We start from the raw sequence: 72,089 nt of genomic DNA, 5'->3' as shown, positions 1-72,089 counted from the left end.
CACCTTTTCTCGAAATTTGGGATGCAAACAAGACATAATTTTTTCCAATTTAAAGTACTCACCACCATTAGGTAATTGCATGGCCACTACAAAGTCCCTCCAACACTCTTTGAAGCGAGCGAGGAAAACACCAAACTCCTCGTTCACATCCTGTTTCAAATTCTTCAACCTTGCGTCCAGATCGACAGGAGATACTTATGAAAATCCTGCAAAAGACGGGCCCGCAACGCCAGCCACATAAGTCTTGACTCTCCTTCCAAGGCATAGAACCATGTCTTTGCTCTTCCCCACATTAGCAGCGGAATCGTTTGCATTTTGCTATCTTCATTTGGCATATGCAGTGATAGCATATACAACTCGAAATTGGCCATCCACTCTTCCGAATCTTCTTCTCCGGTGAAAATTGGTCCGTAACTGTGTGTTGCCATCTCTCCTTGATGGAACCGACCTTCCTTGATCAACACAGACGAGCAATCAGCTGCTCCTCAGTGGGGGCACTAAAAGATGGAGAGGGGGAATATGGAACACACCCGACACACAACACGAACCCTCCCTACAGCTCAAGGTATCCACAACACCCCTAACCTCTCAAACAACACCTTCAAATTGGCTAATTTGCACTAATAGATCCACCTTAGCACATAGAAAAACTATCTCATACCTTGCAAAAACACCTTGCAGCACAAATGCACCCACACTGCTCAACTCACCCTTTCCAACTCACAAAACACCCCGATTTTTCCCTCTTGACAGTGTATAGGTGCATAGTGCTCAATTTATGAAGCCTATACACTATGTCCTGCAAGAATCTACAACACACTGAACCTTCAACCTTTAATAACTTGAGCTCTGTAGCTCTATTCGGCGAGCCGTTTGGACCTGCTCCTTCAGAATCTCTACATTCTTGGATCAAGGACTGCACCTCATATCTCCTTCACCTGCTTCCCAAATTAGCCCCTTATGGAGCCTTCCTTGGCCTATAAACCGCATCAGTCATGCATCTCTGCTGCTACCTATTAGCCCATGATCTTCCTAGCTGCTCCAGCCTTTTGCCATGCTTCTACTAGCCTGCATATGTCTGTCCATGCCATCTTCCACTGTCAACACACTTTGGTTGTACCAAGGCGAGTTTCCACAAGTGTGTTTTTGTTTCATGCTCGGGAGTTTATATATCTCATGGTTGAGCAAGAAGTAACCTACTATGGCCACTTCTAGTTGTGAGGCTGAGTACAAGTCATTCTTCATAGCTATGATTGAGTGTGAATGGCTTAGACGCTATATGGATAATTTGGGTGTTAAATAGGACACTACCTGTGGAGAAAATGAAAAAGCCCGGCGGGCCTACCGGCTCTATTGGTTTCTACAGGTCACTCCATCAATATCATGCTAACAATTAACGTGATCACGTGATTTTTTTTGTGTAAATACTAGAGTTATTAACGTAATCACACGATCGTGATTATGTCAATGAAATCCTTGCTTGCTTTCCAACATGTTATTGTTTCCATACTATGCCTATGCCAAGCTTGACTTAGAGAAATGACAACTTGAGATGGAGGTGTAGATATATAGGGGTGACTTATTATTGATTCGTGTTTCATCATACATTTATTGTAAAGCCTTTGAGTTTCCACCTTTTTGAGTAGTGATAACAAGTATTTGGTATCAAATCTTCTTAAATATCCCTATTCATTTGCTATTGGTAGCTATTTCTTTGGTATTGCTAGAGATCATACCAATAGCTATTACCTTGTGAACTTAATTGTTAAATTGAGGATTTGATTTTCACTATGTAGTTCATTTGGATAGAGAAAGTGTAAACATAATTTAAAGATACATGCATTGTTAACATAGCAGATATGTATCCTTTGAGCCTATGTAAACTGCTAATCAAGAAACCTTTGGTTGGATACTATAACAGTAGGGGTCACATGTGGTTTCAAATACCAAAGAAATGGCTTAACCAAAACATTCCCAAGAACACGAGGTGAACACAAGGAAGTAAAAATTGGCTCCTTGTTTGGTTGATTTCTAGTGTTAAATGTTTAGTGCACAGAATTTGTGAGGCCTTTGACCTGGGGAGTTCACTAAAGTATATGTAACATAGAACATGTGTTCAAATAGAAGGGAATTTATATTCTTATAAAGTTACAAAAACATGTGTAGGTAAGGCCTATAAGGGGTAATTTCAATCCATTGTGGTGAACGCACATGATATAGGAAAATTTTACATCGTGGATACTCCGTACATCAAGCACTGCACCTCTATCTCATGGCCATACATTAAAACAAAGCCCCTATTTGTCATTTTAAAGCTCCAGGGACCCTCAACAACCACTGCACCAAAAATCATTATGCTAACATAGAGAGATCCCTAGTAGGACAATGCAACAACTTTTCATCAACAACAACACACCCTTTTCTAACATGAGGGCACTCCTACCAAAGATACTTTTATGTGATAGGTCACCCCATGAGCATACCATGTCATGGAATGGATGTAAGAACTATGACCACACTACTCCTTGGAAGCTGTCCACAAATGTATGTTTATCATAGTTAATGAGGAGAAATTTGGAATTTTTTGTTTGTGGATGTGTAAGAGCACTCTAGGTCTCCTATATTTTAGATTGTTTAAGTTAAATAAGATTTGTAGTCATTTAAAGTGTAAATTTGTTTTTGTTTGCACTACAAGAGGTTGTGTGCTCTTGTGACGCTGTTAGCGACGGAAATACACTGGGTTTTTATAACCCCCGGCGTCTCTAAAACCGTCGCTAATAGCGTCGCTATATGCGTCGCTATATAGAGACGCTCATAGCGACCTTTACACAGAAGTCTATAGCGACGGTCATAGCGACGCTACAGAGCCATAAATAGCGACGGTTATAGCGACGCCTGAGAGATTTTTTTTTTGGTGACATGGCATTGAATGCCCTGCCACCCTTCAACCATATTGTACTCGATTCACTTTTTAAAAAAAGTGCAAGGGTAGATAATAGACCCAAAATAGTCACCCACAAGACGCATTGTTTGCAAAATTGACAAGCGTAAAATTGACAATTGTACACATCATAGGCAAAATGAATTGATTGGCAAATGTAATAATGACAATTGTACAACATCATAGGCATAAAGAATTGATTGGCAAAATGAACTGCGGTGACAAATGTAATAATATACATGGTTCAAAAAGACGTAAAAATCCGTCTCATGATACATAAGCTATGAGAAACCCTAAACTAATGCTATCTAGCTACGGCTAAACTGACGTCGTCTAGTCAGACGTCTCATCGTGTCCAAGCGGCGTATCTGTCGGATTCTGCAAAAAAAGACAATAAGACATCTTTCAGTAAGTATAAACATATAACGACATTTATAAAACAATACAAAAAATAGAAAAGAGTAAACCCTAATACTAACCATGCCGCCGCGAGAACTGAGAATGTCCATCAGGGCGTTTAAGCCCTTCCTGCCTGCGTACTCGCGCTTGTACGGTGTGGGATCACGTCCTGTCATCGACCACTGTCAAAACATACAAAGATTTCATTATGTTAGAATTAAAAAACTCATAAACCCTAAACTATCGAACATAAAGAGCAATGCGAAAACACTTACAAAATCGGCCTCAAATGATGCCCATCCACCGCTCCCCAAGTGGTGCGAGCTCCCTGCCTCTACTCGCGCTCTGGCTGCATCCTTTTGTTGCTTCCACTTGTCGGGATTCTCGCGCGCTGCTTTCTTCGCATTCTTCCAATCTTCTTTGGCCAGCCAATCTGGCCTGTTCCACCCATGCTTGATTTCTTTTTGCACTTCAGAACGCTTGTGTTTGCAGTATTCGCGCATTCGAATCTTCATCAGGTCTTCATTGAAGCGCTGATCCCGCGTTAGAACGAGAAACTCATCATGAAGTATGCTGATGACTCTGTTTTTTAAATCACTTGGTACTTCACTCCATTTGTTTAGTATGTAGTGTCTAAACAGCTGAGAGCAAAGACCACGCATGCGCGAGATCACCTTCTTGCTGTCATCATCCATGATGATGCCGTCGCTGAAGTCGACGGAGTAAGGCAAGCCCTCTGGCCGGTGACGCGTGAACCTGGGTATCCCGGCAGGGGTCTCTAGCGGCGTGTCGATGGGGGTACGGACGTCAGGTGTCTCCACCGACATCTGGGCCCCGAAGCGAGGAGTGTCGAGTGGGGTGGCTCCTGGCGGAGTAGGTAGAGGTGTGTAGCTGCTAGGAACAGTCAGCCGCGCAAAACCTGGCGTAGATGGCGATGTTGTGGCTGGTGTGGGGGCGGGCAAAGAAGGGGAGGGTAAAGAGCCTCGTCGAACACGAGGCGGTATGGAGGCATCGGCGGCGGAATCCCCACAACAACCGCCACCGCCACCACTAGAGCGCCGGTGTCTAGCCGAGTGTGAAGATCGTCTCGTCGACGTCGAAGCTTCGGAGCGCGCCGAATGCTCCGAAAGAGAGGGAGATGCGGATGGAGTAGGAACGCGCGATGATGCGCCAGAGCGATGACGCTCCACGTACCACTGTCTCTGCTGCGGTGACAAAGAAGAAAGAAACTCCTCATCATCCATACCTGCATTAAACACACGAATATTTAAACTTAATATTGAATGAATAGAGTAGACAATGACGCAAAGACCATTAAATACAATGACGTAATGACGCATATAAATACAATGACGCAATGAATTGAGTGATGGAAGAGGCAAGTCGAAAACTCAGAATTTTCAATCAAAAGATGTGAGCGCGAGTAGAAAAGAGTGTTATACACCATGGAAAGTACTTAGAGAGCCAGAGCTTTTACAACACGGAGCAAAATTGTTCAAATACAATATTTGTGGCTTTAAGAGATCTCTCTCTCATCCTCGCATAACTCAGCATAACTTTCTATATCTATATAGAGCTCTCCATTTAAACACATATCCTCTGTTTCATTTTGTAGATCCTCTGCATGCACCCCATATAGAGTAGTAGCATCTTGATGCTCGTCTGGCACCACCGCAGCGGCTTCTGATTGAGCATCTTCTCTGATCTCGTCCATTGTTGCCGTTGTGATTGGCACATGGTAGCCTTCATACGTCCTTGCACTACAAGGGGCTACCTCTATGACGTACCACCACTTTGATGTAGACTTTGTAGGATGAAATATTACCTGCTAGAGCCACATAACTTACATGAGAGCTTTCAAGCACATAACTTGTAAAAGGGGGATATTAACTATTTACATACTTACTTGTTCACAATACTCGGGTAGTACGAAAGTGTCTCTTAGGTTAGTCCATTTCTTAGTAGAATCCACCTCAAGAAAACCAGACTCTCCTCTACGCACAGTAGCGTTGCGACCCTCCATGATTATCTTGAACCATTGCACATCGAACAAGTCGACAAAAAATCCTCTGTAATCGATCCTCAAAATCTCTTGTAGCGTGCCGAAGTAAGTGAGTTCCACCACCAGAGGATCTGCATCAGAGGAACGTCGTCGACTAGACTGTTCAAATTTTGCCATGATTCCACAATCTTGAGTAAAACGCTTTTTGTCGATCCATTCCACCCTAAAATGTCGACCTTTACACCATGTTGCTGTGTATGACTTATACTACAACGAACAAAGATTATGAGTGGCCGTTCAAACGTTTAGAAATAAAGTCACTAGCTAGTCGTACATTGCAAACTTACCTTGGTCGCGCAACCCCGAGAGTACTCCCACTCTTCCTCAGTCACTTCATCACCGCATTGTTGTGCACTTTTCAATTGGTTGTGCAACCATCTTAAGCTCATGAATGTTGGTAGGCTCTCCAGACCCGTCGGATAGTGCATTGGTGGTCGTCTTCCCCGTCTCCACTCGATTCGTGCCCTTTGTCGCTCTTGCTTTGCATCCTCATATTGTGAAATCCACTTTTGCATCACTGGATTGTGAAGCATGCAAAATCGGTTGATTTTAGCCTCTATATCTTTCGTCATCTTCTTCTCAACACCGAGATTGCACATGAAAATCCAGATATGCGCTCATCATCTATGGTTTGCCATAGCGTGTCCCGGGCTTTATCAAATCCGTCTAGCCTCTCTCCAATGTACACTAGGGACTCTGATACCAACCAACCTTCAGCCATGCTACCCTCCGGACGTGCCTTTTGACGCACATATCCCTTAAGCGTTTTCATGAAATGTTCTAAGAAGAACCTCCATCTGGAATGAACTGTGCGAGCTATTTCCACCTCATCAACTATGTGAACAAGAAGATGCACCTGAATGGTTAGCATGGTAGTAGGAAAATGTTTCTCAAACATGCACACAAGCTCCGCAGCATTTAGTTTGGCGAATGGTATGGAGTCTATGTTGATCTCCTTTTGTGAGATCCATTGCACCAGCTTTGCAATTTTGTAGATTGTGTTACGGATGTCGAGAGACAAACATCCCTCAATGGCAATCGGTAAAATAAACTGTAAAGTATATGCAGCAATGATATTAAACTCCACATTTTATGTAATGATATTAAAGTCCACTATGAACGTACCTGACACATTTTATGCCAATCGTGTGACTTCAAACCGGTAAGCTTTCCTTCTTTAGTAAAACACGTTCGGAGCGAGTGCATTACGCCAGTGGGGGTCCGCAAAGATCGAATGGTCTCTTTTGCTTTGCGTTCTTGGGCTCCTGTGAAAATCCATGGTGCTTTAGGGAGTTTTATTGATCCATCAGACGCTGTTTGCGACCAATATTGCTCCATACGATCCACATTTCTAAGGTCAACTCTGGCTCCCAAAGTATCTTTCTTGCCGGTCAGATGGTCCCATAGTAGATTACCCACATTCTTGAATATGTGCATTGGATCGAGCAAGTGATTGATCATGAGTCGGGGCCAGTATGGTAACTCGTACCATAGAGATAGTCTCTTCATCCCTGGAGGCAATCCGTCATCGCACATCTCCTTCTGCTCTAACCATGCTTGTGCAGACATCCTTGGTGGCTCTCTTCCCAAAAAGCCGTCGCGTAACACATGATTCTCTGGAAGATACGCTTGATGACCTTCGTAGATTTTCTTCTTCAATGAGGGCGCCCTACGTGCATTCAGTCTAGGTCCACATGTGACACATGCTCTGTATCCGCTTGTTTGAAGCCCTGCATGTATACACATGATAATAGATCAACTCTGGGAAAAAACAAGATTTACAGTGTCTGAGTGAGGAGTGTCAATAGATCACCTGAGCATTCTGTTAGCCCGGGATAGTAATGCATGGTCCACATTAGAATGCCTCTGATAAAAGCATTCCGTTGTCCTGTGTGCCGGCTCATATCCACCACCTCTATGCCAGTCCACAATTGTTGTAGCTCTTCCAATAGTGGACGAAGATACACATCCATATTCTCCACTTTATATCGCCCTGGCACAATCAAGCTAGCCATAGGTGCCCCTTCTTCGTAGTCAACCACGGGGGAATGTTGTAGTTGACGATGACAACGGGCCATACACTGTAAGATGTTGATCTTTGACCAAATGGATTTACGCCATCCATAGCCAGGCCTAAGCGCAAATTTCAAGCTTCCCTGGCAAAATCCGACCATGTTCCATCTATATGTTTCCAGGCTACGCAATCTGCAGGAATTCATAGCACACCATCCGAAGATTTATTCTCCTCATGCCATGATGCTAGGGCGGCCATGGACTTACATTCGAAGAAATGCTTGATGCGAGGAAGCAGAGGAAAATTTCGCAAAACCTTTTGTGGAATTTTTGTCTGTGGAGATCTACTCGATATCTTTATCCATGTCTATGTATTCCCCTCTCAAAAGAATGCAGTCATTAGGACAAGCGTGGATAGAATTGTAATCCATCCCCAAGTTTCGCAAAATCTTTCTTACTTCATCTCGGGAATCTGGCATCACATTGTCAGCTGGTAGTATGTGCTCTTTAAGCAATCTACACAACATAAAAATACGATACAGTCGTGTAAAAATCTATCAGATCATTATACATTTAGAGTTTTATTAAAGTAAACTAATTGTAATAGATCACCTAAAAAGCGTTGTGACGCTAGTGTCACTCCATCCAAACTTTGCCTGCATGTTGCAAGCTGTATAATAAAGACACTTGCTAAGTATATGTTGTACAAATTTGCAAGTATTTCCATCCAACTGGGCATAAAAAATCCTAAAATATACATTAGGATGAGATTACCCACCTCTAATAAGCATGGATTTGAAGCACTTACCTGCAAGATGTAACAAAGAAGACTATTTTAGAGGAAAAGTGGTGACACTTGGCCTCTCTAACCTACAACCTTTCACTATTTTTGCACAAAAGAAACCTTTGTGCCAAGAACTACAAAACAAGTAGAGGCAACACCTTAGACTTCAAAGTCTATGATAAGAAGAGCACAACCAAAAGTAAGAAGTATATTGTTACCTTGCACAAAGGGGTGTTTTATTCAAATATGTGATGGTATTGGCAAGATATTGAAGAACCATCAGCATTCATCTCACCAACAGTACAACGTTCATGGGATGACCTCTACTCACCCTCACATGCGGCCTTTGGTGCAAATGTCACAGACAAGCATATATGTATGCATACGATTTGTGATGTCCATGAGCACCATGGTAGCTGTTGCGTGAGGAAGCAAAGGATGACAAGAGAGAGGGGGGAGGGAGAGGGAGGAACATGGGAGGAGAGAAGGGGGCAGTGGGGAAAAGAGAGAGAGAGAGGGGAGGAGTAGGAGAGAAGGGGGCAGTGGGGGAGAGGGAGAGAGAGGGGAGGAGGAGGAGAGAAGGGGGCAGAGAGGGAGAGGAGAGGGAGAAAGGAGGGAGGAAGAAGAGATAACAAAGTTTTTTTTTGAAAAATTGGACTTTTAGTGCTTGTAGGTTTAAAAAAAGGACAAAAAATAGTTTTTTGATAGAGTTTAAGTCAAAAAGAAGTAAAAATAACTTTTTTGGAAAAAAGTCAAATTTTGGCTTTTAGTGACCCATGTAAATTGACCTTATGCGTAAATTGAGAAATGTGGTTAGTGATGATGACGTGCAACAAGCTTGTGATGAGGCTGGAATCAGCACCAAAGCCTATCAGGCTATTTTCCAACTCCTAAAGGATGCCCTCAAAGAGCATGGCATTGTGCAAAACTCATTTCCCATTCCTCACAAGGTCAACCTCGCAAAGAAGGCCACAAACGAAGATGTGTTCTCCCGCATTCGGACATACCTACACATTGAGGACACAATGCCAACTTCCCTTTATGCTTCATACGCAACAAAGACAAGGGGAAAAGGTAAGAAACAATCCATAAGACCTTCGGAGAAGGGCTTCCCTTACACAATGTGGAACAATGTTTTTGTGGACCTTAGAAGACTTCAACAAGCCATGCTTAGATTTTACGAGTTACCTGAAGAAGGTGACACATTATACTTTTTTCTTTTGGTATTGTTCTTATCATAGACTTTGAAGTTTAAGGTTTTGGCACTATTTATTTTGTAGTGCTTGGCACAAAGGTTGCTTTTGTGCTGAAACTCGATGAGTGTCAAATAGTGAAAGGTCAAGTGTTCGAGAGGCTAAGTGTCACTCTCATGAACGAGGCCTTTTTGCAAACCAAGCGAAGGGATTCATTCGAGCCATCTCCCACCCCGTCTTTTAGCGTGCAATCTGAGAAATCCATTTGGTGGTTGGGTGCTATTGAGGTGCCCAAAGAGACCAATGGAGTACTTTCATGGATTTTTGAGAGAACTCCATGGATCACAGAAGTAGTACACTCCCAAATTACAGGTCAGAAGTTGGAGGTTGATGGTTTTGGTAGCTATGATGTGGAGTGGCACTTAGGTGGGGACTTGAAGACCATAAAGTGTTTCCTTGGCTGCAAACAAGGGGCTTCTTCTCTGCCTTGTCCATTTTGCACTCAAGGGTACAAACCTAATGGACAAAAATCACATAACAGCACTGCAAAGTTTGGTTGCATGCTTCCATGGCAAGGGCATGAAGAACAAGGGTTATATTGCGTGATATCAAAAATGAAGGTAAATAATGGGAAGCGTCTATTCTGAGATGTCCCATGCTCAATGCCCCAAACCGTGATCAAAAGGACCATGCTTGGAATCCAATCTTTCCATTTCCTCTATCGAATGTACATTTTTGTACATTACGCACATTCATGCGCATTTTTGATAGGCTATTGAAGCTCCACATTGACTATGCTTTCACAATGAAACCATTGGAAAAGTCCGAGGAAGCGATCCAAAGAGTGGAGATACTCTTGAATTCCATTGGCTGTCACTCTGGAAATGTGTCTATCATTGCTGCAAAGAACACATGGAAGGCCCATTAAATTACTCAACAAGTGTCAATGAGTGGACAAAAACCCAGACACTTTTTGAAGAAAGTTTCCCAAGGAAAGCCAAGTCGATATGTTGCTCAAAACAACTCCAACCAGCAGGCAGGTAACCTTTGGGAGCTTTCGAAGGAGTTATGCAAAGCTACTACTGACAATGATTCGAATGCAGAGCTTGCAAATAAGCGCAAGCAGGTTTGGGCACATTTTGATAAAATGGCCAAGCTTATGGGCCTTAACAGCAGAACAGAATAACAACACCAATCATTTCAAGAAGCCTTGGCAGATTTTACTAAGGTCTTCACCCTTTCTTGGGGTGAAAATAGCATCACATATTACATGGTAAGCCATGTTACGTGGTGAATTTATTACAAGGGATTTTTTTAATTAAATAATATGTATCGTTTACTCATGTGAACAACATTTCTTGTTTGCACATGGTGCATTTTTTATGCACAAGTATGGATCACTTGAAATTTTTAGCACTCAAGGCATGGATAAGTCCCATTATCGAGCAAGGGGAGTGTACTTAAAAAATACTCGACATGGTGGTGGAATGGTGCAAATTAATTATTTGGAGATCTTCAACTGGTTTTTTCGCACAACATTTTCTCGTAAGCTCACAATGGAGTGTGCGCGACAATCCAAGATTGCTATTGAAGTGCGAAAGTGGAGTCGTCAAGAGCATAGCAACAAGTGGCAAATATCGCAAGGTCCCATCAAGCATGCTGCATGGCGGCGATGCAGAGTGCGGCAAGGGTCAAAGTGGATTCTGCGCGAGTCACTACACGTGAACGCAGGGTCCAACTCTTAACACTAGTTTTGTAATCGGACACTCAAATGTCCTGAGACACTAAAGTGTCCTGTTTTTCTAGCAACTTGTCATAATTATTTGGTGAATCTAGAAAAAAAATTAATAGGTCACGTTCATATCTTAGGTCAGCTATGAGGTGAAGAACTAAAGTGTCCTGTTTTTCTAGCAACTTGTCATAATTATTTGGTGAATCTAGAAAAAAATTTATCGGTCACGTTCATATCTTAGGTCAGCTATGAGGTGAAGAACATAGCCAAATTTTACTTTTGCCAAAATTAATACCAAATTAAGATTGTAATGATAAGTTTTAAGATGAAAAACTCATATAAATTCAGTGCAGTTTTAACAAAATTTTCATAAATTGAATATAACTTCTCATCAAAATAAGATTTTGCATAGATTTCAAGGTGTAAGGATAGGAAAAAACATATTTTAGCAAGAAATTGAGCTTCATAACTTAGTTATGAGACTAAATTTTTGTTATAATCAAAAGAAAAAAATCTTGAAAATGCTGACAAAGAGGAAAGTTTTGGTCTTTGAAGGCCTCTTTCATTAACATGATGAGGTTATGGGACAAAACCTAAGGTGTATAATGTATCTATAGGTCAATACCCATCAACTAAGCATTTTTCAAGGGTTCAAACTCATAGGCATCTTGTAATTTAAGCTCATTTCAAAAAAATTGTAGTGCATAGTTTCTTGCAAAAAAAACATTGCTATGAAAAACTAATGAACGTGTGTATATAAATCTCCCAATTGTGTCCATATGAGGTATTTGTATACAAATAAGTGATATGAACAAAAAAAATCCAAAAGTGGAATTTATTTTAAGGATTATCTTTGATAAATAAAAAATCATAATTACAACATGCGCAGTTTTTTGGATATGCCATAAATCACCAAATGTGGCTTGCATAACCATTAAAAATTATCACCTTATGTAATGGAGTCGTAGATCTAGTATATATGCATCATAAGACATTGTAAATTAGATGAATTAAATGTTTTTTGTGATTGTTAATTGAATTTGTGAACGTTGCATATTTGACCCACATGACTTTCTATATTCAATTCTAGTCACAAAGAATTTTTTTCTCACATGACAATTGCAAAAATTTCAAACACATATAAGTAGTTACCACGGATTATTGCATGCACCCTGCTCATTTTTTTCTTAGTCTAGAGTACTAGTTTTAATGGAACATTGAATGCTCTTTTGAGTAGGTTCTTCTCATGAGTGTAGTTACTATTGAGGTTATGATCAAAAGTGAGGGATTATAATTTCTATGAGTACTTTGAATAACATTTTATAGGTTTGCAAAAGCATGCCTTGAGATGTGTTCTAAATTTCATGTACCATTTTATTTAAATTTGCAAAAAAAGGACACTAAAGTGTTCTTTTTGGTACCAAACTAGTGTTAACAACATGTTCATTTAAAAAATAATAGTATTTTTTTAAAATTAGTGTAAACAAAGCCCTTTTTATAAATATTGCATGCTCTCACAAACAACTCATTTCTTAAGAACAGGTGAGCTCTTATCATACGAAATGGCGTGCATCGAACAAATCGCTAAAGAGAATCTGCCTACCAACAAAAACACCCTCCAAGGATGTGAGAAGCCGGCATGGCTTAAAGGCACAACAAAACGGCCATGAACACCTGGCCGTTCCAGGAACTCTTCTAGGAGTGGGCATGGTAGTAGGGCACCAGAGTCATCGAGGGATGTTGAATCTGCACGTTCCCAAGAAAAAGAATGAAGAAACGTTCCTAGCGTTGGAGATAAGAAGAGGCCCAGCAAACAACAGAGTCCGATAGGGAGGAGCCGCCGCGCCACCAATCACAAGCAGGACCATCCAAGACTCGAGTGGTTCATACAGACACTGAATTAGAGACAGAGCCACCATGGCTATGAGCTGATATACCACGCACACATCGGGTGTCCGTTGGGGGCAAGACACTGCCTCAAGGCCAGGGAGCTCTCCCCATAACACAAGATCGGGAACCAAGGGAAGAGGATGAATCAGAGGAGGCTGCAGATCCAACCCCTTAGCATGTAAACATGCGCAAGTCAAAGTTTTTCAAGAAGCCTAAACGCCGCCAGCCATCAAATGTGCAACTGCCCCCAAGAAAACCGCAACGTTGCTAAAAAATAGCAAGGGTATTCGCAGAAATACGCCACTACCAGAAGACTATAGAGCTTTTGATTTGACGCGCCCCCTTTGCTTGCACACTGAAGGAGGTGCTTCAAAGCTATGGAAATCAATATAGAATGCAAGCAATAGTGCTAGAGGCTATTCAAGAAGCTGCAGAGGCCCACATCGTTTTGGTATTGGAAGATACCAACCTATGCGTCATTCATGCAAAGCGAGTGACAATATAGACAAAAGATATGCAGCTTGCACATCGATTGCAACGAGACTTCGAGCATTAGCCGAAGTTACCCTTCTTTTTGTATTGCACACCCTTATCTTTGTAATGAGATGACTTTGCAATGACAATATGATCAATAGTTGTGTCTACTGGTCTATTATCCATGTGTGTGGCCCTTGTGGTCACCCTTTTTTTTGGCAATTTCAAGCTTTGTTTACCCATAGGATATCAAAAAGTTTAACATATTGTGAAAACAGGTGTCTATGCAAACATTAAATTAGGTTTTTCAAATGGCCAATGTAGTTGGGCCTTTTGATGCAGGGATGTATTGGGTAGTGAAAAGAAGTGGTTTCTCTAAAGTAATGAATTGCTTTCAGTTAATTTATTCTTTTTAAGTATCTTAGGGGGTAGAGAAGCCTACCAGGTGCCAAAAAAAGGGTGGCCACAAGGGCGTGCAAATGGATCATCCATCAATTTTGGATGGCCAATTTGCGCGCCCTTGTGGCCACCCTTTTTTGGGCACCTGGTAGGCTTCTCTACCCCCCAGGATACTTAAAAAACATAAATTAACCGAAAGTAATTGGTTTTGCATCATTACTTTAGATGGAGCCTTGTGGCCACCCTTGTTTTGACAATTTCTAGCTTTGATTACCCCATAGGATATCAAACAAGTTAACATAGTGTGAAACCAAGTGTCTATGCAACATTACTTTAGATTTTTCAAATGTCCAATGTAAATAGGCCTTTTGGTGTAGGGATGTATTAGGTAGAGCTAAAGCAGGTGATAATGTGCTTGAAAACTTAAATTCAGAGTTGATTTCACCTTTTCTAGTGTCCTTGAGTGCAAACATATGCTCCATATGCCAAAAAAAGGGTGGCCATAAGTCTCCATCTAAAGTAACAATGCAAAACCAATTCCTTTCAGTTAATTTATGTTTTTTAAGTATCCTGGGGGGTAAAGAAGCCTTCTAGGTGCCAAAAAAAGGGTGGCCACAAGGGCACGCTAATTGGCCATCCTAAGGAATTGCTTCATGATTGCAACTCGTAGACTTTTCCATGTCTTTGGGGCTTCGTTGTTGCCGTGAAGGCTATGCGGGACGTGTATCTAACCTCACTCCTATCTTATTGCAGACATAGCGAGAACCACGAATATAATTGTCAATCCATGGGACGAACCTGACTCGATAAGAGCATAGAGCCTACAAGATATTTTCAATCTCTTGGAAAACAACAGACAACTTGCATCTAACTCAAGCTACACTCAAATGACAGAAATCACCAAAAGCTAGTCGCTTATCGAAAAACAAATCATAATCGTTACAGCATCAAATGATATCCAAATGTCACAAAACTTCTAGGACATGTTTATAAGACATAAGCACACATGCTTATGGTTTCAAATCTCACTTTAGGTCAAGTGCAAAAATTACGATTACATTATGAAAAATATGAACCCTCTAGGGACCCTTTGGGATTAAGGTTCCTTAGAGGCCAGCCAATGAGAACATGGTGTGTCCACCCTCAAAAATGTAGGGGGACAAAGTAGTCTTGCACTTCTTAATGGGCTCTTACCGAGTGAGAAGGGGGGGGGGGGGGGGGGGGGGGGGGGGGGGGAGTGGGCCATATGGAACCTTCAACTTCCCTCCTTTTTGATCCGGTTTTGAAAAAATCCCAATATTTTGAAAATTTTCAAAATTTTCAAAACTCAAATCTTATCTTCTTAAAACCCCCCTAAATCTATTTCATGGTCAAAAAATCATTTTTGACCTCAAAAAGTCAAGATGTGCACACAAAAACCTTAAAATTTATTTCAAAAAAAAAAACTTTTGAGAAGTCTTTTTTTACTATCCAGAACCCCCCCAAAAGTAGTCCTTAGGCAAAAAGTGATTTTCTCTCTCTAGAACGCCTTTTCCAACCCCTCCTTGGTTGCAACCATCACACTCATCCTCTAGTCCAACACCCTCTCTCTACACCATCTCCATTGTTGTAGCAAGGAAGCTCCTCTCTTCTCCCCTACCACCTTCCATTGCCACACCAAGCAAGGGTTAACCACCTTCTCCTATCACTTTATCCCACCTACATTGTAGCAACAAGCAAGGTCCAGCTCCTCCTCCTAATTTTCTTTGCTCAACCATCGCCAACTCTACTTCGCAAAGGTGACCAAAGGATGAGGTCACAACACTTGCATTCCACAACACTAGAGGTATAGATGATGAGTGGGTGCCACAAGAGTTCACCAAAGGTGCTTGGTATACATGCAACCATCTACTATTGGCCCTCATTGTGTGCGGAATCGTGCAAACTTGGATCATCATTAGAAAGGAAAGCTCCTTGGCTTCAAGAACCGCAAAGACAAGGGGACTGTAGCCATTGTGCAACATGTTTTCTCAATGTCAAGCATGCAATTGCAATAACCACCTCCATTTTCAACACATTGTAAGTACATGTTTTGAGAGTACAAAGCTAGGTGTGAAATCACAGTGTAATGTTATTATGGATTCATACTTAAGATTTGCCATGCATTTATAGTCATATTTCCATCCACGTTGGTGGAGGAGCAGCCACTACATAGTCTCTTTGGCACATTCAATGCTATACATACGGAAATTGGAGCAACAATGTTCGCACATCTTTGCCCAATAAAACTGGCTCAAAGAAGGATTTCCTTCTATTCTCACTCCTATATTGTGCCTACTTCTACACAAGAGTTTGGAACGCTTGAACCCATCAAAGTAACATCCTTATTAAGTATGGAGTGGCCGGTGCCATATTGTGGTCGGTAGCATCTTTCAAGCAAAAGATGATAATAGATGTCTGAAACTCTTTGAAATACTCTAAAGCTTCTAGGTATGTGGGCTTGAGTTGGTGTTTTCCTATTCACTATTTTGTGCACATTTTTAAAGAGTTTGTATTTGTGGAGACTACCACAATGCTTGTATGTAAAGATGTGCATTATGAGGAATTAGGAAGGCTTTTAGAAGAGGAATGGGGTTTTGTGGAGGGCATGCACAATGGGGACCGGTACTGTTGTAAGGTTGGAGCTTCAGGTATTGGAATGCTCTATTTGAAATCTCGCACCTCCTTATACATACAATTTCATTATGATCGTTGGATGTGCAAGCTTGGAGTGTGGACTCCCTTACAGAGTGTAGACGGCGCTATTGCAAGCTTTGACATTGCAGTGAAGATGCCCAGCGATGCTTTGGAGGCAGTCCAAGTGAACAAGCATTGGACTCTCAGTAATGTGCGAGAACATTTGGTTATTATGGGTTTTAAGGCCCTTCAACAAGCACAATTTCATTTACAAGGTCACAAGGTGAAAATCCTTCCACCACATTTTCAATACATCATAGTTTGTCAATCATTGGATGCTTATTGTAATGAATGTCCGCAGATTGGGAAGAGAATGGAGGAAAAATTGAAGGTCGAGGACGACTGGGGGGATGGATGGAACTATGCTATCACTCTTATAAGTGTGTAACTCTTGCAATTTTGAAAACGATCTCCGATGTAATCAACGTGATTTGCTTCGGCAAATCATGTCTTTGAATATAATTTTTTGCATTGAGATGAGAGATCATTTTTTGGTGAAAGTGCCTCTTTTTTTTACAAATGTATTTAAAAAAGGGACCACTGTAAAAGGGGGGCCGCATAACTCATTCACTATTTTCACTTTTGCAACTCTTGAGCTCCTCCACTCTTTATCTACACCCCAAGCTAGACATGGGCACTTCCACAGCCTCTACATCTGTACCCACATCCACCCCTTTGTCACAATTCATTCTCTTCCTCGAGGACACCAAATACAAAGGGAAGTTGGACCTCCACACCTTTTTTACGCGTCTCCCTGACCTTGACACCACAATTGCCTTCACATGGATGCATTTGCCGAGATTTTTGCGTTCATGGAGGAGCACATCATAAAATATTTCGTATCTATCTCCCCACATGCAGGGATCTGGGTGCCTTGCGATATTTTGTACTGCATACACAAAGGTGATCGCCCATTCTCCAAGCGGTTGCGATGATTCCAAGAAATTTCCACCGACGCAGGCCATTTCTTTGACGAGCATTAATCCCCAGGGATGTCAGGGCTCAAGAAGCGCAAGTTGGGGGTGGAGTACCTTTCTCGACTAGTAACATTTATCTTCTTGGTGAGCGAGAGGAACTTGATTTGGAGGAGCTCCTCTTATCACACCTTCAGGTTGGGTCCTTTATCAAGGACACCAAGGAGCAGGAGGTTATCCCCATGAAACTTACAGCAGAAGGAAAGATACTTTGACTCGAGTACCCCAGGGGGCTCGAGGAAGTGGTTGAGAAATCCATCGTTGTGCCCTAGTGACACTCCAATGCCACTACCATTGACAGATGTGGCTATCCCAGAGGTAGAAATCAGCCGTGCTTCTCCTCAGTGGTAGTGGATGGGGAGGAGTATGTGTTTGTGCATGATTTGGAGAAATCATTTGGCCTTTGCATGGATGAATGCTTGAGCGTTCTATGAAACAACATCAAATGTCCCTTATACAATACACCAGAAGCCCTAGAAAGCATGCTCTTGCCACTTGGGGACTCTGTTGTTGCTGACACTATTGCAGTTGTATGTGCGAAGGTCCTGGCAGCAGAGAAGTTGCACATGGCTAAGGAATAATTCCAAGCTACTCAAGCCAAGGTTGACGCCGCCAGGATGCATATGCCATTATGCAACTCTGATGATCCAAATCTCGTAGTGCATGGGAGCATTGACTTGGATGCAAAGGGAAACACGGAGGAGGACAACAAGGAGCAGGAGGTAAACTCTATCCTAATTTTCATGTTATTATTTTATTCTTCATTGTCATTTTTCTCAACCTTCATTGGTTTATGACAAGACGTCGTGGAGTCTGATGATTTTGCTGCAAGGACGGGTGGCAAGCGGACGAGCTTTGGACCTCAGTCTTCCCTTGCACATTACCTAGGACAACTCCCCCTTGGCAATGTGGCCATTATCCATAATGAATTTACTCGCCAAGCCCATTTTATGAATTGATCGTCGAAAGCTTTGAGCAAGTTTTTGTGTTTGAGCACCACCTGCTCAAACTGTGCATCTTGTGTTCCTAGTGCACTGGCTTCCGTGGCAAAGTGCTTGCCCAAATAGGTATACATGCTTCCATTGGCTCAACTGACCCAAAGGACATAGTGCAGCCCCTCTTGACTCGGGAGTTTCTGATGCATGGTTTTTAGGACCCCTTCTGAAGATGCAATAAAGGCACAGTCAGTTGTTGGGGAGATGAGGATACTCTAGTCCAAGGGATCTTGAAAGAGAAGAAAAATCTACTTCACAAGCACCAAAGAGTAAAATGTGCCATGGACAGAAGATACGTGGGAACGAGCTCTTATGCATGCCTACAACCTATATCTTACAGAATAGCCCATTCTAGGTGTGAATTTCTAGTGAAATTTACACGAGGATGTTCGTGTGGACTCACAGCACAGCATAGTCCGTTTTCACTTTTTTACCGACAGTAAATATTTTTTACCACAGTAAATATTTTTTACCTAAAGTAAATATTTTCACCTACATGGTAGATACAAATCACTTTTTACCTACAGTAACGTTTTTTACCCATGGTAAATATTTTTTACTGCACCATAAGTATTTGGTAGGTAACAGTTCACTGTTACTAGAAGCAGTGATTGGGCATCAACAATGCAGTTACAGGAGGAGAAAAAGGAAAAATCTTATGGTAAAGGTGAGTCAACAGGGATAAATACTTTTGAGTTGAAAAGAGACATGCTGATTTTTTCAAAGAACACATGTCAAAAGAAGCCATGGTTGAGGATTTTTTGAGAATTTGATATTCAGGAGGACCCAGCAGGTCCCCCCCTGACATGTGCAGAACCTCCAGTTTCAACAGCCACCTTACCTGCTCTTAAATGCTGGTCAAGGCCTTATCCCCATGTGTCACAATCAGAAAAATCAGCATTCACCCTCCCCTCTCACATCACTCTAGAGAATATCTTGATGGTGACATATCAGGTGACCTCAATCTGTTGACCACCCTAAGCAAAAAGTAACCCCAATCAGCGGATTTAAGCATGTTTATCCCTAATCCTAAACCCTCTCAGAAACCTATATAAGGAGGCCTTCTCTCACTCAAAACCAACACTTCACCCACTTCACCAAGCAACGAAGCTATGACATTGCTCACAACGAGGAGCTATGGATGGAGCTCTACTCTCTCTCCCTCTAGTATGCTACATTACTAGCCCTAAAACCTAAATAAGGAGTCTTCTCTCATGCTCCATGGCCACCATCCTCACCATCATTCTCTAAGGTATTGATGTGTTGCTAGTAGGATCATACCTACTTGCTGGGTTGATTGTTTTTGACCAGGGATTATGCCATCCTTGGCTTGCTTCTCTATATCCTTGTTATGTATGATCAGATGCCGTTGTATTGTTAAGCTGATGTCTTGTGTATATATATGCTATATAAGGTCCCTAAGCTTCATTTCTATGTGTTTTGCCATATGTTTTGATGCCATCATAATGCCAGAAGTCTCACTTGCCTATGTGCACTATGTGTGAGGTCCCTAAACCTCTTAATTTAGGGTGGTGCCCCCTTTGTTTTGTTCTTTGCTTGTTTGCATGAGGCGTGGTTTGTGGAGTGTGCACGAGTACAGAGGCCACCCGATTGCACTGCTCTTTTTCCCGCCATCATTTTGGTGCCCCCACTGAGGAGGGCTACACAGACCTTCAGTCCACAAGCAATGAAGATTTGCAATCTACAACATGGACGAATGGCGTGAGGTGTTTGCAAATTGGAGAACAGAAGAGGAGGAGGCTTTAGAGGCCTTAAAAGCTTTCATCGAGGTCTTGTTATCAGGTTGCAGTGTCATTGAAATTCAAGAAGTAAGTTCTTCTACATGCCTTGTTCGTGATCGTCGCCAACGAAGGAGAGTAAGAAGAAGAGCTTGATATACCTCTCCTCTCAACCTATGAGTGCTCCAGAAACCTCCAACGCACACGAGCTTGAAATATTCTACATCAACATACACGAAGGTACTGTGACACACATTAAGGGAAGAGAAAGCATCACCAGACCTCTCTTTCCTAAGGAGCCGACTAAGAGGAGGAAGATAACCTCTACACCTAAGTGGCCCAAGGCCGCAGCGCGTGCTCAAGCGTAAGGTAACATTTGGCTTAATCTCATTAATAAGGGATTACATGACCACTATAGGCAAGAAAAAGGCTAGTGAGCAACCAACTTCAACCTCCAACTTGCAACCACGACTCTCACCCCTAAATCCTCCTGAAGCAAAGAGGCGAAGGCTTGCCTACACGATTGCCGCCCGTCTGCGAGTGCTCCCAGTGCACTTTGTGAATCCAGACACCACCAATCCCAAGTCAACCTCCTATCCGCGTGAAGATCACTTTGGATATTGTCCAAAGTGCTTTGGAGACTGGGTGAAAAGCCTCCCTGCCCTACCTTTGCTGCTAATTTTCAAGAAGTTATCTCAATCTAAGGAAACTATCTTAGTTGATGATGTGCTGCACATTAATGGTGTCACTTTCATTCATCATGCTGATTATGGTGATAGCATCCAATTGTTGCTTGCTAAAAGGCTCAGCATTGTACAAAGTGTTGCCATCATGCCTTACGTCTTCACAGATGCATCAGGAAGAGTCGAAGTGATCCGAGGTGCTGACCTTCTGTGGCTGATCAGGCTCATTGGTCCCAAGGTGGTGCAACTAAGCTAGGCTCTTGTGTGTAAGTATGGATGCCAATAATGAGAATGATGATCCCCGCATGTTTCCTTTCCATTTTGTGCGTCATATCCGTGTGAATATTTGTATTGATAGAAAAATCTTTTATCAGCAAAGAATAGCCCTGTTGTTTGGAGCCGAGAGACTTGGGGAAATCTTGCGCTCTCCTCATCCTGTCATTCTACCCTTACTAGACTATTACCATTCCTTTGATGTGTCGATCTTCATCCTATTTTGAGCTAAGTTGTGCTAAAGCTCCAAATTGTAATTACCATACTCTATTTTAAAATAAATTGGAGCTGTTTACTCTCTCACTTATGGCCTTCCCTAATTTTTATGGTAAGCCTAGGGAGGTTGCTCCAGACTTTTTGGATAATTTGGAAATGGCCTTTCTGGTATCGGGAAGGGATGATGAAGCTACTAAGTTAAGGGCCTTTCCTTTGGTCTTGAGGGAAGGTGCAAAATTATGGTATCAAACTTTGGCACCTGAAGAAAGAAGAGACTGGGAGTCCTTAAAGATGGCCTTCATCGAAGAATTTCGCCGCCATGAGCCTCCAGAGGAGATATGGAGACAGCTTTTAGAGCTACGCCAAACATCACCCAATGACTATAGAAGCTATGAAGGAAAGTTTTCCAACCTGTGGGAGAAATGGTGTGCATCACTAGGTGAAGGAGAAAGGGCACCAGAATGCCTAAAGAAGGACTGTTTCCTGGCAGGGCTTTACCCCATCCTTCAAGAAAAGGTAAAAGGTAAATTCCCAGATACCTTTGATAAAGCTATGACTTATGCAAGGGAGAAGGATAGGAAGTTAAAATTCCAAGCTCAACTACAAGGGGGAATGGAGCCTCCACCACTAGCTCAACCTACGGCAAGGGTAGTAGCAGGGACAGGAGCAACAGACCAAGAGTCCTCTCAACAAGAATTACTTCAACAAATCACCAATCAACTAGAGAGCCTGTCCATCAATCTGGTTCAAGGTGTAAGGGCTCCCCAGCCAAGAAATGAACGAAATAGACAAGAAGGACAAAGGCAAGCACGTGAGTACATTTGCTACAACTGTGGAGAGGTAGGTCACGGCATGTATTATTGTCCCCATCCACGACGCTATCAAGGAAATGGTAATCAAAGACGGCCTCCTTGCCAGCAAGTCACTCCTCCTCGAGCTAGGCCACTAAATGGACAAAATGCACACGTGGCTCCACCAATCCAAATATTGAGACCCCCTCCTCCACCACCACAAGCACCAGCAGAGATCCCTCCACTACCATTGGGAGGGGAGGACAGGGCTGTCTCTGTCATAAGTCTTGACAATGGTAAGGATAAAGGGAAAGAAAAAATGGAGGAAGCTGTTGCCATGCCAATAAAGAGAGTTAGGAGACAAAGAACTGATGAAATGGAAGCTTCAGAGCCGGATAAAGGGAATGAGGGTTCCTCCCAAGTGATAGGAGACAAGAAAAGGAAGAGTAGGTCAAGGAGGCACATAGGAGTAGAAGACTTTCCACTTGGGGTAGGATCCATACCTTACGACCTGGTAGCAGATGTGAGTAAGCAAGGACCAAAGATTTCATGGCAGCAACTCCTCCACCTTTCCCCAAAGATGCGTAGAACCTGGTCTAAGATGGTCAGCACGAGGAGGGCTAAGGCAAAGTCAGTTGGGTCTATTAGTGCAAGAGGCATGAAGGATATCGTGCCAGTCATTGATGCAGAGATTAAGAGTCAGCGAGTCTCCAATGTGTACGTAGATGGTGGAGCTGAGATTTGTGTTATGACAGAGAAATTAATGCACAGGTTGGGTTTGGAAATAAACGAGCAAACTTCCTTACAAGCTAAGATGGCAAATAATGTAAGGGTGGCTTGTGTGGGAAAGGTTAATGGAGTGAAGGTTTCAGCTTTTGGTGTGGCAATCTCAATTGATGCTTATGTGATCCCAACTAAGGGGAAGGGCTATCCGCTAATCCTTGGAAGACCTTGGCTTATGGCTATGAAAGCTAGGCAAGATTGGGAGACGGGTTCCCTTGAGTTGCGACCAAATCATAAGGTAGGTGGAAAGCAACAAAACATTGTGTATGACATGAAGCAGGGTAGACAACAAGACCTAGAGATGGAGACTTCTATGGATGAATGGAGCACAAGCAGCTGCTCTTCATCTGAGGATGAGTCATCTGAGGATGAGTCATGGGTATAATACTGCGAAACCCAGAAGGAGAAGGTAGTCAAGACTCTCTAAACAAGGAAGAAGCCACAGGCTTAGAGGAGATGCTAGCTAAGGCCCTACTAGAAGAAGAGAGAGAACCCTATTTGCAGGTACTAAAGAAGCATGCTGGCCTCTTTATAACTGATTACGAGCACATTAAAGGAGTGACGGTAACCCAACACCATATCCAATTAAAGGAAGGTGCCAAACCAGTGGTGCAAAGGCTAAGGAGATTAGGGCTAGTGCAACAAGATGCACTCTTAAAAGAAGTAAAAAGATTACTCAAGGCAGGATTTATCTACCCAGTGGAAGATTCTGAGTGGGTGTCTCCAGTTGTGGTAGCACCAAAGAAAAATGGGAAGTGGAGGGTATGTGTGGATTACAAGCCTCTAAACGCAGCCACAAAAAGGGACCATTTTCCTTTGCCTTTTCAAGATGAAATACTAAATGAAGTGGCTGGTCATGAAAGGTACACAGTGTGTGATGGGTACTCAGGCTACTTCCAAATCAGAATTGCAGATGAAGACCAAAGAAAGACTACCTTCATAACACCTTGGGGGTGTTTTGCTTATAGAGTTATGCCTTTTGGTTTAACTAATGCCCCAGCTACTTTCCAGAGGTTTATGAACTTGGTGTTTCAACCTTACTTTGGTAAGTCCATACGAGTCTTCATTGATGATTTTTGCATTTACAGCTCTAGGGAAGTACATCTGTCCAAGGTTGATGAAGGTTTCACCCGTCTGGCCCAATTGGGTGGGCAATTGAATAAAGACAAGTGCCACATAGGTGAGAGCAAGGTCACTCTACTAGGCCATGTTGTGTCTCAAGATGGTATTGAGGCTGACCCTGAAAATGTAAAGACATTGTTGGCTTTACCTACTCCTTCAAACGTGAAGCAACTAGTCTCCTTCATTCAAAAGGTTCGCTACATGGGACGATTCATACATCTTCTTTCTCAGGAAATCTATCCTTTGCAGCAGCTCACTAAACACACTACATTGACATGGAGTGAGGAGGGTGAAAGGTGCTTTCAAGAAGTTAAAACCATTTTGAGCTCATTGCCTGTCGTCCTACATCCCACATGGGGTGAATTATTCTATGTAAATCCTAGTGTAGGTCCAGAAGCTCTAGGAGCTGTCTTGATGCAAAAAGACCCAAAGACATCTCTCATGAGACCAGTCTACTTCTCTAGTAGAGTGATGACAGCTACTGAAAAGGGTTTCAGCGCAACTGAGCAATTGGTGCTAGCTCTTAAGTTTGCAGTGGAGAAGTTTTGGGCTTACTTACTTCCAAGACAATTTGTGGTGATCACAATTGAGGAGGTTTTTCCATATGCCCTACAACACATGGAATTGTCTCAAAGAATAGCAAAGTGGGTGGTGCAGCTTCAAGAGTTTGACTACACACTACAAGTAGAGGATTCCACCCGTGCTTGTTTGGCAGATGTCCTCACACAAAGGTGTTATGAGAAGGCCAAGAAAGAGGCACCTAGTAAGGTACCGCCTATCCCGGAGCCTGAAGTTCTACTGGGAGCACACAGTCTGTATTTTGATGGGGCTTACAAGAGGACCAAAGACAAGGCATCAGCAGGCATAGTAATACTAGGTCCAGAGAAGGAGAAGATCTTTGCAAAAGGGTTTCATCTAAAAGATGTTCATTCTAACAATGAGGCAGAGTACCATGCCCTTGTTTTAGGGTTGAAATGTTGTTTTTCTCAGGGCATCACAAAGCTAAATGTTTTTGGTGACTCCATGTTGATTGTTAAGCAAATGGTTGGTGTATGGGCCTGTAAAAATGACAAATTGTCTGTTAAGATGAGGGAAGCAAAGGCCTTGTTGAAGGGTTTTAAAGAAGTTCGAGTGCACTTTGTACCTAGAGATCAAAATCGAGAAGCAGATGCCTTAGCAGGTGAAGAACTACAAACTCTCATAGTAGCTGCTATCCTTGTGAAAAGTCCTTTATACCAGGGAAAGGAGGAGCTGCATGATTTACTTTACTTTCTTGAGCATTGTGAAGCACCCTCTGGTATGAGTAAAAGTGAACGTAGGTGGTTGGAAAAAAAGGCTACCAGCTATAGCTTAGTGAATGAGGACTTGTATTGTAAAGGGAAAGATGCTGTCTTAAGGAGAGTTCCTGCATCCCAAGAGATAAAGGATATTTTGTTTAGTTGTCATGAAGGTGTGTGTGGTGGCCACTTTGCACAAGAAATTACTAGATGAAAGATTTTACAAGCAGGGTTCACGTGGCCAAGCCTCCATCGAGATGTACAACATTGGTGCCGCACATGTGAGGTTTGCCAAAAAGCTGGACCAAGGCGTCTTACCCATGAAAATCAGCATCCAATCAAAACCTATGGGCCATTTGAAAAATGGGGGATAGATGCAATAGGGCCACTACCTTGCACTCAATCAGGGAAGGAATACATCATTATGGGGGTGGAGTACATGACCAGATGGGCAGAAGCTCGTCCCACAAAGCGCATCACAGCCAAGGACGTGAGTGATTTCATTTTTGAATGCCTTTGTTGCCGTTTTGGCACACCTTTGGAGATTCTCTCGGATAGGGGACCGAGATTTTGAGCTGATTTAGTCGGACAATTGATGAGCAAGTTAAAAATCAAGCGCAGGCACTCTACACCATACTACCCTCAGTGCAATGGTCTTGTGGAAAAGCTAAATGGTCTTATATGTAAAATCATCACTAAGCAAGTGCATTTACATCCTAAGGCATGGGACAAACACCTAGATGCAGCACTTTGGGCCTACAGAACATCCTTTAAAACATCCTTGGGCTATACACCTTTTCACTTGGTTTATGGGCAAGAGGCACTATTGCCTATAGAAGTGGAGCTAGCGAGCCTCCGAGTTCTAAAAGCACATCAAGAGGATAGTCAAGAGAAGCAGGTGGAAGGAAGAATCATCGATTTGGAGAGGTTAGGGCTAGATCGAGAGTCAGCAGTGAAGTACTATGCAGCCCAGGCAGAGAAGAAACGAAAGAAGTTCAATCGCAACCTTGTCAAGAAAGGTATCAAGGAAGGTTCTTTAGTGCTCAGATACGACAATCGCTTTGATTGCAAAAAGGATGGTAAGTTCTTGCTTAAGTGGGAAGGCCCTTTTGTAGTGATACAGAGGTTCTCAAATGGTAGTTACCAACTAGGTGACCTAGATGGTAAGGTACATCAGACCCCGGTAAATGGTTGGCGATTGAACGCCTACCAATGTCGTCTTTCACAGCCATATGCTGGTGAAATCAATGCTAAGGATGGTTCAGAGGAGAGCTCATCATATTCGAGCTCCAACTAAGGTAACAATCATGTATATAGTCGTTTTATAAAATTAAAAAAAAAGAAGAAAAAAAGAAAAAAAGAGAATGCTACCAGTGAAAGCGGATATTGACAATGGATGGGGTATGGATTTCAAGGGTCTAGGAGACCAGTTGTTAGTCATGGATGGATACAATTATTCATCAGAAAGGACTAAACAGGGTGCATCAGCCAAGAAAGCAGTAACATGGCAAATTCAATTGGTACCAGGTGGGTAAGTATTCAAGAGAACCCTATTGTAGCACAACCTACAGCTAGAGGCATCAAATACCTCTAGCTTAAGGGGGAGGGCTATATGATGCATGGTTTTTAGGACCCCTTCTGAAGATGCAATAAAGGCACAGTCAGTTGTTGGGGAGATGAGGATACTCTAGTCCAAGGGATCTCGAAAGAGAAGAAAAATCTACTTCACAAGCACCAAAGAGTAAAATGTGCCATGGACAGAAGATACGTGGGAACGAGCTCTTATGCATGCCTACAACCTATATCTTACAGAATAGCCCATTCTAGGTGTGAATTTCTAGTGAAATTTACACGAGGATGTTCATGTGGACTCACAGCACAGCATACTCCGTTTTCACTTTTTACCGACAGTAAATATTTTTTACCACAGTAAATATTTTTTACCTACAGTAAATATTTTCACCTACATGGTAAATACAAATCACTTTTTACCTACAATAACTTTTTTTACCCATGGTAAATATTTTTTACTGCACCATAAGTATTTGGTAGGTAACAGTTCACTGTTACTAGAAGCAGTGATTGGGCATCAACAATGCAGTTACAGGAGGAGAAAAAGGAAAAATCTTATGGTAAAGGTGAGTCAACAGGGATAAATACTTTTGAGTTGAAAAGAGACATGCTGATTTTTTCAAAGAACACATGTCAAAAGAAGCCATGGTTGAGGATTTTTTGAGAATTTGATATTCAGGAGGACCCAGCAGGTCCCCCCCTGACATGTGCAGAACCTCCAGTTTCAACAGCCACCTTACCTGCTCTTAAATGCTGGTCAAGGCCTTATCCCCATGTGTCACAATCAGAAAAATCAGCATTCACCCTCCCCTCTCACATCACTCTAGAGAATATCTTGATGGTGACATATCAGGTGACCTCAATCTGTTGACCACCCTAAGCAAAAAGTAACCCCAATCAGCGGATTTAAGCATGTTTATCCCTAATCCTAAACCCTCTCAGAAACCTATATAAGGAGGCCTTCTCTCACTCAAAACCAACACTTCACCCACTTCACCAAGCAACGAAGCTATGACATTGCTCACAACGAGGAGATATGGATGGAGCTCTACTCTCTCTCCCTCTCTCTCTCTCCCTCTAGTATGCTACATTAATAGCCCTAAAACCTAAATAAGGAGTCTTCTCTCATGCTCCATGGCCACCATCCTCGCCATCATTCTCTAAGGTATTGATGTGTTGCTAGTAGGATCATACCTACTTGCTGGGTTGATTGTTTTTGACAAGGGATTATGCCATCCTTGGCTTGCTTCTCTATATCCTTGTTATGTATGATCAGATGCCGTTGTATTGTTAAGCTGATGTCTTGTGTATATATATGCTATATAAGGTCCCTAAGCTTCATTTCTATGTGTTTTGCCATATGTTTTGATGCCATCATAATGCCAGAAGTCTCACTTGCCTATGTGCACTATGTGTGAGGTCCCTAAACCTCTTAATTTAGGGTGGTGCCCCCTTTGTTTTGTTCTTTGCTTGTTTGCATGAGGCGTGGTTTGTGGAGTGTGCACGAGTACAGAGGCCACCCGATTGCACTGCTCTTTTTCCCGCCATCACTTTCCTTATGCGCAAGATGGGTGCCAGGAAATGGTCAAGAAAATTATGTAAACTCACCTTTTTGGAAGTATTAAAAAAATATTCCAAATTGTCTCTCTAACTTGTAAATGTGATCTGTCAATCTTAAAAACTATTGTAATTGGTGATATGTTTCAATAAGCTGTGTCTTTTTTGCTTGAAGTAACAACACAACGGAAGTTGGATGCACATGATACTTCTTTCAACTTAGCTTAATTTTGGGGAAAGTATAAAACACATCTGAGTGAAAAGAAGTGGTTTCTCTAAAGTAATGATGCAAAACCAATTGCTTTTAGTTAATTTATGTTTCTTAAGTATCCTGGGGGGTAGAAAAGCCTACCAAGTGCCAAAAAAAGTGTGACCACAAGGGCGTGCAAATGGACCATCCCTGGCGGTGGATGAGTCGGTTGGGGACGCCCCGCCGCTCACCCTCCGATTCAGGTATTGCCTCCCGCTACCGTCGGCGTCGCGCATTTTGGACTTCTCCTTCAACAAGTACCCGCCCATCCACAAGCATGCGCGACGGCCTTCCCACACGGCCAAGGAGGACTACATCGCCAAATACAACAAGGCATACCAGCTCATGAGGGCCCTGCCCGACAGCAACCCGCGGAGCCTCAAGGTGCAGGCGGACATCCATTGCGCCTTCTGCAACAGTGTCTACATGCAAGCCGGAGCAGGCGAGAATGTGTCCCTGCACATGCACTTTTCTTGGTTGTTCCTATGTTGAGCCAGCAGAGGATCACGCCCACATTTTTGCTCACACTCATCATTTTGTAACCATTGATTGTAATAAATGTCTTTCCGACATTAATTTTGATTTGAGCCATTCATTAAGTAACGGGACTCAATTGAGTTTCCAGCTTGTAATCCCGAAGTAATTTCACTTGCTGATGTAATTAGTTAGAGATGTTCTCACCTCCAAGGCTGAGGTATATAAGCCAAAGTTTTTGTAACCTAAGGGGCAAATTATTAATCAAAGTGAGTTTTTGAGCGCCGTAACTGTGTCTGAGAGAGAGAGAGAGAGAGAGAGAGAGAGAGAGAGAGAGAGAGAGAGAGAGAGAGAGAGAGAGAGAGAGAGAGAGAGAGAGAGAGAGAGTCTTATCTACTTGCTATGCGAGCTACGGAGCCGCCATTGGAGAAGCGACACCGCCATTGTGTTAGCAACGGCGAGAGCTACGCACAGATACCAAGAGTGCGCGCTATCGGCTTCTATGTGTGGTAAGTTCCTACAAGCTTCGTTGTGAGTTTTCTTCCAACTCGTGTGTCGGAATTGAGCGTGCAGCATATCTATAGAACCACAACGAGTAGAGCTACACATTAGTACCATCGGGGTCAAGTTTCGGTCACCTGTATATTTCGTCCTGTCTTCATACGCGTTTACCGCACGGAGTGGTTATAGGTTGAGTTTGCAGTTCAAGTCTTTAGGGTGTTTTTCTTACCTAGTGTATAGACTTCCCCTTGAGTTTGAGATCGATTCAATGATTCTAGATCTTGTTTCGTATAGCATTCGTTCGTAGTACGGATTTCAGTCACTTGGGTATTTTAGAACTTAGATTTGATTTCCTTAGTAGTGATTGTCATTAGAAGGTCGAGTAGGTGATTTGACACCCACCTAGTTGTTTCCATGCGCCTGCGGGTCAAGCTCCGTCCTCGTCTGACAAATTATATTGTTGGTTGAATTCTCGCTATTTAGCTTTCGCTAGCGGCGTAACCGCCTTAACATTTGGCGCCGCTGCCGGGGATGAGAGCCCTAGGTAGGTGACCTTAGACTAATCCTACGAGGTGAGTCGTATAAACTACTTTGTATACTTTAGTTAGAAAAGATCTAGGAGTGGTGGACGCCGAAGATCTCAAGAGATACTAGGAAGTGGGGTATTCCTGGGTCTTCCGTGTTGACAGTATTTTTAGTTTAGCTTAGATTTGTTTGTTGTTTTGTTGGTGTTGAGTAGTTGTTGATAGAAGAAGAATTTGCTAGTCCGTGAGTGGCAGTGGATCTCTTTAAAATCACAATTAACAAACCCATTTTATGATTAGAAATAGCTTAGGTAGAACTTCATTTGATCGTGATCTAGAGCTAGTAATCATTGGAGTATTTGCTTGATATGGTTGATTGCATGTTAGATCACTAAACCGTCGAGTTAGTCGTGAAACTTGCAATAAACAAAAGTCAGAGAAATTTTCTGTGTATCTGGGAGTTGCTGAGCACTTGAGAAAGCTTTAGGAAGGATTCTGTGCCAAAAAACTGGAAATCTGCAACTTTAGACATCATACGCGTATGATGTCTAAATGACCAAACAGAGACCAAAACAGAAATTTTGACTTTACCAGAGTGTTCAAAAAGGGGGGTTATACCCTAATTTCAACTTAAAACAAGAGTATTAACACTCAAAGAAACCCAAAAAGACAAGTTGGAGTCCAAGAAACGCAAAGAATAGGAAATTTTGGATTCAGATCTTGTTTTTACATTCAAACCTGACAAAAACACTTGAAACTCAATTATAAACATTGGAGAAGGCTTAAAACCAAGAATAGTCAAAATCTGGGACAAAAGACATCATACGCGTATAATGTCTTTTAGCACATCCACTGCTTATTTTTGATATCTGACCTGACAAGATTGTTACAAACACTGTAGAAAGCAAAAATATCAAGTCTTGACCCAAATTGATGAAAAAGACATCATACGCGTATGATGTCTTTGACCTAATTTTGGACATATTTTGATACTTTGTCAACACAGATCCATTGTAATAGCTGTCTAGAGGTTATATTTCAAGTTTCATCCCATTTGGATCACAATTGACCCAAAACAAGTCAAAAGCGGAAAATTGCCAAGAAAAGCCTAAATTAGCCATAACTTGCTCAAACAGAGTTCAAACTGAATTTTGTGAGGGGACAGAGCATAAGGGGGCTACTGAGAGTGAGCATAACCAAAATATTCCAAATCTGTGAAAAAAGACATCATACGCGTATAATGTCTTTTTCAGCATAACTGTAACAAAATTCTCACTTGATGAAACAGAAGTTGTCCAACTGACAAGATTAAACAATTGACCAAGTATCAATCAGTTTGGATCAATTCTGACCACAAAAACTTGGGAAAACAAATTGCCGAGACGGAAAAGTTAAAGTCCTTTAAGGGAATTGATGAATTTGAGATCGGGCAGGAATCTCCAGAATAACCAACCAAAACAAGGGGAATAAGCAAGTGTCATATCAACCGAGGGAAGTGTAAATCAAAGTTGGGTGCAACCATTAGAGCCGATCTTTGAAGGAAGTGTTTCTGATACTTCTTCGGAGAGATCTTACGAGATTTTCACCGAACACTTGGAACACTTGAACCTGAACAACAGAGAAAATATGGCTGCAGGACCATCAAACCCTTCCGCCACAATGAAGCTATTGTTCATAAAATACCAGTACGACAATGAGCAAGGTGCCAAGATCTACAAAGATGGAATGGGCCGCTATTGTGTAAAGATAGAAGATAGACCTAGTGAGTTCAAGGACTTAGTGCCTGTGAGCTATAGCGGAGATAGATATCTAGATGACGAGGGTACCATGTATTTGGTAGTCCTAAACCCTAACATTGTGGACAAGTGGGGATTGATGGGCACCAAAGCCAAAGTAGATGAAGAACTTGAGGAGAAAGAACCAATAATGAACTTCCCTGATGCAAGGTTAAGAAGAGAGAATGAAACTACAAGGATCAACACTGATAACATCTATGTGGGGCTATACAAATATAATAATGGGGAGCAAGATCTCTATTATAGATGTGAAGAACCCTACACTGAAGAGTTGACAGACCAAAAAAGACTTTATGTCTTTACCTACACAGAGGGATCGGAAGTGAAAATTGCCGCTTACGACAAGTATGGGAGGCAATACTCAACAATGGGCAAGAAAGAATTAGAAGGATATACAAACTTTGGGGGACCACTACATCAGTATTATGTTACTTCTAGCTCACAAAGACCAGCACCAACAAATGGAGTGCAAAACCCAATGACAACAGGAGGACAAAGAATTCAGGCTGCTGACTCTTTCAGTCAACCTCAGTACTCGAAGCCCGGACCAATGGGATCATTACATTCCAGAGAGTCAATGGATACGAATCGAGGTAGTGCAGTTCCAATCCCCACTTATACCACTCCAGGTCCAAGGTTCGAAGCGGAACCATCACATTTACCTCCTAGTAGTAGACTCAGGGCAGGGGAACCAACAAGGGTAACCCATGGAGTCCATGATGCTAGAGAAAGCTTTAGCCTGGACACAGGAGCAATGAGATTGGTAGCAGACCATAGACGTATGAGACCATCTCAAGTAGCCAAGTGTATGCCAAAGAAGTATGGTGGTTCAGGAGATCCGTATGCACATATGTCACTATTTAAGCAAGTCTTAAGAGCTGAGCAGATAACAGATTTCCATACACAATACGAGGGATTTGGTCTTACTCTAGAAGGTACGGCATTGACATGGTTTCAACCACTGAACAGAGGGGGATTCCATGACATTGACCATTTGCTAAGAGAGTTTGCTGAGGAATTCTCAAAACGAGGGATTAAGCACAATACGGTCTCACAAATATATGCTTTTAAACAGAGAGAACACGAAAAAGTGAAGGAAGCTTCACTTCGCTTCAAAAAATACATTGAGAGATGTCCAGTACGTGAACGACCATAAGATGACAGACTATCTGTTCTCTTTATTGAAGGATTGAGAAACGACACTCTCAAGAAGGACTTGCACTTGAAAGCTTGTACAAGTTTCGAGCAAGTAACGAGAGAAGCATTGTACTTAGTGGATAACTGTACGGTTTATGGAGAGGTGTCAGCGGATACAGATTTTGCATCCACTAGCTCTTCCTCCGTAGCGAGCGAGACTACCACTAAAAACAATGTTCAAACAACAACCATGCCAAATGTAGAGCAAATGATAGAAGATGCTCTAAAAAGGATGGCACCATACCAAAAACCATTGCCAAAACCACTGAAATGGTGTGGTATTGAACAAAAATGGACAAACCACCCAACAGAGGAGTGCTATTACAACAAAGGGTATGTAAGGGAGCGTCAGTATGCACATCCTACTCAATTAGCACCACTTCAGGTACATCCAGTACCTCGATACCCAACGGGAAATGTACCAGGACCTATGGGGATAGAAAGACCGCAACCGGTATTGGGACAACAACCACCTTTACCAGGAGCAAGACCAGTGGGCATTAGATATGCACCAACCTTAGAGAATCAGGAAGAACAAGCCTTAGTGCCTGTTCAAGCCTATTATGAAGAATCTGGTGCACACATGTCTCCAACTGTGTATTACCCACCAGAAGAACCCAAACAACCAGAACCATGGGGCATGATTGGGAATGTTGGAACACCAACAGTTACAAGTGCTTCTGATGAAGAGAGATACAATTTGGACGCAAGAACATTGATGTTCATAGCTCATGGAGGGTTAACAGGACAAAGACCATCCTATCCACAAAGGAAGAATCAAGTGGGACCAAGACTAGCACTAGGACCCTGTTACAAGTGTGGAGGTGACCATCTGATGAATGTTTGTCCACATACGGAAATCATTAGAATTAACGCTTATTGCACTGAGTGCGGGGTTACTCACTTCATTGAGGATTGTTCAAAGAATCCAAACAAAGTGCAAAAGACGACATTGAATATGCTAGAAACTATTCCTACCAGCAGTGGGTCCGAAAATGAAACTCTGATACCAGCGCAAGTTGTTACTAGAGCTCAAGCTAAGAAAACCACTAGAGAACCTGAGAATGGAAAGTTAGCGACTGAAGTGGTTAGTCAAGGACCGCGGAGTCACAGAAACACATGGAAAGCTAGAAAAGCACGCATGAAGTTGAGAAAAGAATGTAAAGACGCTATTCTAGCTGAGGAACTAAAGTGAAGTAAAGATAGATTAGAAAAACTTGAGAGTCAAAACGGGAAACGAGAGATGATCCCGGAAAGAACGAAACAAAAGAGTATCAAAGAAACAACGAGCTTAAGCTCAGGGGGATCAATGCTAGTCGACAAAGTACACGAACCATTGGACGCACTGACGAGAGCTTACGAAGCTAGGTTAAAGAACAACCAAACACAAGAACAGAGGTGGATGACATACCCAAACGCGGAATTGGAAAAGCAGAGACTTGAAATGTGCCAGAGAATGATCGAGACTGCACAAGCCTTATTAGAACCACCAAGAGAAACAATGAATTGTGGAACGGAAAACCCAATTCAGCAAGAGACTATCATTTCACGGGTAGCTGAAAAGACTCCCAGTGCACAAAAGCCTGAAAATACACACAAGGATGACCGCATAGTATTGAACACAACCGATCAGGAGATAGAGAGTTTTCATCCAGTCATACAGAGGATTTACGGAAGAGATGAGGATTACAATGAATTTTGGAAACAAGTGAGAGAGGCAAACTTTGCAAACGAGCTAAGTTGCCAAACTAATCAGACAAATTGGGAAAAGGACATCAGGAATCCTCCCATAGTGGAATTTGAGGCAGGATCTCAAGTGGACTTGGATCTGCAATTTTATTGGGGAGATGGGGGCTCTGTTAGAACAATGGAGAGCAAACCTCATTCGCTGAATACCTTATCTTCATACTTAGGAGAGTATGAAGCAAAATCCGAGATTAGAGCACTTCCCTCATGAAGAATCTCATCAAAAAAAGTCATGGACTCGCAAGGATTGATAGAGATCTTGTCAACACCAGTGACATGCACTATCACTCTAGCTGAGCTTTTGAGGCTAAGACCACATATGTGGACCACTATAGGAAAATGCTTGGAGAAATTTGGGATAAAAGACCCAACATCGAGATTGCAAGAGGGTATACAAGAGCTGAGCAAACCACAAAAGAACGCTAAGCCTGTACCCTTAAACAAGGTTGGAGAGTATTGCGAAGGTGAAGAGGGGAATACAACCTTACCAGTTGAATTCCAAGGAGTGAACACGATGGCAATACTAGACAGCGGAGCTGGGGTAGCCATTGCTACAAAAGAAATCTGAAAAAAATGGGGGAAACCAGCAATAAGGAAGACTAGGTTGAAACTCCAATTAGCAAATGGACACATGGAGAAACCTATGGGGTTATTAGAGAAAGTCGTAGTAACTTCTTGCGGCATTGAATACGAACATACTTTTGCTATTCTCGATTTTGGCAAGGAGAATAACTATGATATCATACTGGGAAGACCATTCATGAGACAGTTGAAAATGGTCTAGGATTGGGGCTACGATCACATATACCTGAGAAATATAGAAACCACTACACGTGTGAACCTGAGAGACCATAGCTACAAAAATGTGAACCGAACACCGGTAGAGGAGTTTGATTCAGCTACTTTGGCAGGATCCAAATTTCCAGCTTGGTTAGGTAAGCCCAAGGAGTTATGGATGTGTGGAGCCTCGAAATGTGGAAGTCTGAGGCGAGAAGAATATGTTTTAGAAAGGGCTATCCAAGACGAAACTTATATAGGAGAACCCTTTCCACACTACAAGAGGTTGTGTGCTCTTGTGACGCTGTTAGCGACAGAAATACACTGGGTTTTTATAACCCCCGGCGTCGCTAAAACCGTCGCTAATAGCGTCGCTACGAGAGCGTCGCTATAGGTGTCGCTATAAGCGTCGCTATATAGCGACGCCTATAGCGACGCATATAGCGACGAAAATACACTGGGTTTTTATAACCCCCGGCGTCGCTAAAACCGTCGCTACGAGAGCGTCGCTATAGGCGTCGCTATATAGCGACGCCTATAGCGACGCATATAGCGACGATTATAGCGACGTTTATAGCGACGTTTACACAGAAGTCTATAGCGACGCTCATAGCGACGCTACAGAGCCATAAATAGCGACGCCCTAGAGAAATGTTTTTTGGTGACAGGGCATTGAATGCCCTGCCACCCATCAACCATATTGTACTTGATTCACTTTTTACAAAAAGTGCAAGGGTAGATAATAGACCCAAAATAGTCACCCACAAGACGCATTGTTTGCAAAATTGACAAGCGTAAAATTGACAATTGTACACATCATAGGCAAAATGAATTGATTGGCAAATGTAATAATGACAATTGTACAACATCATAGGCATAAAGAATTGATTGGCAAAATGAACTGCGGTGACAAATGTAATAATATAAATGGTTCAAAAAGACGTATAAAATCCGTCTCATGATACATAAGCTATGAGAAACCCTAAACTAATGCTATCTAGCTACGGCTAAGCTGACGTCGTCTAGTCAGACGTCTCATCGCGTCCAAGCGGCGTATCTGTCGGATTCTGCAAAAAAAGACAATAAGACAGCTTTCAGTAAGTATAAACATATAACGACATTTATAAAACAATACAAAAAATAGAAAAGAGTAAACCCTAATACTAACCATGCCGCCGCGAGAACTGAGAATGTCCATCAGGGAGTTTAAGCCCTTCTTGCCTACGTACTCGCGCTCGTACGGTGTGGGATCACGTCCTGTCATCGACCACTGTCAAAACATACAAAGATTTCATTATGTAAGAATTAAAAAACTCATAAACCCTAAACTATCGAACATAAAGAGCAATGCAAAAACACTTACAAAATCGGCCTCAAATGATGCCCATCCACTGCTCCCCAAGCGGTGCGAGCTCCCTGCCTCTACTCGCGCTCTGGCTGCATCCTTTTGTTGCTTCCACTTGTCGGGATTCTCGCGCGCTGCTTTCTTTGCATTCTTCCAATCTTCTTTGGCCAGCCAATCTGGCCTGTTCCACCCATTCTTGATTGCTTTTTGCACTTCGGAACGCTTGTGTTTGCAGTATTCGCGCATTCGAATCTTCATCAGGTCTTCATTGAAGCGCTGATCCCGTGTTGGAACGGGAAACTCATCATGAAGTATGCTGATGACTCTGTTTTTTAAATCACTTGGTACTTCACTCCATTTGTTTAGTATGTAGTGTCTAAACAGCTGAGAGCAAAGACCACGCATGCGCGAGATCACCTTCTTGCCTTCATCATCCATGATGATGCCGCCGCTGAAGTTGACGGAGTAAGGCAAGCCCTCTGGCCGGTGACGCGTGAACCTGGGTGTCCCGGCAGGGGTCTCTAGCGGCGTGTTGATGGGGGTACGGAAGTCAGGTGTCTCCACCGGCGTCTGGGCCCCGAAGAGAGGAGTGTCGAGTGGGGTGGCTCCTGGCGGAGTAGGTAGAGATGTGTAGCTGCTAGGAACAGTCAGCCGCGCAAAACCTGGCGTAGATGGCGATGCTGTGGCTGGTGTGGGGCAGGCAAGGAAGGGGAGGGTAAAGAGCCTCGTCGAACACGAGGCGGTGTGGAGGCATCGGCGGCGGAATCCCCACAACAACCGCCACCGCCACCACTAGAGCGCCAGTGTCTAGACGAGTGTGAAGATCGTCTCGTCGACACCGAAGCTTCGAAGCGCGCCGAATGCTCCGAAAGAGAGGGAGATGCGGATGGAGTAGGAACGCGTGATGATGCGCCAGAGCGATGACGCTCCACGTACCACTGTCTCTGTTGCGGTGACAAAGAAGAAAGAAACTCCTCATCATCCATACCTGCATTAAACACACGAATATTTAAACTTAATATTGAATGAATAGAGTAGACAATGACGCAAAGACCATTAAATACAATGACGTAATGATGCATATAAATACAATGACGCAATGAATTGAGTGATAGAAGAGGCAAGTCGAAAACTCAGAATTTTCAATCAAAAGATGTGAGCGCGAGTAGAAAAGAGTGTTATACACCATGGAAAGTACTTAGAGAGCTAGAGCTTTTACAACACGGAGCAAAATTGTTCAAATACAATATTTGTGGCTTTAAGAGATCTCTCTCTCATCCTCGCATAACTCAGCATAACTTCATATATCTATATAGAGCTCTCCGTTTAAACACATATCCTCTGTTTCATTTTGTAGCTCCTCTGCATGCACCCCATATAGAGTAGTAGCATCTTGATGCTCGTCTGGCACCACCGCAGTGGCTTCTGATTGAGCATCTTCTCTGATCTCCTCCATTGATGCCGTTGTGATTGGCACATGGTAGCATTCATACGTCCTTGCACTACGAGGGGCTACCTCTATGACGTACCACCAGTTTGATGAGACTTTGTAGGATGAAATATTACCTGCCAGAGCCACATAACTTACATGAGAGCTTTCAAGCACATAACTTGTAAAAGGGGGATGTTAACTATTTACATACTTACTTGTTCACAATGCTCGGGTAGTACGAAAGTGTCTCTTAGGTCAGTCCATTTCTTAGTAGAATCCACCTCAAGAAAACCAGACTCTCCTCTACGCACAGTAGTGTTGCGACCCTCCATGATTATCTTGAACCATTGCACGTCGAACAAGTCGACAAAAAATCCTATGTAATCGATCCTCTGGAATGAACTGTGCCAGCTATTTCCACCTCATCAACTATGTGAACAAGAAGATGCACCTGAATGGTTAGCATGGTAGTAGAAAAATGTTTCTCAAACATGCACACAAGCTCCGCAGCATTTAGTTTGGCGAATGGTATGGAGTCTACGTTGATCTCCTTTTGTGAGATCCATTGCACCAGCTTTGCAAGTTTGTAGATTGTGTTACGGATGTCGAGAGACAAACATCCCTCAATGGCAACCGGTAAAATAAACTGTAAAGTATGTGCAGCAATGATATTAAAGTCCACATTTTATGCAATGATATTAAAGTCCACTATGAACGCACCTGACACATTTTATGCCAATCGTGTGACTTCAAACCGGTAAGCTTTCCTTCTTTAGTAAAACACGTTCGGAGCGAGTGCATTACGCCAGTGGGGGTCCGCAAAGATCGAATGGTCTCTTTTACTTTGCGTTCTTGGGCTCCTGTGAAAATCCATGGTGCTTTAGGGATTTTTATCGATCCATCAGCCAATATTGCTCCATACGATCCACATTTCTAAGGTCAACTCTGGCTCCCAAAGTATCTTTCTTGCCGGTGAGATGGTCCCATAGTAGATTACCCACATTCTTCAATATGTGCATTGGATCGAGCAAGTGATTGATCATGAGTCGGGGCCAGTATGGTAACTCGTACCATAGAGATAGTCTCTTCATCCCTGGAGGCAATCCGTCATCGCACATCTCCTTCTGCTCTAACCATGCTTGTGCAGACATCCTTGGTGGCTCTCTTCCCAAAAAGCCGTCGCGTAACACATGATTCTCTGGAAGATACGCTTGATGACCTTCGTAGATTTGCTTCTTCAGTGAGGGCTCCCTACGTGCATTCAGTCTAGGTGCACATGTGACACATGCTCTGTATCCGCTTGTTTGAAGCCCTGCATGTATACACATGATAATAGATCAACTATGGGAAAAAACAAGATTTACAGTGTCTGAGTGAGGAGTGTCAATAGATCACCTGAGCATTCTATTAGCCCGGGATAGTAATGCATGGTCCACATTAGAATGCCTCTGATCAAAGCATTCCGTCGTCTTGTGTGTCGGCTCATATCCACCACCTTTATGCCAATCCACAATTGTTGTAGCTGTTCCAGTAGTGGACGAAGATACACATCCATATTCTCCACTTTATATCGCCCTGGCACAATCAAGCTTAGCCATAGGTGCCCCTTCTTCGTAGTCAACCACGGGGGAATGTTGTAGTTGACGATGACAACGGGCCATACAATGTAAGATGTTGATCTTTGACCAAATGGATTTACGCCATCCATAGCCAGGCCTAAGCGCAAATTTCGAGCTTCCCTGGCAAAATCCGACCATGTTCCATCTATATGTTTCCAGGCTGCGCAATCTGCAGGAATTCGTAGCACAATCCGAAGATTTATTCTCCTCATGCCATGATGCTAGGGCGGCCATGGACTTACATTCAAAGAAATGCTTGATGCGAGGAAGCAGAGGAAAATGTCGCAAAACCTTTTGTGGAATTTTTGTCCCGTGGAGATCTACTCGATATCTTTCGGAATCACATTTCGGACACTTCTCCATGTCTATGTATTCCCCTCTGAAAAGAATGCAGTCATTAGGACAAGCGTGGATAGAATTGTAATACATCCCCAAGTTTCACAAAATCTTTCTTGCTTCATCTCAGGAATCTGGCATTACATTGTCAGCTGGTAGTATGTGCTCTTTAAGCAATCTACACAACATAAAAATACGATACAGTCATGTAAAAATCTATCAGATCATTATACATTTAGAGTTTTATTAAAGTAAACTAATTGTAATAGATCACCTAAAAAGCGATGTGACGCTAGTGTCACTCCATCCAAACTTTGCCTGCATGTTGAGAAGAACCAGGAGTGCTTTCAATCTAGACATACATGCTCCATTATACAATGGCGTATCGGCTTCACTTTTCATATCATCATAGATAAGCCTTTCTGAATCCATGATCATCTCGATCATTTCATCAATCTCGGGCTCAAACATTGCCTCGTTGGGAATGTGCTCTGCATGATCATCCCCCGATCTGTCAGAGGCTACATCTTGTGGCCTCACATATGCTGCTTGACCAAAGCGCCTGCGAACACGTCTATTGGGTTTCAAGATTGCTTCTTGTTGCCCAGCGTCAGAGTCCGACGAGTTATAATTGGCAACAACTCGATCTATAATAGATGGATCGAACTCGCCAAATTCGCGAACGTGCTGCAAAGAAACACGTCTTGTCCGTCGCATAGCATACTTGCATTGATTACAAGGACATAAGACCCTCGTTGAGAGATAGGTGTTTCGGTTGGACGGTCCCACATCTTCGTCACTACTCATAATGAGGATAAAAATCTTGTAACCTGGACAACAAATTTAATATTTTATTGGCATTCTTCGTCTTATCTCTCTCTCTCTCTCTCTCTACCTCACATTCTCTAGTCATGTCCAATCCCCGCACACCTCGGTCTAGAGGTGCACGAAGATCAGAACCACCGGGTTATAATCTCGTCTTTATTGGTCAATACCTATATTTGTGGGTACAAGAAATCTACAGACCCAGGTCTACATGATACTGCATGTAGTGGACAAAACCCCTTTGCCTCTTCTCTAGCTGTAGCACTTCACAGCATCTTAACATCTTTTCACCGTAGATCTTTTCACTGTTCGTCTAACTCTAAACCCTAAACCATAAGTAATTCTTGCGTGGACTCGATCTAGTTGGCATTCTCATCACTAAAGATGTGAGAGTTAACTTCCGGCGGTGACGCTGCCTCATCTCCATCCACATCTGACGACAGCAATTGGCCCTTTGGACCGTTCTTGCTCTTGTTACTAACTTTGAAGTTGCTGTTGAATGACTAGAGGTTGTCTAGATGGTCATTGTCGGGGATGTAGTGACTCTTGCCGCCATGAAGATCCACCTTTGTCCCTATCTTCTGAAGACATTTCACCAGTACTTTTGGATCGACGGAGCCCACCATGAGTGAAGGCAGCAATACCCTATATTCCATTGAGGGCTTTCTTCACCCGCTTCATGCAGGCATCGCAGTCTATGGAGACCTAAATCTAATATAATATAACGTAAATATAAATCTAGCGTAAATAAACATAAATCTAACTAGAAATAAACCTAAATCTAATCTAATTTAACTTAAGTAAACCTAAATCTAATTTAACGTAAGTCTACATCTAACCTAATCTTTAACGTCTTTTAGGATAGTTGCCTACGACGTTATAACTCTCTTCTTCTTGTGTGTGTGCGCGTGTGTGGATGTGTGTGCCAATAAAAAGAGATAAATGGTATAACCTTTCTATCACCCATGCCAAGTATGATAGATTGGTTATGCCATTTCCCTCTTGAATAATATAGGTCTTGAGTTCAACTCCTCGTCGGCTAGATCTTTAGGTCTTTTAATTTTAGTTAGTTTCCTACGACGTTAAATTAGTTTCTCTCTCTTTCTCTCTCAATGTGTGTGCGTTTTTTTGTTTATGCATGTTTTCTCTCTCTTTTCCTCTCTCAATGTGTGCGTTTTTTGTTTATGCATGCTCTCTCTCTTTTCCTCTCTCAATGTGTGCATTTTTTTGTTTATGCATGCTCTCTCTCTCTTTTCCTCTCTCAATGTGTGTGTGCATTCTTTGTTTATGTATGTGTGTGTGCGTTTTTGTTTATGTTTGTACTCTTTCTCTCTCTCTCTCAAAAACACTATGTGTGTGTGTGTGTGAGAGAGAGAGGGAGAGAGAGAGGGAGAGAGAAAGAGGGGAAGGGAACATGAGAGTGAGGAGAGGGAAGGAGCATACCTGGCTCTCCTTCCTCTCCTCGTGTGTGTGTGTGTGTGTGTGTGTGTGTGTGTGTGTGTGTGTGTGTGTGGAGAAGAAAGAGAGAGAGAGAGAGAGAGAGGGAGAGCGTTACCTGCTCCTTGCTTGAGGGCGCCAAAAAACTCAGATCTAAGATCTGAGTTTTTGGGCGCTCTCTGTTATTTTTTTTAGCCCAGCCGGCGTCGCTATGAGCGTCGCAAATTTACAAGTAAATTTGCGACGCTCATAGCGACGCCGGGATTTTTTTTTTGAGCGTCGCTGTGTGAGCGTCGCTAATATGAATAGCCTCTTGTAGTGCCAGAGGACACGCTTGAACCATTAGAATGGACACACATTCTAGCAACCCTAGATGTTTGTGCAATTCCGGATGGTCCCACAACAAAATTTTGCGACAAGGACGGGTACGACGTGGTTCCGTACTTCATGCTGAGAACTACACTCGAAAAAGAAACTGAAAAGAACGATACACTAGAAAAGGAAGATGAAGAAGAGGTGTTTCACGACATTCCCGATCATCCACAGTGGGGAAATGAAGCAGACAACGAGTCAACGGACAATTCTAGCGGAAACGAAGAAACTATAACGGATGTCCGATTTTATGATTTTCCAAACCAAACTAAACAACGCCAGAAACGCTATAGAGAAAAGAGAAAAAAAAAGGGGGTTAGAACCAATCCGATGCCTAGAATAAGAGACAAAAATCAATTCCTAATGCTAGTAAAGGCGGAAGATTGTGTTAAGGACAAGATTTCTGGAAGAATGAGAGGCAATGAGCAAAAGAGCTTACGAAAAGACAAAAGAAGCTCAAGAAATCAAGTTCAAAGGAATGAAACGAAAACTGAAACAAAAAAATCAGAAAAGAACAAGCGCAACAGAGAACACACGGAGTCCAAGTTAGAACGTAGAAACAAGTACAAAGAGCTCAAGAAAACTCTGAAAGAAGTTTGGACGACAGAAATTGAGAGTGGAGAGGACGAAAACGCCAAAATCAAGGAAAACATGGATGTTCCCTCTCACTACAGGAAATTCACAATAGAGGATAGGAAGGTGGTATTAACCCAACCTATTCGAGAGAGAGGGGAGAACGAATCTTATGACGGACCGGAGGATGCAAAAAAAGTTGATTTAGGAGCTCCAGGTGAGACACCTAGACCGGTGTACATAGCCACAGATTTGTCTCCAGGCGAGGAAGAGAGACTTTTGAGTCTTCTCAGAGAGTACAGGGATGTGTTTGCATGGTCTTATAAGGACTTAAAGGGAGTTGACCCATCAATATGCCAACACACAATCCCACTAAAACAAGACACAAAGCCTAGCAGACAGAGACCATACACATATAATGATACGTTTGCTAAGCGAATCAAAGAAGAGATAGATAAGCTAATGGAAGCTGAATTCATATACGAGATTGAACACACCGATTGGGTATCTCCGATTGTGGTGGTACCCAAGAAGAACGGAAAACTCCGAGTGTGTGTCAACTTAAAGAAAGTGAATGCTGCAACAATCAGGGACAATTATCCCCTGCCGATAACTGATCATGTTCTGGAGCGTGTATCAGGGAAAACAACATACTCCTTTCTTGATGGTTTTTCAGGATATAACCAGCTAGCCATAGCACCGGAAGATCAACATAAAACAGCTTTTGCAATGGAGTGGGGAATTTATGCTTATCGGGTTATGCCTTTTGGTTTAACCAATGCTCCCACAACCTTCCAGAGGCTGATGACGCATGCTTTCAAAGAATACTTAAGGTTGTTTCTAGAAATATACATGGATGACTTATGTGTACATTCTCTTCTGAGAGATGAGCATCTAGAACACCTAAGAAAAGTATTTGAGAAATGTAGGACATATCGCATTTGTCTCAATCCTGAGAAATGTGTGTTTATGGTCCGACAGGGCAGAATTCTTGGACATATTGTCTCACAAAACGGAATATCCACGGATCTAGAGAAGATAAAAGTTATAGTGGATATGCCTAAACCAACCAATGTGAAACAAGTACAGAGCTTTATGGGACATTGCGGATATTATAGACGATTCATTTACATGTACACTATAATAGGCCAACCACTTTACAGGCTAATAGTGAACTTTGAATGGACAGAGGAGTGTGAGGAATCATTCAAGAAATTGAAAGAGGCACTCATTACTACTCCAGTCTTGAAATCACCAGATTGGGAGAAGATATTCCATGTGCATATAGATGCTTCGGCATATGCAATAGGATGCATTCTGGCTCAGCCAAAAGAAGGAAACATGGGTTTTCCTATCTGTTACGCCAGTCGACAGCTCAACAATGCAGAGAAGAATTACACCACAACAGAGCGAGAGGGATTAGGAATGATATATGGTGTGAAGAAATATCGGCATTATCTTCTAGCCAACAAGTTTGTGTTTTTTACGGATCACCAAGCCTTGCTCTACCTAGTGAATAAACCATGCAATACCGGGAGAATAGTGAGATGGTTCATTATCTTACTGGAATTCGACTTCACGGTAGTAGTAAAGAAAGGAAAAAAACATCTTAGAGCTGATCATCTTTCGCGATTGACGAATGGAGAAGACCCTATAGGAGTGGATGACGACATGCCAAACGCGTACTTGTTCAACATAGAAATGATACCGAAGTGGTCTCAAAATGTTGTTAGCCTATTAACCTATGGAGGAGAGTCTAATAGAAGAGAATACAACCAGAAACATATTGCTATTCAGCAATCCAAGAATCTTCAATTGGTTGCAGGAAGGTTGTATCAATTGAGAAATGATCATGTTTTACGACTATGCATCAATCCTGAGGAATATAATATATATTTGCGCGAAGCACATGTTCAGGAATGTGCATTTCATTGTTCAAGAAGGAACACATATAGGAATTTGTTACAATTGGGAGTCTATCGGCCAGGAATGAAAGAAAGCGTACATGAATATGTCACTGTATGTATTGTATGTTCATCAAAACCGCCAGCAGAGTATTCAACATTATATCAGATAATGATCACTCCGGAATGGAGTCAGTATATTGTTGAATATCTCACAAATAGAACTTTCCCAGAAGGAACGTCAAAAGCTCGTCAGAAATCTGTAGAGACAGAAGCTAGAGATTACGCTTTAATAGGAGATCAACTCTATAAGAGAGGTAAAGACAACCAGCTTAGGATTTGCGCATCAGAGTCTGAGTATGCGATAATCCTCGAGCAAGCTCATGGAGGAGTAGGTGGAGGCCATTTCTCAGGTGATAAGACAGTAAAACTTGTCTTAGCCGCACGAATATGGTGGCCAACATTACATATGGACGCTGAGGAATACGTTAAACGGTGTGATGACTGTCAGCGGACCAAAGTACCACTTAAAAGAGATGATATGCCGCTTAGACCAATGATGGGGGCAAGAGCTTTTGCAAAATGGGGAATTGATTATGTCGGACCCATTTCACCTCCTGCATATAAGACTCATGCACAATACATCGTTGTGGCTACAGACTATCTAACAAAGTGGGTCGAAGCAAAGGCAACTCAAAAAGCAGATGCCAGGACCACGGCACAATTTCTATATGAATACGTCTTTGTACGATATGGATTGCCAATAGAAATTGTGAGTGATCGAGGCACACATTTTATAAATGAAGTGATAGAGATCCTTCTAGATGAATTCATGGTAATCCATAGGAAATCAGTCCCGTATCATCCACAAGCAAATGGACAAGCTGAAGCAACAAACAAAACCATATGCACGGTCCTTACGAAGATTGTATCTGAGTCGAGAACTGACTGGGACCAGAAGTTGCATTCAACATTATGGGCATATAGGGTAGCATATAAAACATCAATAGGAACGACCCCATATAACATGGTTTTTGGGCTAAATGCTATCCTACCAATAGAATTCTTGATTTCAACCTTAAGGGTGGCTAAGGATCTAGAGTGGACAGGGCACGAGCTTTCTGATAGAATAGATGACCTGGAAAAGCTAGACGAGCTTCGCCTAAAAGCAGTAGCTTCTATCTACGCTCAAAAAAGGCGACAAAAGGAATTTTTTGATAAGCATGTGCGGACTAAAGAGTTTAAGGTTGGGGACTATATCCTAGTTTACACTCTGAAACAGCATGCTAAGAAGCTTAAAAAGCGAGGGATGGGACCTCTGGTGATTAAAGATCTATCACCAAGTGGAGCCGTCAAGCTTGCTACATTAGACGGAGAAGAAATGCCCAATTGGATTAGTGGATGCAGAGTGAAAAAGTATCTTTTACCGCTAACCCAAGACATGCTTCTCAAAATACATCAAGAAAAGCTGCGTGTCCAGAAAAAGAAAAAGATTGTGGAGGAAGCGCAAGCCGAGGCGAAGGAAAGAATGGAGAAAAGAAGACTATTGCGTCAGAAACAGCGCAATGAAGGAGCAATACGAATAAACGCAGTCAGTATAACAGAAATGGATAATGACAAAGAAGAACCCATCATTGAATGCAAAGTAGGAACCAACCAAATCAAAGCCAGAGCACTATTGGATTCAGGAGCTCAAAATAACCTACTTTCACTCAGTTTGTATAGACAATTGACAAATGCCACTAAATTACAAACTGCCAAGCAAGAGTTAAAGAGTTACTCCGAGAATTCAATCAAAACTGTCGGATGCACAGTTTTACATATACAGATTAACCAGTATGTGTATCCTCATATGTTTTACGTGGTTGAAGACCAAGCTACACAACATCCATTATTGCTAGGACAACCATGGAAGAAGCAATACAATGCAATGATTGACTGGAGTTCTAAATCAGTGCTTATCAAATACGAAGGTGAAAGTCAATCAGTTAAGTTCACCAAAGGAGCAGTGCCAACTCCAAAGGAAGAATCCAAGAACAAAGGTAAACAACAACTAGAGAAAAAGAAGAAGCAATGGCAACCAAAAGTTTCTATACAATTGGATTGCTCTTCGATGAGGAACTCTCAACATTGGATAAGGAAGACAAGCAATAATATAACAGCTCAACCTTGGGAAAAAACGGAGTCAAAGTTGGTATGGAGACTAAAAAAGGTTGTGCCAGAGAACACAAAGGTGGAAAACAGAGTCTTCAATACCAGACAACAGAGTGATTCCAGACAATCAAGGACAGTGAAACAGATCTGGATTCCAAAGAAGTTCATGACGGCACAAAGCTATAGCAAGCAAATTTGGATCCCAAGGATTTGTAAACAAGAACTCCCTTCAGTACAATCCACGGAAACTCCTAGGTATTCAAAAGACGAGGAAATCAACACAAAGAACAAAGCAGGTTTGGGTCGCAAAGAGTTTGTGGCAAGCACAAGCGAAGCGGAAGAAGATTTGGATTGTGAAAAAGAACAACAAGGTAAAGAAGAATCCATCTGCTGATTCTACTATCGAAGTGCCAAAACCAACCCAAAACCCGACCACCAATCCTTCAATCAAACAAAGAGCAGCTTTATTGGAAAGACTGTTGTATCATCGCTCTACAATTGCATTGGGAACTTATGACCCAAACAACTACAATGCTTCGCCCACAGACACTTCATAGTTGTCCGGGAGGACTCAGACTAGGAGGGGGGGAGGTATACAGGAGCTACAAAGCAGCTACAAGCGACAAAAAACAAAAATTATATTACAAGGGCAGTGTCTTACATGATTTTGCAATTTTTATGTTTGATTGCGGATATTGATAATATTTATGCCCTTATATACCTTGTTTTGCAACAAGAAGAGATCAAATGATGAATTTGGGTCTCTAGACGTGTAAATATCACTAAATAAGAGTGTTTTTGGAGCTAAAAAGTGGAAAAAAGTGGTAATCCAAGTCCGAAAATCACAAATAAGTGTATATTCATATACACAGGGTTACCAGCTATTTATTGTGTATGTTTGGAATTTTTTGGCTTCAATTTTCTATTTTCCTTTATTTTTTATGATTTTCTTAATAAAAGTAAAAGAAAAATTAAAAAATGCAGGTGAAATGAGATCGAAAAAAAGAAAAGAATAGACGGTGATGGTCCTAATGACAAGGGCAACCCATGGTAAAAATTGGGTACAATTCTGAAAAAGTTGCGGAAAGTCCGAAACGGCAGAATTTTGGCAAGTGGACGGAATTCTAAGAAAACAGGTCAAACGGAGTCCGATTCGGGAAATTTCATATCCTAAAGCGCATCTCACAACGAGATAGGAGCACATGACAAATTTGGTGGCAAGTGAACCGGGAAGTCCGAAGTCAAGTATTTTTCACATCACTTTCAAGCTCATTCACACTATTACCTTCTTGGAGAAGAGCAGAGAGCCACAGGAGCACAGATCTTCTACGACCTTCTACGACTTCCACGAGAGCTCAGAGGACACCAGACATGAGAGGTAGACTCGTTGCCATAAGCTTTTGATGCTTATCATTAACTTTTGTCGCGAAAACTGACCAAAACCAAGAAACAAGAGCAGACGGGGAATGAGGTAGAATGCTAGGTAGTGGCACAACCGCCTAACCAAACCTTGCAAGAACTTATAGGTGGGTTACCCTAGTATAGAAGATGGGTTTCTAACACTCAAAGCTCGAGAAAGAACAACTGGAAAAACCCTAGGTCAACAGAGCCTGCAAGAGGCAAACAGGAAAAAGTTGTCGAAACAACACGAAACTTCACAGGAAGTTCAACCACATCAAGGACAATGCAACCATAGAATATCTCCAAGTTTGAATCACAAAAAGTAGGTCGGAACAACCGATTTGGCTGCGGACACACAAAGCGTCATTTTGGCATAACGGCTGAAATTGACGACCGAATGAAATGAAACTTCACAAGCAGCTTCAAGTAACTATCGATGACTTATGTTTGCAAGCAAAACCCAAACGAAAGCTGATTCACTTACCGATGGTGAAAAAGATGCTTTCGGGCAACCAAAGGGAGAAAGATGGAGAACGGGGAGCCAAAGTCAAGTTCAACCAAAAAGATGGCTTCACAACATATCCAATGAGCTGAAAATGCAACTCTCGAGAAGAAAAGTTGAAGAAATTCAACTCCAAGGCAAAAAGACGACTTCGGAGACTAAAATGCCTATAAGGGGGCTTTTTAGCTAAACTAATGACTTTTTAAGTTGAAAACTAGTTAGCAGGGCTTAGGGCACTAGCACAAAGCATTCTTTGCACAAAAAGACCAACATTTCAAGAAAAGACATCATACGCGTATGATGTCTCACAACATGAATTTCACATCCATTTCAACATTTGAGTGCATAGCCTCATTCCACATGTTAATCACATCCTATGAACCAAGTATCATGAGAATTGGAGTTAGAAAACCCAAGGAAAACCAAAAAGACGCAAAGTAGGCCATAAAATTGATTTTTGGTCCTAATTTTGTCAAAATAACTCCAAACTCATTGAAACTTTGTAGGATTGTTGTTAAACACATCTACAAGCTATCTGGAACCAAAAAGCACCATTTTGACTATTTGCACTTACAGAGCCAGAACTGCTCATTTGTCATCATACATCCATTATATGTATCTAATACATGCTACATATGAAAATTGGAACCATTTGGTCAAGAGGATCACCCCATTAGCCCAATTGAGGGAAAATCCTTCACCTAAAGCCTATTTTTGGCCCAAATCCAACATACTCAAGTCCAAACCAAGATTTGAGTAGGAACAGTCCTTCACTAGTACATGGGGAGTCCATAGAACCAATCCCATGAAAAATTGATGAAAAAGACATCATACGCGTATGATGTCTCCAGAGCCATTTTTAGCCCAAAATCTATCCAAACTTCATAAATCCACTGAATAAGCCTATCTAAAGCCAAATCCAAGCTTATAGAGAAAGTTGGTCCAAAAATACACTAAAAGATATCATACGCGTATGACGTCTCACTATGTGATTTTGGCACCTCAGGGCTTCAACCACTAAACAGAAGTGATCTACATGCCATTTGAAAGTGAACCACCAAGTTTTATCCAATTTGGATCATAAAATCCAATTCCCTTTCAAAATTTTGCCAAGAGCCGGAACTGGACTAAATTGGCCAAAACTTGACCAAATGGGATCCAAACTCAAATCCAAGCATATGATAATCATGTATACACTATCAGCTACAAGCACAACCAATATGAAGTCATTTTGACACAAAAGACATCATACGCGTATGATGTCTCCAGCATGATTTTGAGCCCATTTTGCATATTTTTCACCTACCTTGCATCCTTAGGCCCTGAATAGCTCATGTTTCAATTTTCAAGTCATTTGGATAGTTAAAATCTTCACTTCGGCTTTCAGTACTAAAAGACGCTAACTTCTGAAATTGGAGTTACAGGATCCATGGATTCCACTAAGTCATCGGCAACGAAGAGAAAAAGACCGACAATCAAAGATGCTATTGCAGAAGCGGAACCATTTGACATTCCAGCAGAAACCCTCAAGCCAACCAAAACTTGGGTGGAGGAAGCAGTATTGGAGAAAGAGGGAATAAAGATCTCCCAGGGGACTTTCAGAGATCCTCAAGGGCAAGCGGTGGATGTACCGATGATCCCACAGGAATTGGTAGATTATAGCAGGTTAGAAGACATCAGCAGGTACTTGGAAAGGGCAGACTTGCACATTTTCTTCACCTCGAGACCATCAGGTGTGGATACAAGAAGAGTGTACGAGTTGGCAAAATCCATTCAGAAGGATGGAAAAGCCACATTGACAGCCATGGATGGAGAGAAGGTAGAAGTACAGATCACTCCACAGCTAATTGCAGACGCATTGAAGCTGCACAACAAAGGGAGCTCGGTCAGGGAAAGAAGGGAGGCCATAGAGGTCTATGGGCCCAAGAAACAGAATGCGACCTATGGAGATATGAAGGACCCAAGAGCGGCAACCCTTTGCCGACTGTACAACCAATTTCTTCATGTTTGCAGTAAAAGAGCGCAAAAGTATACGACACCACCCCATGCCATTGCGACCACCATCACATGGGCATTAAAGAGCAATATGCCAAAAGAGGTGAATTACGCTCAACACATCCACGAGCAAGTAATTGCCATGCACAACGAGAAGCCAAAATACATAGGAGGAGCGGAAATTCTGACAAGAATAGCTTATGAATCTATTGGAGCTAGAGATCAGTGGACAAAGGCTCCCTCGCAGAATGAGTGGCTTAGAGAAGCCGACGAGGAGGAAGAACAACCCGAAGTATCCAAGAGGGCATCCACAAGAGCACGCCGGAAACTAGAAGTATAAGTTTCAGAACCTGAAGAGGATGTGGACAAGCCACTTAAGAAGAAAGTAAAGAAGAAGGTTGCTCCCAAGCAAACCAAAAGTCAGAAAGCGGCAAGAATGGAAAGATTAGTGGAGCAGTTTAGAGCGGAAAGAGCTCTAAAGGGTGCTTTGAAGAAAAGTGGGTGCCAGACCCCACTAAAGTCGGAACTAGCTCGGCCAGGCCACACATTGATCAATACAATCAATATATTAAAGCTTATGAGGAGTCAGAGGCTATTTTGGAGCAGCAACCTGTCTAGCCATACACTGAAGAGGAGGTACAACAATTAAAAGCTGAGCTGAAAAAGGACGACAAGGGGGAAAAGGAAAGTAGATGGTTCTAGTAAGCCTCAAGAGAAAGATGGGCAAGCCGACAAAGGGAAAGCCAAGGAAGCTGAGGACAAACATCCCTATATGACTAATGTACCAAGCCCGAAGAAGACGGAAAAAATTGTGGAAGAGACCACAGTAGAGGTGGACACAGATGTTTTGGAAAAGCTAGAAGCCGAGACCAAAGAAAAGAAGATAGATCCAGTTTAGCAAAAGAGAAATGATTATGAGGATCTGGTAGAGATAGGATACACTGAAGAAGATGCCCTTGAGGCAGTTTATGGGATCACCCTACAAAAACAAGATGAACGGAGAGGGACAGAGAAAAAGACAAAGAGTAAAAAAGAAAGTGAAGAGAAACTGGACGAACCGAAAATACTAGAAGAGCCAAAGCCAGTGGAGGTGGTGGCGGAAAGAGCTTTAGAGTTGACAGATGATGATGAAAAAGACATGCACATGGTGCATGAACTGCTCAGCAAGATAAAAGAAAGGTCCAAGGAAAAGGAAGTAGAGATTGAGACAGCCAAACAAAGGGAAGCGGAGTTGCAGAGAAATTTAGAGAATGCTATGACTGAATCTGAAATTCATAAAGCATCACTCTATGACGCGGAAAACGAGAGAGACGGCTTGATACTCCAACTAGCCGAGGCTTCAAGAGAAGTAACAAGTGCACAGGAAGCAAGGGAGCGGATAGAGGATGAGTTGGAGGCGGCTAAGGATGAGCTCATTGAGCTAACGGAAAGAGTCGAGCTCCAAGAAAGAACAATCACTAGACTCAGGTCTACCCCTAGAGCTAGCAGAGCAGGAACCAAACAAGAGGGAGCTTTCGTACCAGTTTTGGAAGACCAAGTCTGAAGCTTACAAAGAGAGCTAAGACTAGAGCAAGTTCAAAGGTTGCACATTGCGGAGGGATCATTGGCCGCAGAGGAGAGGCTCACATTAGAAAATCAAACACTACGGACAGAGAATGAGGCCCTCCGCAAACAGATCCAAGATCTACAAGAGCAACAAAGAAGAGAGACAGAGACACCACACGAAGAATCAGGTGGAGCAGCCATAGAGCTACCAGAAACTGGAGAGGCAACCACAATTGAAGATCCAGCCCCAGCCCAAGAGGTGGCCTCGACTTCAAGAATCTCTGAAGAAGAAGAACAAAAGGCTCCATGACCAAATAGAAAAGTCAGCAGAGGAGAGTACCAAGGCAGAAATGGAATAGGAGAGGAGACTCCTAATCTCCATTAGACTTCACGGACTAGACACAAAAGTGCTCCATGAACAGTGGATGCAACCCAGCCTGCCTTTCCCTTTGATGAAATTTGAAGTGCTAAAGACGAAAAAGAGACTAGAAGGAGAGCAGTATGTCGCTCTTTACGAAGGCGACATCACAAAGGAGGAACAATCAAAGAAGATAGTAGATTCACAACCTAGATGGAGGAAAGGTTGGCTGAACAAATACCGAGCCTACCTCATCTACTTGGTGGAGGCACCAAAGGAGATCCGGGAGGATGCAACCTTCTGCCCGGTGCCAAGAGTCAAAAACTGGAAAGAGCATGGCAGGATTGCAGAAAAGAAGCCAAATTGGCTTAATTATCCCAGGATGCCAGGACCAAAGGCAGGAGAGAGAATAGGTAAAGCCTACATGGTGAAAACCCTAACGGGCACCATCGTGCTCTTTACTGGCTCTCCTGACCTTTCATGTCAGATGCTCAAGAAAATCTACAGGACTCTCTTAGCTTGCATTGAAGTGTTCGCGCCAGATAAAGCCACGACCTCGAGTCTACTATCAACGGCCGACACGGTGTCTGATATGATGTACGATCTTTCATTGCAGCCTTCTCCAAAAGTGTTACACCTCCTATACCAAAGGATTATGTTTTTGCCTAGCTTCCACATGCAAACATTCGAAGAAGCTTTCTACACCGGCTTTTTCACCCACGAAAGAAAAATATTCGGCCCAACCTTGACCATCGGCAACCTACGATACGAATCACATTTGCAGATGCTCAAGACGACAGGACTTTATTGACCAAGCATAAATACAGAGCATGTGTCACATGTGCACCTAGACTGAATGCACGTAGGGCACCCTCACTGAAGAAGCAAATCTACGAAGGTCATCAAGCTTATCTTCCAGAGAATCATGTGTTACGCGACGGCTTTTTGGGAAGAGAGCCACCAAGGATGTCTGCACAAGCATGGTTAGAGCAGAAGGAGATGTGCGATGACGGATTGCCTCCAGGGATGAAGAGACTATCTCTATGGTACGAGTTACCATACTGCCCCCGACTCATGATCAATCACTTGCTCGATCCAATGCACATATTCAAGAATGTGGGTAATCTACTATGGGACCATCTGACCGGCAAGAAAGATACTTTGGGAGCCAGAGTTGACCTTAGAAATGTGGATCGTATGGAGCAATATTGGCCGCAAACAGCGTCTGATGGATCGATAAAACTCCCTAAAGCACCATGGATTTTCACAGGAGCCCAAGAACGCAAAGTAAAAGAGACCATTCGATCTTTGCGGACCCCCACTGGCGTAATGCACTCGCTCCGAACGTGTTTTACTAAAGAAGGAAAGCTTACCGGTTTGAAGTCACACGATTGGCATAAAATGTGTCAGGTACGTTCATAGTGGACTTTAATATCATTGCATAAAATGTGGATTTTAATATCATTGCTGCACATACTTTACAGTTTATTTTACCGGTTGCCATTGAGGGATGTTTGTCTCTCGACATCCGTAACACAATCTACAAACTTGCAAAGCTGGTGCAATGGATCTCACAAAAGGAGATCATCGTAGACTCCATACCATTCGCCAAACTAAATGCTGCAGAGCTTGTGTGCATGTTTGAGAAACATTTTCCTACTACAATGCTAACCATTCAGGTGCATCTTCTTGTTCACATAGTTGATGAGGTGGAAATAGCTGGCACACTTCATTCTAGATGGATGTTCTTCTTGGAACGTTTCATGAAAACGCTTAAGGGATATGTGCGTCAAAAGGCACGTCCGGAGGGTAGCATGGCAGAAGGTTGCTTGGTATCAGAGTCCCTAGTGTACATTGGAGAGTGGCTAGACGGATTTGATAAAGCCCGGGACACGCTATGGCGAACCATAGATGATGAGCGCATATCTGGGATTGTCATGTGCAATCTCGGTGTTCAGAAGAAGATGACGGAAGATCTAGAGGCTAAAATCAACCGATTTTGCATGCTTCACAATCCAGTGATGCAAAAGTGGATTTCACAATATGAGGATGCAAAGCAAGAGCGACAAAGGGCACGAATCGAGTGGAGACGGGGAAGACGACCACCGATGCACTATCCAGCGGTTCTGGAGAGCCTACCAACCTTCATGAGCTTAAGATGGTTGCACAACCAATTGAAAAGCGCACAACAATGCGGTGACGAAGTGACTGAGGAAGAGTGGGATTACTCTCGGGGTTGCGCGACCAAGGTAAGTTTGCAATGTACGACTAGCAAGTGACTTTATTTATAAACGTTTGAACGGCCACATATATCTTTGTTCGTTGTAGTATAATTCATACACAGCAGCATGGTGTAAAGGTCGACATTTTAGGGTGGAACGAATCGACAAAAAGCGTTTTACTCAAGATTGTGGAATCATGGCAAAATTTGAACAGTCTAGTCGACGACGTTCCTCTGATGCAGATCCTGTGGTGGCGGAACTCACTTACTTCGGCACGCTGCAAGAGATTTTGAGGATCGATTACAGAGGATTTTTTGTCGACTTGTTCGACGTGCAATGGTTCAAGATAATCATGGAGGGTCGCAACGCTACTGTGCGTAGAGGAGAGTCTGGTTTTCTTGAGGTGGATTCTACTAAGAAATGGACTGACCTAAGAGACACTTTCGTACTACCCGAGCATTGTGAACAAGTAAGTATGTAAATAGTTAACATCCCCCTTTTACAAGTTATGTGCTTGAAAGCTCTCATGTAAGTTATGTGGCTCTGGCAGGTAATATTTCATCCTACAAAGTCTACATCAAACTGGTGGTACGTCATAGAGGTAGCCCCTCGTAGTGCAAGGACGTATGAAGGCTACCATGTGCCAATCACAACGGCATCAATGGAGGAGATCAGAGAAGATGCTCAATCAGAAGCCACTGCAGTGGTGCCAGACGAGCATCAAGATGCTACTACTCTATATGGTGTGCATGCAGAGGAGCTACAAAATGAAGCAGAGGATATGTGTTTAAACGGAGAGCTCTATATAGATATAGGAAGTTATGCTGAGTTATGCGAGGATGAGAGAGAGATCTCTTAAAGCCACAAATATTGTATTTGAACAATTTTGCTCCGTGTTGTAAAAGCTCTGGCTCTCTAAGTACCTTCCATGGTGTATAACGCTCTTTTCTACTCGCGCTCACATCTTTTGATTGAAAATTCTGAGTTTTCGACTTGCCTCTTCAATCACTCAATTCATTGCGTCATTGTATTTATATGCGTCATTACGTCATTGTATTTAATGGTCTTTGCGTCATTGTCTACTCTATTCATTCAATATTAAGTTTAAATATTCGTGTGTTTAATGCAGGTATGGATGATGAGGAGTTTCTTTCTTCTTTGTCACCGCAGCAGAGACAGTGGTACGTGGAGCGTCATCGCTCTGGCGCATCATCGCGCGTTCCTACTCCATCCGTATCTCCCTCTCTTTCGGAGCATTCGGCGCGCTCTGAAGCTTCGACGTCGACGAGACGAGCTTCACACTCGTCTAGACACCAGCGCTCTAGTGGTGGCGGTGGCGGTTGCTGTGGGGATTCCGCCACCGATGCCTCCACACCACCTCGTGTTCGACGAGGCTCTTTACCCTCCCCTTCTTTGCCCGCCCCCACACCAGCCACAGCATCGCCATCTACGCCAGGTTTTGCACGGTGAATGTTCCTAGAAGCTACACACCTCTACCTACTCCGCCAGGAGCCACCCCACTCGACACTCCTCGCTTCGGGGCCCAGACGCCGGTGGAAACACCTGACGTCCGTAACCCCAATCGACACGCCACTCGAGACCCCTGTCGGGACACCCAGGTTCACGCGTCACCGGCCAGAGGGCTTGTCTTACTCCATCGACTTCAGCGGCGGCATCATCATGGATGATGACGGCAAGAAGGTGATCTCGCGCATGCGTGGTCTTTGCTCTCAGCTGTTTAGACACTACATACTAAACAAATGGAGTGAAGTACCAAGTGATTCAAAAAACAGAGTCATCAGCATACTTCATGATGAGTTTCCCGTTCCAACACGGGATCAGCGCTTCAATGAAGACCTGATGAAGATTCGAATGCGCGAATACTAAAAACACAAGCGTTCCGAAGTGCAAAAAGCAATCAAGAATGGGTGGAACAGGCCAGATTGGTTGGCCAAAGAAGATTGGAAGAATGCGAAGAAAGCAACGCGCGAGAATCCCGACAAGTGGAAGCAACAAAAGGATGCAGCCAGAGCGTGAGTAGAGGCAGGGAGCTCGCACGACTTGGGGAGCGGTGGATGGGCATCATTTGAGGCCGATTTTGTAAGTGCTTTCACATTGCTCTTTATGTTCGATAGTTTAGGGTTTATGTGTTTTTTAATTCTAACATAATGAAATCTTTGTATTTTTTGACAGTGGTCGATGACAGGACGTGATCCCACACCGTACGAGCGCGAGTACGCAGGCAGGAAGGGCTTAAACGCCCTGATGGACATTTTCAGTTCTCGCGGCGGCATGGTTAGTATTAGGGTTTACTCTTTTTTATTTTTTGTATTGTTTTATAAATGTCGTTATATGTTTATACTTACTGAAAGCTGTCTTATTGTCTTTTTTTGCAGAATCCGACAGATACGCCGCTTGGACGCGATGAGACGTCTGACTAGACGACGTCAGTTTAGCCGTAGCTAGTTAGCATTAGTTTAGGGTTTCTCATAGCTTATGTATCATGAGACGGATTTTATACGTCTTTTTGAACCATTTATATTATTACATTTGTCACCGCAGTTCCTTTTGCCAAACAACTCTTTATGCCTATGATGTTGTACAATTGTCATTATTACATTTGCCAATCAATTCATTTTGCCTATGATGTGTACAATTGTCAATTTTGCAAACAATGTGTCTTGTGGGTGACTATTTTGGGTCTATTATCTACCCTTGCACTTTTTGTAAAAAGTGAATCAAATACAATATGGTTGATGGGTGGCAGGGCATTCAATGCCCTGCCACCAAAAACAAATTCTCTCGGGCGTCGCTATAACCGTCGCTATTTATGGCTCTGTAGCGTCGCTATGAGCGTCGCTATAGTCTGCAGTGTAAACGTCGCTATAACCGTCGCTATGATCGTCGCTATGAGTGTCTCTATATAGAAACGCGTATAGCGACGCATATAGCGACGCTCTCGTAGCGACGGTTTTAGCGACGCCGGGGGTTATACAAACCCAATGTATTTCCATCGCTAATAGCGTCACAAGAGCACACAACCTCTTGTAGTGTCGGCTTCTATGTGTGGTAAGTTCCTACGAGCTTCGGTGTGAGTTTTCTTCCAGCTCGTGTGTCGGAATTGAGCGTGCAACATATCTATAGAACCACAACGAGTAGAGCTACACATTAGTACCATCGGGGTCAAGTTTCGGTCACCTGTATATTTTGGCCTGTCTTCATACGCGTTTACCGCACGGAGTGGTTATAGGTTGAGTTTGCAGTTCAAGTCTTTAGGGTGTTGTTCTTACCTAGTGTATAGACTTCCCCTTGAGTTTGAGATCGATTCAAGGATTCTAGATCTTGTTTCGTATAGCATTCGTTCGTAGTACGGATTTCAGTCACTTGCGTATTTTAGAACTTAGATTTGATTTCCTTAGTAGTGATTGTCATTAGAAGGTCGAGTAGGTGATTTGACACCCACCTAGTTGTTTCCATGCGCCTGCGGGTCAAGCTCCGTCCTCGTCTGACAAATTCTGTTGTTGGTTGAGTTCTCGCTATTTAGCTTCCGCTAGCGACGTAACCGCCTTAACATCCTATCATGGCATCGCAAGTTCCTCTACTTCCACGAGCGCATCCTAGGCAGCCTCCTGGGCGACCCGGGCTTTTCCCTCCTTTACTAGAACTAGGACGACCAGGTCAACGATGGAAACATGATGCCCGAGATGTTTGCACGCAACGGCACCACCCTCTACGATGCCAAGCACAACCCTGACCACTTGCCGCCCGCCATCGTACGTCTCAGCCCCGCCAACAACAGCACTGACACATCAGTGGTGGTAAATGAGAACCTCAATGCCATGTACCAGTCTGTCTTCACCGCCTCCAGGGTCGAGCTCTTTGCGGGAGGTGCCTATAGGTACTGCATCTATATATATATAATAGTATGTACATTTGGCCCGCCTGTTTTTTATACAGAGCATTAACAATTCTACAAACATCACCATCCCTGATGTCGATGATCTTGTGGACGTGCAGGACCGGCAGCGATCTGACCAACTCCTCTGTTATTAGCACGACCCTCGGGGAAAGCGTGGAGAACGGAGTACACAATGGCATTCACTATTGGACGGGCAATCCCGTGGAGCAGCTCTTGTACGACATGGGCAACTTCAGCACGGCTTCGCGCGACCCCATCTTCTACATCCACCACAGCAACGTGGATCGCCTTTAGGATGTGTGGAGGTTCAAACTACTTGGAGGCCCACGGAAGGACCACTCCGACCCCGACTTCCTGGACATAGAGTTCCTCTTCTACAATGAGAACGCCAACCTTGTGAAGGTCAAGGTGAGCGATGCGCTCGATAATTCCAAGATCGGGGTGAGGTACAAGACCGTGCAGGCCGACGACCCGTGGATCAACTACTCACCCACGGCTGTCACCAGCGGCAGTGCCGTCTTCTCAGCCCTCGCAAGCGGGGTGCCAGCCATTGGAGCCACACCGAGCAACGGGACCATCGACCTCGACCTTGCATCCATGCGTCTTACCGCCATCGTGCAGCGTCCCATCGGTGAGACTAGACCCAGCAAGGCGGAGGAGGTGTTGGTCATACAAGGCCTCGAGCTCACGTCGAGAGAGAGCTTCATCTCCTTGGTGGTATTTGTCAATCTCCCCGATGCATGCCCCTCCACACCCACCTACAGCGCCAAGTACGTGGGCACCTTCAACATCCTGCCCTCCGCCAACCAGCATAGGCACCTCGTCATCAACGTCAAGTTTGAGATCGGCGACAACCTCAAACGCATCAGCCTCCAGAAGGACGACCACGTCGTCATCACGCTCGCGCTCAAGTCCAAGCCACATGAAACTGACAGCAACCTCACTGATGCGGCTCACAATCTGGCCATTCAGGAACGCATCTCTTTTAAAGGACTCCAGATCACGTACGAATGATGATCCAAGCCACTTGTGAGCTCATGCTCTCGAGTCTAGTAGGCTGCTTAAAACCTTCAAGTTGCTTCATGTAAACATCCTTCTCAAAATCCCTGTGAAGAAAAGCGGTCTTCACATCCATTTGAACAAGGTCCATGTCATCAATGGCTACGAGTCCAAACATTGTACGCAGTGTAATGATCTTGACCATGGGCACAAGGATTTCATCAATATCAACTCCCTTCTCTTGCTTCTCATATGTGAATTTCTTCTTGTAGACCCATTTGCAAGGAAAGACCTAGTTCCATGTCTCATTATTGAAGTCATAGCATTCCAGATCCAAATAAACGTCATAATCTTAAAAATACCTTTGGATCTGAAGTTTCTTCTCTCTTTGTAGTGAGGCGGTCCGGGGCGGGCAACAAGAAGAGCGGCCTCTAAACACCCTTCGAGGCTCCTGTGCTGCTCAATTGAGGCTAGGGCAAGCACAATCAGAGACAACAACAACCCACAGCCAGAAACCAAACAAGAAAAGGGGCACCACCTAGTTGTAGATGCGAACTAGGACCCACGTGATATCTCCTTGTACTCAAACGCACAAAGAGAGGGGAATGAAAGATAGCCACACACACCAAACACAAACATTCACCACGCCAGAGAGAGGTAAAGAGCACAAATCAACTTGAGAAACTCAGTCTTAGCCTTAAAGACTAGATGCACACAAAGCTTGATGAGAAATAGAGAGACAACACAAAACTTGACCTTGTTGCCGATACACAAATTGTCTTAGGGTCACGGGAGCCCTCTCACCGAGCACCCTCTTACAATTTACCTTTTAGGCAAACAATTCAACAAGCCCTCAAACCACCAAGCATGAAATGGCACAACAAACTTCAAGGACAATATACCTTCAACCACCTGATGAGCCAACTCATCAAATCAATTTGGAGAGAAGAGTCGTAGTTGCAGCATACAATTGCACCCAAAACTATAAATCTTATTTATTGGACAAGAGTAGGCTACAAGTGTGATGTAGAGTATGGTATCACAGCTCCACTCCTCTAGATGGCATAACTAACTTCAAGCTTCTCCATGCACCTATTTGTAGTGATGGAATAGAGCACTCACAATGCACACACTCTACACAACTAGGCTTGAAGAGTGGTGTGTTATGTGTTGAGAATGGTGTGGTGTAGTGTGATCATGTGATGATTTACAAGGGAGAGAAGGGCTCTATTTATAGGTTTTAGAAGCCCCGATTTGGATTAGGCCTAATCAAGTTTATTTGAAGGAATAAAAGATTATGCATATTTTTATTTATTTTTTAATGAGGGTGGGTCTCTCTTGTCGTTTGAGTCACATGGATGTGGGCTCAAGGGAAGAGAATTATTGAGGATGAAAGGAGAGAGGATGGAGTGAATAATTTGGGAGTGCCTACTCTAGTAGAGGGTGCATTTTACAATAAGGTTAGTGGTTAGTAGTTAGTAATTATCACTAAAAAATATTTACAAAATCATTCACCAAATGGTGAGATATATGATGAGAAAAGTTAGAGAAGGGATGAGCTTGTAAAGCAAGGTTGAAGCTTGGAGAAGTTGACATTCACCTCTTTACAGCATCGGTAGAAGAAGCGGTCAGCATGGCGAAGTAACGTGTGTTGATGAAGCTATGTTATCTTCAAACCTTGGGAAATTCATGATAAAAGACTTCATTTGCAGAGGTTATCCTTGGATTTTTGCTGATTTTTTGAAGTTCTTTACAAAGCTGAAGAGAGTATGGTAATATGGACATATATGTAGAGAGAAAGGGGGACACATAGGGTGTAGAAATGGAGGATGAAGGCTATGGAGGTGTGAGCAATGTGGCAATGGTGAAGAAGGTGAATTAGGACATAGGAGTTGCAGGTTTGGGAGTGGGAAGGAGAGGGAGGAGTGTGTGTGAAAGCGGAAAATGATAAAGTGGAACAGAGAGTGTGGCTGCATAGCATGGGCAAACTGGGGTCCACCAATAAAATCATAGCTCACAGATCGTAGCTCAAAAAAATATGAAACAATTTGAGGTGAAAGTTCAGCTCACGAGCTACAACTTTTTTTTGTATTACCTTTTCAAATTCGGGGAGCATGTGATCTTTAAAAATTCAGCAAAACCGACTGTTTTTTCCACTGCACAAGGTCCTGGTGAGGTTCTTCTTTGGATGATTCTTTTGAATACCTCCAAGGGTGAGCTCCCCATGGTACATGCATGCATGCCACATACCCTTGACCTTATTTGGTAGGTCTATAATTGAAGATATTATTGAGATCATGATATAAGTGAATAGTACAACTAAGAAAATCAAATATTGAGGGTCTAAAAAAATATATACATGTCAAATATAAATAATATAGGTGGAAAAAATATAAAGGGGTCAAAATAAATCTCTCTCATTATAAGTCTACCATAAAAAGATGAATATTTTTGGTGTTCTAATTTATGAGAGTAAAAGAGAATAGATGTAGGAAGGAAAAAATCACAATAGTGAAAAAATATACACATAAATAAAACTAGTTTTTTTGGATTTTTGTTTGGATGGAGTTGCACCAAAAATAAGAGAAGCTTGCATGAAATTATTTTTATATGGAATAAAGAGTATGGTAAGAAAAAAATATGGTAATGGTGAGTCAATGTACATAGCATAAATAACACACCATAGGTAGAAATATTTAAATAAATACCAAAATAGTTATGAAAAATACTTTTATTTAGGCCCTGTATACAATGAAATATTTACACACAAATGGGCAATAATATTTAATTATTATTTTTTAATTTTTTTGGCTCAACTAGCCCAGTGACTAGCTAATTGAGGGTTTTTAAGAAAATATGGGAAAAGTTCCCTAACTCACACACTCCTATATATAGTGAAATGGTAGGGATAACCAAAATGTTTGAGTGATTTGATAGGGTGAGGTAGCTTACTATGGCAATTATGGAAAGCTGAAAAATGGCTATCAGTAGATATTTTCTCATACTCCGACATTGATATAAAAATATGAAGTATGGTCTAAGTATGGCTCCTCCTGAATGGCCTTTGTCTTATCTTTGCATGCAAGGACCATTTGCTATTGACTTTGAGTCTACTCATTTAGAGGCAGGTTCATTTGATCTCCCATGTTTAATCAACAGTGTTACCTAGATCTAGTCACGTTGGCCTCGAGAGTTATTAGGCGCCTGGTTGGCCTAACACCCTCCCTGATTGGAGCTAGTCATCATCGTCAACATCATCATTCTTATTTTGCAATGGCTCCCCCTCTATAGCATCTGGATCGATCTTGATCATTTTCTTCATCATCCTCATCGTCATCTAGGTTATTTATGATATGTTTGGTGAGTGATTTATTGGCCAATGTCTCGGTGTACGTGGAGCTCTTGTCCTCTAGATCTTCTTTCATAGTGACCTCCAAGTTTTTTAAGTCTTCTAGATTGAGGGTCAGGTTGCCCTTTAGTTTTGTGATGTCTACTAGTGACTGATATATGTATTTTCCCATTATCGACAACTTCATTAAAATTGTGGACTTGCTTCAAACTCTCATGAGCTACATGAGTTTGATCTAGAAATGACATATTTGTTTGTCTCTTTGGTAAGTATCCATTTTTCATCATATAATTGGAAATTCAACAACTGCTCTGCACGTGCTTAGTTTTTTATTGTAGTTCTTTGATTTTTTGGTGTACTATTCCTTTTCATATTCTTCTTCTATTAGAATATCTTTGAGCTTCAATACGTCCTTTTGTGGCCACCATCCTTGACCAACATGGTTGGAGATAGAACTACCGCAATCCGAATGGTACATCAATGTATCTCAAATCTCCCACCAGTTGATCAGAGAGAGAGAGAGAGAGAGAGAGAGAGAGTTGATAGAAAAATTTTCCATGTACTAGCCAACAATGCTCTTGAAAGCTAGGTGCTCAGCTTCCCATGCGATGGGGAAAGTTTCAGACTTAGATTCAAAGATCAATAAGTAGAAGAGTGAGACTGAACAACAAAAACTAAAAAATCTGTCACATAAATTTGTATAACGATGCTTAGTTCGAGTTCAACACAATGTCAAACTAAACTAAAGTGCAACTACTAAAGATTAAAATGAATGATATCTCAACACCTCTAAAATGCAATTAGTTACAAACAACAACGATAACAACCAAATATTAGCCAAAGTGGTAACAAAGTTATCATAAAATTATTAGTAGCAATAGAATGATGTGATGGATCCTTTATATAATAATGTGAACACATCACAGCTAAGTTATCACTTTGTTGAGTTTGCATCATACAAGCACCTCCCTAGTAGGCTACTTAAAACCTTCAAGTTGCTTCATATAGACATTCTTCTCAAAATCCCTGTGAAGAAAGGTGGCCTTCACATCCATTTGAACAAGCTACATATCCTAGAGGAAGTCTTTTGCTCAATCTCTTACCAGGAGAGACCTTCTCTTTTAAGCAAAATTCCAGAAACCAAAAAAGTTCTCCCCATTATCTTTAAACTTCCTTTTTCGCCAGAAACTCGGAAACTTAATCCTACCCTTAGCATTGGAAAACCTCTCCAGCTAGCATGCAGCCTTTCCCCCACCCTTGCACATCTCGACAAACCCACCCTTTGTTGGACTAATGGCCCTAATTTAAGCTCTATCCTAACTAAAGCCTTAGAACCGCATTGAAGGAGGTCTCTTTCCCTTTATATTTTACCCTACCCTAACACCCATTTTTGTATTTTGCAGGTATATGCCCAAAACTTCACATACTTGGGCCACCCCTAGCTACTTGGCCATTTCCTTTTTTCCTTAGTTTTTTTGAGCCTCCCCCGACAAGGTACCTCGACATACCTCGGTTCATTGTGCTCCCTTCTTTGCATTGATCTCATGATGTAAAGAAAACCCCCATACCACCAACTACCCTTTACCCTTTACCATGCATTAAAAGTTTTTTGCCATAACTTGTTGATGTAAGAAAACCCCTAACGCTCTCTTGATGTTGAAATCCTTACCACCTACCTACATTCCACTATAAGTTTCTTCTGCCCAAACATTTGGTATGGTAATATTGTCCCACCTCTCTCCCTCTCTCTCTCTCTCTCTCTCTCTCTCTCTCTCTCTCTCTCTCTCTCTCTCTCGCAAACCCACATCCATCCCCATCCTCCCTATATTACACACGCTAACCCCCACCCTCGCAGTTTCCCCCTCTCTCTCCTTCGCTCTAGTTGCAATACACTTGAACCCTTTAAAAACCACGCTGCCTTTAACTAAGCGGTCTCACCCTCTCTCACTTGCTTTAGTTACAATACACTCTCTCACTCGCTCTAGTTGCAATACACTCAAACCAGGCTGCCTTTAAGATTAAGGGTAAAATTTTTTACCCTCAATTTTTTTTTAACTCTTGAAGTTTTTACCCTCGAACCGTTTAAAACCAGGCTACCTTTTACTAACCTCTCCTTCCCCTTTATACCCCTTGATAAACCTTCCTGGAACCCCCCCCCCCCCCCCCCCCCCCCTCTTGTCATTCCCCAACCCACCTCCTATATAAACTCTCCCTCCCTCTTTTGAACTCCTTTTTAAACCTACTACCACCTCCTACCACTGATGAGCTCCTCACGGAGCGAAACACGTTTGGTTCCCCTCTCAACCTTTAACCTAGCCCCATCCTTAACATCCTTAACCTCTTTACCTTGTGCTAAAATTCAAGTGCTACGCACGCTTGACATATTTTTACCATTAAAGAATTTCATATTCAAATAAACATCATAATCCTAAAAATGCCTTTGGGTGGATTTGAAGTTGCTCCTCTCTTTGTAGATATTTTCTCATACTCAAACATTGAACTGAAAATATGAAGTATGGTATGAGTATGGATTCTTCTGAATAGAATTTCTCTTATCTTTGCATGTGAGGACCATTTGCTATTGACTTTGAGTCTACTCATTTAAAGACTGATTCACGTGACCTCCCATTGTTTAGCCAGCAATGTTACCTAGCATCTGGTCACGTTGGCCTTGGGAGTTATCAGGTGTCTAGTTCATTATAAGAGGAAAACTCCAGAACCTCTAGAATTGTTGCGGATTAACAAAGGAAAACAGAAAGAGAAAATATTGCGTGTGCGACAATAACAACGGCAAAGGAGGCGGTAGTGAAGTTTGACAACAATATATGCGGTAATAGAAGCGGTAATATAGCCGCAATTATTATTGCAAATATTACCATGCTTATTACCGCGGATATCACCATGCATATTACCTCACATATTACCTCACATATTACCGTGCATATTACCGCCATATAGATTCCACCCAATTTGGATGGCCTAGATGAGCATCTTTGTTGTTGACCTGTATAAAGTTATCTGGTCTATGACCGTCTTCTTCAAGCACATAGTTCACATCAACAAATATTGGTCGCTTCTTCTTAATACTCTTCTCTCACAAGGAGCTCTATTTATTGTAGGGGCTTTGTATACTCATCTTCAACACTAAAGAGTGAGTCAAATCAACCAGTGATTTGGAAGTTGATGTAGTTGATGATTGACTTAAGAGCCTTTGTGCATAATCATAGTTCTAGTACTAGGAGCACATTCATAACCTTTAAGATAAGCATCGTATTTGAAACTTTGTAGCATTTCTATTGCCATTTACATTGCTATTGCCATGTTTGTGCTCGCGTCCATTTGGCATTCTCTATGATCATGCATTTTGCTCATTATGACATCTATGATAGGTAGATATAGATAGACAAATAGATTTAATTATCATTCATGAGTGTCAAATATGACCTATGGGACCAACAAAAAAACATTACCATGTTCCTTCTGAATAAAGGAAGATGGGTGTTTTAATTCATGATGAAGTGTGTGTGTGTATAGCCAGGGTTTTAAAAATACCTCTTGAACGCACGTGCTATAGGTATTTTTGAAAGGTGGAACCCCTTGGGTGTTGGATACATCTCAATTAAGGAGTAAGGGTGCACGGTCTAGCGAGGTGTGATAAAGGGAAAATAAGATGAAATGAACAAAACCTAAGAAGGGGTAGGTGAGGAGGGAGATGGTTTGGGAGTTCAAAACTCTTGGATAATGGCTTTAACTTCTTGATAAACTGACGGTTTTCCTATTGAGTGTGCTCCTCACATCTTTTGGAGTTCTTCCTTCTTCTATTTGAGTTACGTGGATGTTAGATCTTCTGCAAACCAAAATTTGGTGTCCTTGAGAAGCTGCAAGTGCTCAAGGAGTTTGATTTGATCTACCTTGGTCTTGAAAATTAGGATCGCATGGTTGGTACGAGTTTGTGTGTAAGAGAGGTGATTATGGCTGACCCCATTGTACCATGTGGGCTATTGTTTGGATGTGAGCAATGGAATTGTGGAACATTGAAGGCGATCTCCTCTTGGAATTGTCATTCACCTAGCGTGGACACTACACAATCTTCAACCTTATCAAAGATGATACCTTGCACTTGGGTTCTAACCTCCTTTGTGAGGGTGGTATCTACTTCCACCTTTGTGTTATTGAGCTTAAGGTCCCCCTTCTCTTTTCAGTCACTTGGAAGCCTATGAATGAGAATGCGAACATTGAGGGCAATATCCTACACTTGGGTTTTGACCTCCTTTGTGAAGGTGGTATCTACTTCCACCTTTGTGTTATTGAGATTGATTTCCATCTCTTCCTTTTTGTGGTTCTCCATTATGGTGAGTTGAGCCTCGATGGCGCAATGAGTCTATGCTTCAGCTCCTCATTCTCCTTGCGAAGCTTCTTGACTTCATTTTGAAGACCTATGTGTTATGTTATTTTTCTTTGGTGGTTTTTCCACGACCCCGGAGAATGTAGAGACTCAAGTGGCCATGATGGGCACATGCTTCCTATGAAGAGCCTCAAAGCATCACTGCTAGAGAGTCACGGGAAACTCAAATAGAGTCAAAGTTGGTGCTCAAGACGAGTCTGAGAGTTGAGGGCAGCTCGGGCAAAGTCGAGGTTGGGCTAGCCCGGTAAAGTAGGGGTTGTGGGTAGCTTTAACAAAGTCAAAATCGTGCGACTGATTAGATGTGTGTGCAAGGCGGTGTTGGTTTGGAGAACAAGGTTGTGTTAATGCTCTACCTAATCTCTACATCCTCTTTATCTACTCCATCTACACCTCCCTCTGAACCCTAATCGCTTCCTAGATCCTAATCTTATATGTCTACCCTCAACTTAATCTCTATCTACACTCTCTATTTATCCTCCTTCTCTACCTAATTTACCTAACTCTATACCCTCTCTATCTACTCTAGCCACGCCTCTCTCTACACCCTAATCTCTTCCTAAATCTTAATCTTATCCATTTGGGTAATAGCATGAGGCACCCATACGGATTCATTGGTCCTTATATAAAGTACCATGACATATTTAATCCTTGTTAAATGGTGGATTTTGTGTAGTTCTATCTACTTGTGCTTTTGTTAAGCACCAAAAAAACTCCATTGGGACTTGTGGAAAGTACCATGCAAAACATAATCAGAGTCAAGTGTTGAATATTGAGAGTTGTAATTGCCAGGTAATATCCCAAAACTCTATTAACCAATTAGAAAGTTCACATGGTACTTACATTGCACTTAAAAACCTAAATGCAAGGTTTAGTTTTACATTGCATACCTCTATACGATCAACGTCGTCTCTAATCTTTGAGTTGCTTGCATCAGCCCCTAGAGCTATCAATGCACTTGAGAAAGCAATGATCTTTGCATCAATTACCATCAACTCAAAATTGGATGCACCACATGCTCCTCCCTCCATGGTTTCCTTCAGTGTTTGAAGCTCGGTCAATTGCCCTTGAAGCACTGCTGCAGCTAAAGATGTTCCCTCTCTCTTCCACATGCTCTGACTTTTCTCTTGTAGTTGCACTTGGGCTGCATTTAGTGTGCTTTTCACACTCTCCAATGTACTCTTTCTTGCAGCCAACATCTGCTTCACTTCCACCATGATTTGGAGATTAACGGAGTTGTAATTCAAAAACGAGTGAGGGTCCAAACTCCAGGAAATAGAAGTTCGTTTGCATTCCAAAAAATGATGAAATCTTGAAGTGATGTTTTCAAATCTTGGTACCTTCTAATTGACTTAGAATAGACCCTCACACAATATGAAAGTACCAAAGTGATCCACCAATTTTTCCCCAAAACTTGACCACCTTTTCATGCTTTCATCCATCTACTATCTACATAATCTCTATATCTACCCTCTCTCTACCCTCTAAACATAGAGAGAGTGCTAAATAGAGGTAAATCTCTACACTCTCTCTAGTCCCTCTATCTATCTCTACACTCTATGCATCGTCCGTTTCTCTATCTACACCCTCTGCACTCCCTCTATCTACTCTATCCACATCTTTTTGTAAACCCTAATCTCTTCCTAAATCCTAACCTTATCTACCTACCCTCTAATTAATCTCTATCTACACTCTCTACGTATCCTCCCTCTCTACCTAAAATTTACACCATCTCTATCTACTCTATCCACACCTCTCTGATCTCTTCCTAATTCCTAATCTTATCTATTTACTTTATACCTAATCTCTATATCTACCCTCAGACTCTCTACCTTATAAACATAGAGAAAGCACTAAATAGAAATAAATCTCTACACTCTCTCTAGTCCCTCTATCTATCTCTACAGTCTATGTATCCTCTGTCTCTCTATCGACATCCTAACCACTCTCTACTCTCCCTCTACATCCTAACCTCTATCCACACCTCTCTCTTTCTGCCTAATCTATATCTCTACACCTTCTCTATGTACTCTCTACCTAATCTACTTAATCTCTAAATCCTCTCTATCTACTCTATCCACACCTCTCTCTAAACCCTAATATTTTTCTAAATCCTATTCTTATCCATCAAATCTCTATATCTACCCTTTCTCTATTCCCTAGTCTCAACTCTCTCTATTTCTACTCTCTACGTATTCTCCCCCTCTACTTAATCTCTATCTACACTCTCTACGTATCCTCCCTCTCCACCTAATCTACCTAAACTCTACACCATCTCTATCTAATCTATTCACACCTCTCTGATCTTTTCCTAAATCCTAATCTTATCTTTTTTCTCTATACGTAATCTTTATATCTACCCACAGACTCTCTACCTTCTAAACATAGAGAGAGCGATAAAATAGAGGTAAATCTCTACACTCTCTCTAGTCCCTCTATCTATTTCTACACTCTATGTATCCTCTGACTCTCTATCTACATCCTAACCTCTCTCTCTCTCTCTCTCTCTCTAATCTCTATCTCTACACCTTCTCTATGTATTTTCTACCTAATCTACTTAATCTCTAAATCCTCTCTATCTACTCTATCCACACCTCTCTCTACACCCTAATCTTTTTCTAAATACTAACCTTATCTATCTAATCTCTATAACTTCTCTCTACTCTCTCTATCCCCTAATCTCAACTCTCTCTATTGATTCTCTCTATGTATTCTCCCTCTCTACCTAATCTACATAATCTTTACCCCCACTCTATCTAATCTATGTACACCTCTCTACACTCTAATCTCTTTATAAACCCTAACCTTATCTATCTACTCTCTACCTAATATCTACTCCTCTATCGATTAATCTTGACTCTCTCTCCACATAATCTCTATCTCTGTACCCTTCATCTAATCTCTTTCCCTCTCTACACACTCTCTTTACACCCTCTATCCTTGTTTCTCTCTCTAATCTAACAATCTCTCTCTACTTCTTCTCTATCTCCAGTCTCTCTACACCCTCTATCCCTCTTTTCCTCTCTCTAATCTTTCTTCTTCTCTCTCTCATCCAATCTACACTATTTTAACACTTCTCCTCTCTCTAATTGCTCTTCTCTCATCTCTTTTCTTCCCTCTCTTTTCTCCTCCCTCTAATCGCTCTCTCTCTCTCTCTCTCTCTCTCTCTCTCTCTCTCTCTCTCTCTCTCTCTCTTCCACTCTTTAATTTTACATACACTAAATTGAATATCTCTCTCTCTAATTTAACATTAACATTAATTAACATTAACCATTAAATTTATGCTAATTTTCTTTCTCCCTCGCTTTTCCTCTGTCCTTTTTCTCTCTCCCTAATTACACACCAAGCAAGCAAGTAAGTATCTACGAACTAATCACATGCCTACAACAATCAATCAAACAAGCAAAGTGAGGTCAATCGAGCAAGCAAGAAGCACCTACATAAAACATGAAAGAGGTACAAAATCTTTGAATCTAACTTCTCTAATGTGTGTGTGTGTGTGTTTAAGACAATGGGGAGGGGGGATTTTGTAGAAGCTTACCTCTTGTGTT

The 72,089-nt window shown here is 42.4% G+C and overlaps 1 pseudogene; it reads left to right on the top strand.

Annotated features, from left to right (window-relative positions):
* Window positions 1-29,179: 29,179 nt before the first annotated feature.
* On the top strand, window positions 29,180-60,802 carry LOC147460374 (polyphenol oxidase, chloroplastic-like; annotated as a pseudogene).
* The last annotated feature ends 11,287 nt before the right edge of the window (window positions 60,803-72,089 follow it).

The sequence above is a fragment of the Adiantum capillus-veneris genome, chromosome 4 (genome assembly GCF_014529385.1).
Source record: "Adiantum capillus-veneris isolate H3 chromosome 4, ASM1452938v2, whole genome shotgun sequence".
Classification (NCBI taxonomy): Eukaryota; Viridiplantae; Streptophyta; class Polypodiopsida; order Polypodiales; family Pteridaceae; genus Adiantum; species Adiantum capillus-veneris.
The sequence above is the reverse complement of the archived record's forward strand: the minus strand, read 5'-3'. Positions and strand labels throughout refer to the sequence as shown.